The 72,089-nt window shown below is 37.6% G+C and overlaps 2 protein-coding genes across 2 annotated transcripts in view; both read right to left on the bottom strand.

Moving 5' to 3' along the window:
• Positions 1-15,977: 15,977 nt before the first annotated feature.
• On the bottom strand, positions 15,978-39,404 carry LOC141298962 (uncharacterized). The gene is made up of 9 exons (XM_073829253.1): positions 38,784-39,404; positions 35,494-35,713; positions 25,989-26,046; positions 25,631-25,677; positions 17,429-17,647; positions 17,087-17,353; positions 16,775-16,929; positions 16,312-16,418; positions 15,978-16,199 (listed from the first exon to the last, which is right to left on the bottom strand). The coding sequence occupies exons 1-9, from the start codon at positions 39,402-39,404 to the stop codon at positions 16,070-16,072; spliced, it is 1,824 nt and encodes a 607-aa protein (XP_073685354.1). The 3' UTR covers positions 15,978-16,069.
• A 19,695-nt stretch (positions 39,405-59,099) lies between these two features.
• The window catches only part of mtnr1bb (melatonin receptor 1Bb), a 40,514-nt gene continuing 27,524 nt past the window's right edge, over positions 59,100-72,089 (bottom strand). The window contains exon 3 of the mRNA XM_073829807.1: positions 59,100-62,918. Coding sequence (XP_073685908.1) covers positions 62,071-62,918 — 848 coding nt within the window. The 3' untranslated portion in view covers positions 59,100-62,070. The remainder of the gene's footprint in view (positions 62,919-72,089) is intronic.

Below are 72,089 nucleotides of genomic sequence, written 5' to 3'. Positions count from 1 at the left end.
ACCGAGTGTACTCCGGTCCCTCTGGTTTCTGGCTTTCCCCAGACCAAGGACTAAGACTCCTCGTCTGCCTTCACAGAAGGCCGAGGAGTGCCTCATGCACTGGCTGGCTACCAGGCGGAGGCACCTACTGTCTTCCCCGTGAGCCCGAGGGCCGGGGATTGCAGTGCCCTCTTGTCCGCGTAATGCTAGACAATGGCTTATTCCCTCGCGTCCTGGCGGAGCTCCAGGCCGAGCCTTGGATCCCTCTTGTTCTGGCTGAACCCCCAGACAAAGGATCACCCTCTCCTCGTGTGCCCGAGGGCCGAGGAGCCTTGAGGTCAAGCTCACCGTCCTCGTGGGTCTGCGGACCGAGGACTTCCCACACCATCTGTCCGCCGAGTGCTAGACAGTGGTCATTCGGTCCCTCTTGTTCTGGCTAACTCCCAGACAAAGGACTAAGACTCTGCGTGTGCCTGAGGGCCGTGGAGTACCTCTCGTTCTGGCTGGCGACCAGACAGAGGAAGACCTCCATTCCTCGTGTGCCTGCGGGCCGAGGAGCACTCTTGGGGTCGAGTGCACTGTCCTCGTGGGTCTGCGGACCGAGGACTACCTAACACCATCTGTCCGCCGAGTGTTAGACAGTGGTCGTTGCAGTCCCTCTTGTTCTGGCCACTCCCAGACAAAGGACTAAGACTCCTCGTGTGCCCGAGGGCCGAGGAGCACCTCTCGCTCTGGTTGGAAACCAGACAGAGGTAGAACCCCATTCCCCGTGTGCCTGCGGGCCGGGGAGCACTCTTGAGGTCGAGTGCATTGTCCTCCTGGACCAAGGACTACCTACACCATCTGTCCGCCGAGTGCTAGACAGTGGTCATTCGGTCCCTCTTGTTCTGGCTAACCCCCAGACAAAGGACTAAGACTCTGCGTGTGCCTGAGGGCCGCGGAGTACCTCTCGTTCTGGCTGGCGACCAGACAGAGGAAGACTACCATTCCTCGTGTGCCTGAGGGCCGAGGACTACAGGGCCTTCTTGTCCGCGGAATGCTAGACAAGGGCTCTTTCCTTTCCACCCTGGTCGAGCAGACACTCGCAGGGCTCGGAAATTATGGGGGCGTTGGTAGTCTCGTTCCCCATAGCGTTCCTGACGCGGCTCGAGTTCCCGGAAGGGAACGTCTCGGGTTACGTATGTAACCTTAGTTCCCTGAGGGAACGAGACGCCGCGTCTCGGACCATAATTCCCGCACCCTGCGGCGCTCGCTTCATTCCTTAAAGAGCTGCCGCCGGCTTCAAACGCACGCGCTTTATACTTCCCGGTCGATGACGTCACCGCGCCTGTGACGTCACTCCCGTCATTTCATTGGTTGTTAGACATAGTTCAGAGTGCGGCCCGCCAATGGCGTTCCCCATAGCGTTCCTGACGCGGCGTCTCGTTCCCTCAGGGAACTAAGGTTACATACGTAACCCGAGACGTTCTCTCACACAATCTGCACTCTCATAGATAGCCACCGTCATCTCCATTCTCTCTCTGTTGATTCCTTCAGTCTCAGTCTGGATGACATTGTCATAAATGGTATCAGACATCTCTGTCCAGCACTAATATTCTGTGATGCTGGTGAATGCTGTCTTTCTGTGTTATTCAGCTCACACACTAACTAAAATAACTAAACACGGAACTGGCCTGCAGTAAATGTGTGAAGTCTAACATCATGTGACCTTAAACTGTTAAGTACGTTGAAAGCGATTTGTAAAAGATCTGCATCCAAAACCGGCATTAGATGTTCAGTGTTGCTTTCTGTGTGATATGATGCTAATGAAGGCCATTAGCTTAGATCTGATAATTAAGAGCATTTTGGACATCCACAAACTGTTTCTTTAGATTATGGTTTTACTGTGATAAGGTTTGACCACTAATTTCAAAGCAAGATTGTACTGGTGATGAATTCAGTGACTAATATAGCTGTGATGGTGCAAAGGGTAAGAGCGGGAAGATGGGTCATTTTAGCTGATGGTGTCAAAACTTCAGGAAATCTCACTTTCATTCCTGTGGCCTTTTTTGTTCTTTGTAATTTCATCAATATGTCAGCATTAGTGAACATTATTAGGTTGTGATAGTGAGTATGGCTGGCCTAGTTGGCTATTCATCTTTTTCAAACTCAGTGAAAAATTAATAACAGTTAGAACAAAGTAAAAACAGACAACAATTTCTAATTTCTCAATGTCATCATCTTGTGAGTTTCAGTGGAGTCACCAGGAAACAAAGTTGCGTTTTTTCAGTCCCGGGTTGATACGATGAGCATTTACATGTTGTTTCGATTTTTGCGTTCAAGAAAGCAACAAATTACTTAATTAAGGTACTGATATTACTGTGCCTTTAAGAGTGCTCCTTTAAGGAACACGTTTAAAACATTTAGAGGAAATGAAACGAATAAGTCTAAATTAATCAGTCACTAAGAGACATTTCCTCAAATAAGATGTCTAGCACATGTGCATGCATACATCAGGATGTGCTCAATTAACAGCAGTACAATATTAGCATTAGCAGAAGATGTCAACAGGTATCAGGTCATGTCTATAGGACTGATCATTCTCTAACTTCTGTGTCCTCAAGCAAAGCAATGTCTATGAAGTGAATATAACCTAGGTTTAGCCATTAGCCTAGCACTAAGATTAGCCCATTCTTTCTAGTGTGAGGCTACAGAAATTGTAGGGTCGTCTTGGTGTAACATTACAAGAGTTAGAAAGAGTAAAAGCTGCAAAATGCAATGTGGTCAAGGGGTTAAAGTGCACACTGAAGCATCTCAGATGTGACAGAGCGCTCAGCACTGGCTAAAGTAAGTGTCACATGTCAGTTTAATTTGACATCGCTCAAACAGAGACCCAGTGGATGGAGATACTGAAGCAAGAGGAATTGGCTGAAATGAGAAAAACATATGAAGTGCAGCACCATCTTTCAGAATCACTTCTCAGTGACTACAGACACAAAGCTTAAAATGTGTCTATATATTCTCATCTGTAACACAGACACAGCCAAAAACATGTAAACTACCACAACACTTGCTCTTTTACATGTACTTGCAGGGTCTGGGACAAAATTGCATGCGTGTGACCCCGTTCCTGAAGCCTAATGATTGGACTTGTGTTTTTACTCATTTGACAAAAGCTTGCTAAAGGGTTAAATGTAAAATGATCACAGTGATGGATCACATCAGATACTGACACTCAAACACAAAACAAAATAATTATTAAAATACAAATATAGAGTATTAATAGAACAGATCTATTTTTTGATTTATTATGGTGCAAACAAATATGTTTTGAATATACGTTAGACATCTTATGAGTGTATTTATTGTATTGTAAAGCCTTTTTGGCTCAAAACATGTACAGTATCTGACATGAACTAACCTTGATATGTAGAGTAAAAGCAACATTGCTTTTGCTCCAGGGAGAGAGGAGCAGGTTATGTATCAATGTGTAAAACATAGTTTAACAATGTCACATGTAGCCTATTAAAGCCAAATGACCCCAGAGATTCTGAAACCCTTTGTGGATGTTCAAATGAAACTAAATGTTAGAATACACATGCATGTCATTTAGTGGCTTACATTTTGCTCTTCTCACACATCCAATTAAATTCCTCTGTACATGGATAATCAGCCCATTCTCCTACAACAGTTAGAGCACAGTTCTCACTTCTGTGACCACTGGGCTCACCAGACATCCAGAACCTGCATCAAAAGACCAACATTAGGTGTTCAGTGCCGCTTTCTGTGTGATATGATACTGACTGTGAGAATCATTTATTACACAATAATCAGTTAAATTCTGTGATTTCTCACCCAGAGATCAGTATGCTGCCATCAACCCATTTCCATGTATCCTCCACATCACTGTCAGTCAGACCAATCCAAACTCTATTACTATCACTATATTTCCTAACAAATTCCTGAAAAGGTCAAATTCTGATGAAAACCAAATTCAGCTGACTTTATTTAGACATGTACAGTACATGTATATCCATCTGAAGCAAGCACACACACATGCACACACACACACACACACACACACACACACACACACACACACACGCACGCACGCACGCACGCACACACATGTTGGGTTTACATGTTTTATGGGGACATTCCATAGGCGTAATGGTTTTCATACTGTACAAACCGTATTTTCTATCGCCCTACACATACCCTACACCTAAACCTAGCCCTCACAGGAGATTGTGCATACTTTTACTTCCTCAAAAAAAAAAAAAAAAAAAAATCATTGTGCATGATTTATAAGCCTGTTTCCTCATGGGGACCTAAGAAATGTCCCCACAAGGTCAAAATCTACTGGTATTACTATCCTTGTGAGGACATTTGGTCCCCACAACGTGATGAATACCAGGTACACACACACACACACACACACACACACACACACACACACACACACACACACACACACACACACACACACACACACACATGATGGGTTTACATGTTTTATGGGGACATTCCATAGGCGTAATGGTTTTCATACTGTACAAACCGTATTTTCTATCGCCCTAACCCTACCCTACACCTAAACCTAGCCCTCACAGGAGATTGTGCAAACTTTTACTTCCTCAAAAAAACTCATTGTGCATGATTTATAAGCCTGTTTCCTCATGGGGACCTGAGAAATGTCCCCACAAGGTCAAAATTGACTGGTATTCCTATCCTTGTGGGGACATTTGGTCCCCACAACGTGATGAATACCAGGTACACACACACACACACACACACACACACACACACACACACACACACACACACACACACACACACACACACACACACACACACACACACACAATATCTTTCACTCACTTGTTCATCTCTGTTGTTTATGATGATCAGATCTGCTCCTCTCTCTGTACAGTATCTTCTGCTCTCAGTCCAGCCTTTCCTCTCAGAAGAAAAATAGTAAAGACTGGATTAATAGCTCTTCCATCTCTCTATAAACACAAACAGTTCAACTATTAACACTTAATTCTCATCCACACTATAGAACTGGTTTGTACCAGTTTTGTACAGTATATGACATGTTAATGTTGAATGTCTGTATAGTTGTGATCATGATTACCCATTTCACCAAGACGTCTCCGCAGGTCATTGTTCTCTTGATTTAACTGTTCACTTTGCTTCATTAGATTGTCATTTTTGGATAATAATTCTTTCTTTTCAGCTGTGAATTCTTGGTTCTTGATTGCTAACTGGTCTTTACTGGCTTTAATCATGGCTAGTAGCTGTTCTCTCTCTTCTGTGAGGTTGGTATTCCTGCTTAGTAGCTGGTTTGTCTCTTGTGTGTAGTTTGTGTAGCTTGTATGGATGTGGACACACAGCACTATGACTGCAGTCAGCAGAAGAACACACAGCAGCACCAAACACACTAGAGCTCTTCTGAAGCTCCCTGAAAATGAATGGGATGTAAATGTTTCTTAAACACTAAAATGACTAAAATGTGTGTGTGTTAGTAGTTAAAATGAAACGAGTCTCAGTACCTGTGTGTTGAGGTGTTTGGTGTCTCTTGGTGTCTGAGTTCTCTGGTTCTGTCTTGACATCATCACTAGCATCTGCATTAGCATAGATATTCATCTCCTCTTGTTCATCTTCATCCATCCCATGTGTCCCAGGAATGTTCATATTGCCATAATAAGACATATTTAGTCTGCTGGACATAACTGTGGAATTATTAGAAGTTATTGCTTCAAATGGTCTGCACCGCTCTGAACTTCTGCTTTTGAACTTTCTTTTTTAACACACTTCTGTGGTCAAAATCATGTGATATCCTGTTAGAATACTTTTGCAGAGTACTGCTGACAAATTACTTTTTTTTTTTTTTATTAACTTCTTTAGGTTTGGAAAATGACATGCCACTCCAATCCCACCTCTCTATTTTACCAAAATAAGAGTGATTTAAAACATTTAGAGGAAATGAAAATAATATGTGCTAGACATCTAACACAGCGTATTTGTGCATGCATATATCATGATGCCTCAGTTTACAGCAGTGCAACATTATCATTAGCACTGGCTATAGTAAGTGTCAAATGTCTGTTTCCGCTCAAAGAGAGACGTTTGAAGTGCAGTGCCATCTTTCAGAGTCACTTCTTGATGACTACAGACATGAAGATCAGAATGTGTCTCTATATTCTCATCAGTAACACAGATGCAGTCAAACACCTGTAAACTATTCCAACACTTGCTCTTTAACATTTATTGCTAGGGTCTTGGACAAAATGTGGGGGCACTAGGAAAACTTGAACAAACAGTCCATAACCCTGACACTAAAGGGTTAAATGTAGAATGATATATTAGTCACAGTGATGGACAACATCAGATACTGACACTCAAATACAGAGCAAAATAATAATGATTAAATATAAATAAAGAGGATTATTTATCAATTACAGCATAACTAGATATGTTTTGTTTACTGTGTACAAATCCAAACCCTTTTTGTCTGTTCATAATTTACAGCATAAAAATGTTTTTTTTTAAAATATGATTTAATCATGTATTTCTCTATTTCCACTGGGCTCTCCAGTCGCCCAGAAGCTGAAAATACAGATCAACATTAGACGTTCAGTGCTGCTTTCTGTCTGATATGATACTGACCTTGAGAATCATTTATTACGTAATAATCAGTTCAATTTAGTGTTTCCTCACCAAGAAACCAGTGTCCTGCCATCAACCCATTTCCATGTGCCCTCTTCATCATTGTCAGTCAGACCAATCCAGAAAATAGCATCTGCAGACAAGATCCTAATAAGAATTACATTGTAATCTGATAATGCCAAAATCAGTTGACTTTTACACAGACATATTTGTTCTCCCACTGTAACTGCTCTCTTTGTTTCTTTAGATCATCATTTTTGAAAAATAATTCTTTCTTTTCAATTGTCAGATTGTTGTTCTGGATCTCTAACTGATTTCTTGCTGTTCTGAAATCCAGAGATGGGGGACTCGAGTCACAATTTTCAGGACTTGCGACTTGCTTGATTGAAGTAAGAAAATGACTTAACTTGACTTTGACTTGAGAGCAAGTGACTTGAGACTTGACTTGACTTAAAGTGGAAGACTCGACAATGACTTGAACTTTTAAATATAATTCGTTTAAAAAAATAATTGTGACTCAGCAGCACCATAATTGGTGCCTGTGCCCTTAACGCTGCACAACTCAAACCGCGCCAAACATGGCAGACAATATTTGAGCTCCACAAATAGTCACGTTTGGCTATAAGGACTTTGAACTGGACCGTGCCAATAAAAAAAATATTGGCCAGATGCAGAGAATGCAACGCAAGAATAGCCGACACGACAACCACAACGTCAAATTCCGCATTTCAAGAACCACAAGGAAAGGTAAGAAAGTCATTTCTTTATAGTCAATTTAATAAAACGTTTAAAATATTTAAGAATATATTACTAATGTAATGAATTAATCGTTTCTGTTTTTCATAATTTGGCTTTGGTTGCATGTTTTTTTTATCAGAAATGTGATGATCATCTACGTCTCATAAGTAACGTCGATGGCTATAACAGTGGCGCAGCCCGAATTTTAATGTTGGGTGCATCTTAAAATGAAGGGGCTTCTCGATATTACATGTAAGCTACAATGTCTATATTTAATGTGCGCATTTTCAAGTGTTTGTATCGACTGACTGCGTGTGGTAGTTGAATGGCAGCTCGCGCATACTGCATGAAAATCTAAGATGAACGCGTCGGTGCGATCACTTGCCCTTTAAAAGTGATGTTTTATTAACAAGTTTCGGGAGGAGCTCGTGCAGATAATTAACACGGGCAATACTTCATTAGTCTCCCTATCTAATCAACGCAGGGAAAAATCCCTATAAATAACACAAAAATCCTACCTTCATCATGTCTTGTCTCGTCAAAACCCCTCCTCCACCCCGTCTCCTCACATTCAGCCCATAGGTGGAGCGCTTATAGGGTTCGGGCCAGTGCTGAGCTCGGACCCCTCCCCCTAATTAAAGTAGTAATTACCACCGAGCTCAAGGCCCTCTCCCGGACAGCACGCCAAACACGCACAATCTTTCGCTCAGTTTATTATACGTAAGAGGGAACTCGTGAAACTCTTTCAAAACTTTTTGGTCATACTGACAAGACTAATTTCATCGTTCGAATCGAAGTCTATGTCTAAATTTTTTTGTGTACACTCACAATAACAAAATGTGTGCTGTATAACAATGAAACCAGTTCAAATAGAAAACAAATATATCAGATTATATATTACGTATGAAACGTGCATACTGCGCGTCCACCGCAGAGATGACGATTAAGCATACATTATATTTATATTCTGCTGAAATGAAGAAGATCCGTTCATTTTGATTAACGAGATTCCCATCACTAGATGAAAAAGAGTCGATAAATTCCCTATACTGTGCCCTATAATGGACAGCATAAGTATTAAAGCATCATATATGAAACATATACTAGGTAAATTTTTAGTCACAATACTTCGTTTATAAGGTTCATAGCCTGAAAAAATGCTTAAGTCTTACATTCTGTCAGTACATATTAGTATTTCCATTTCTGTGTGTGTAAACATGAAAATCTGTAACTGCTGGAACCTGACTTAAAGCACATACATACGGTAGGCAAGTGATCATCACTTAAAATTAATTTATATTTACAATTTGATTTCCTTACATTATTAAAAAAAATAATTAATGTTTGTGCATAGGAAAAATAATTTTGTTTTAATGTTTACAGTTTTCCCTGATTGGTTTTGTATTTTTTTATTCATGCAGATATATCTCAAATCCAAGATACTATTTAGAATTGTGGGAGAATCATAAAAAAAAACATGATTCTCAATGTATCCAGATTCATGCAGCTCTAGAATATTGTGTAGGTTTATTTGTGTAGGATTATTATGTGGCCCCATCGTCAACAACTTAGTGCCAATGTCTTAATGTCACAGTTCTGTCTGTTTATGTCATTGGTTTCTTCCTTTTGTTCTCCCCCCGTTTATCTGTGTGATTTGGTTTAGCCCATCATTGTGATTCCCTGCACCTGTCCTTGTAATCAGTCATCTGTGTCACCTGTGTTTGATAATTAGTTTGTCTTTAAGAGTCTGTGTTTGAGTTCAGTTCTTTGTCGGTCCTTTTCGTTATTAGATGTGTGTGAAAGTTCCTGCCTTGTTCCTGCCTGTTCCTGCCTGTTCCTGCCTTGTTCCTCTTGGAGATTTATATTAAATATATTGTATATTGTAAATATCATCTATTGTCTCGTTTCATCCTGCACGCACCCCTAACATAAGGACCGACCGAAACAGTTTATATCCGGCACTTTTCCCTGCGTTTCTTTTCCGTTTTTTCTCAGTGTTTGTTTTTTCAGTTTATTATGGACCCTACTGTTCTCCTGATCCTCCTGAGGCAGGGGGAACGCTCTCTTGAGGACCACACCCGTGACTATCTCCTCCTGGCAAACCATTCCAGCTTCCCGGATAGCAGCCTCTGCAACTTCTACTTCATTGGACTGAATTCTACCACCAAGGCGCTGCTATCCGGGGAGGGTCCTCAAGAGAGCCTTCCGGATTACATCGAGTGGGTGCTGGCGTCCTGTCAATCATCATGGACCATCGACTTTGTTGAAGAGGACGTCAGCCCCACTCCTGACCCAGAACCCAGCCAAACATCACCCCGACAAGCGGAGTTTCAGCCCGAGCCCACCGCAGATGGAGAGCCAGAGCCGTGAGCGACAGAGCCAGAGCCTGAACCATATGACCAGGTGCGAGAGCCGACTACAACATCCGTGACGGTGGATTGCCACGTGGAGCAAGAGAGGGCGATAGAGAGCCCTGCCCACTGCACCACCACTGGGGGTGAGCTTGAGCATCATTCTGGGGATCTCAGACTTCTTTTCAGAAATTTCAGCAAATAACTCTGAGGATCTTATTGACTTTTTCACCGAACCATCTGTCTGCCTGGAATTCCCACTCACCCACCCACCCTGTCATCTACATCCATGTCTGCCTGGCCGCCGCTGTCCCCTGAACTCTTATTTTGTAGCGTGTCACATGTGGGTGGAGTCAGAGACATATCCAGACAAGTTTGGTCCACAGAAGGTTCTGCTGCTGCATTGAGACCGATCGTGGTTTGATGTGTGTGCGTTTATGGAAACAAACCACACATGTACATGTAACAAACTGCTAGTGGAATAAATTAATGCTTGAGAACAGAAACTGTAGTGCATTTTTGCATATCAACCTTCTGACCGAGGTTGAGGACTAGATGTTAACAAGCCAGTGCATCTGCGCACATCTTAACATGTTCATTTCAGAATATGTCTCTATATCAGTAACACAGACTAAGCCAACCACCTGTAAACTATTCCAAAAATTGCGCTTTACCATTTACTTGAAGGGTGATTTATATATATTGTATTAGAAGAGAAATTTTTTTTTTTTGTTTGCTTATAATTCACAGAATTAAATGTGATTTAATTACTCATTTTAAAATGCTCTTCTCACAGATGGAATGAAAAGAATGTTCACATGGATAGTCAGACCACTGTAATGCATAAGACACAACACAGTTTTCTCCTCCACGTCCATTGGGCTCTCCATACCTCCAGAACCTATATCAACAGATCAGCATTAGACGTTCAGTGCTGTTTTCTGTGTGATATAATACTGACTGTGAGAATAATTTATTACACAATAGTCAGTTTAATTCAGTGTTTTTTCACCCCGAAGTCGGTGTGCTGCTATCAACCCATTTCCATTTGCCCTCCTGATCCATGTCAGTCAGACCAATCCAGACATAACAAGATCCTAAAATGATGAAACTACAGTCTGATAATGCCAAAATTCAGACAGACATACTTATGTATATCCATCTGAAGCAAGCACACACAAGCACACATTTTGTGGTTTATGAGGACTATCCATAAATACAATGTTTTTTTTATAGTGTACAAACTCTATTTTCAATACCCTACACCAAAACCTACCCCTCACACAAAACTTCATTGTGTATAATTTATAGACTGTTTCTCTCATGGGGAACAAAAGGTGAAAAATGACTGGTATTAAAATTGTTGTGAGGACATTCGGTCCCCATAATGTATGGAATACCACGCACACGCACACGCACACGCACACGCACACGCACACACACACACACACACACACACACACACACACACACACACACACACTGGTTTACATGTTTTATGGGGACATTCCATAGGCGTAATGGTTTTCATACTGTACAAACCGTATTTTCTATCGCCCTAACCCTACCCTACACCTAAACCTAGCCCTCACAGGAGATTGTGCAAACTTTTACTTCCTCAAAAAAACTCATTGTGCATGATTTATAAGCCTGTTTCCTCATGGGGACCTGAGAAATGTCCCCACAAGGTCAAAATCTACTGGTATTCCTATCCTTATGGGGACATTTGGTCCCCACAACGTGATGAATACCAGACCACACACACACACACACACACAACCAGAAACACACACAGTATATTTCACTCACTTGTTCCTCTCTGTTGTTTATGATGATCAGATCTGCTCCTCTATTCTTACAGTATTGTCTGCTGTCAGACCAGCTCTTCTTTTCAGAGGAAAAGATGTAAATACTAGGTGTATTGTATGTACGTCCACCTGTTAGCATACGTTTAAGTATTAGCACTTTATTTCCATCCACACTGAAATAAACACTTATAATACAGTATGTTATACAGAAATTATATATTTTATGTTGTTAATGTTAAATATTTGTATAGCCGTAATTTTACGAAGACTGTTCTGCAGGTCAGTGTTCTTCTGCTGTAACTGGTCAACATTCTAGGATAAATCTTTCTTTCCATTTGTCAGTTTCTGGTTCTGGATCTCTAACTGACCTTTCTCTGTTTTGAAATCTTTAATTGTGATCAGTAGCTGTTTTCTCTCTTCTGTGAGGTTGGTGATCTTGGTTAGTAGATCATCTCTGTTTTCTGTGTAGTTTGTATGGATGTGGACACACAGCACTATGACTGCAGTCAGCAGAAGAACACACACAGCAGCACCAAACACACGACAGCAGCTCTGAAGTTTCTGATCTTAATACAATCACAGACATGGTGTTAAATGACTGAAGTTGCAAACTGTTGTGTTTTTCCTATTTATTCATTTGATCAAATAAATAAATGTGATTACCTGCCTGCTGCAGTGGTTTTTGTTTGTTTTTCTCTGTTCTAAAGCCATTGTTCATATTGTTACAGATATCCAGCATCAACTCCGCTGTCTCTATGTCCATGTCCTGAAGCTCAGTCCTACTTACACTCTCAAAAATAACCTCAGTTATCTCTAGTCTTTTATAGTCAGACATTATAACACTCTGCGAATGTTGAATGCTGTTCTTCCGTATGTTTAGTTCGGCTGTTCTGCTTTTATCATCACAACTAAACACACCGGAACTGAGACCAAGTAAATGTGTGAATTCAAAGATCATGTGACTTTTAACTATTTAGTTTACAGCACTTTATCTTTTTAAGTGAATGAGTTATTTAAAACAAAACTATTAATCATGCCAATCTTTAATAAAGTTTAAGGTGTCAGAAAAAACAGCAGAGAAGTGCGCTAAAATTTGCAGGGATGTCTTGGTGAAATTTACAAGACTTAGAGCAAAATCTGCAAAATGCTATGTGGCAATGGGTTAAAATGAATGAAGTGCACACTGAAGCATTGGCTAAAGTAAGTGTTAAATGTCAGTTTTCATTCCAAAGATACTGAAGCAGCTACAAGAGGAAGTTACTAAAGTAAAAACATACAATTGCAGCACCATCTTCCACAATCAGTTTTCAGAGTTACTTCTCGATGACTACAGACATGATGTATAATATCCCTGTTGAACTCTTATTTTGAAGCACGTCACATGTGGGTGAAGTCAGGGCCATGTCCAGACAAGTTTGGTCCAGAGAATGTTCTGCCACTGCATGGAGACTAGGGCTGTGTATTGGCAAGGGCCTCACGATACGATACATATCACGATACATGGGTCACGATACAATATATCACAATATATTGCGATACAATAAATATTGTGATATATTGCAATAGTTTGTATTAGTATGCATGACACATTGACAACTTGATAAAGTCGGCAGACGAATTAAATTCCAATTCCAATTTATTTTCCATCCATTCCAATTCATTAGAATTGCACAATGTGATTGAACAGAGTAGCCAACGTTACTTTTCCCCAACACTTTAGCCTACTTTGTGTAATAATGAAAACATTTATTTCAGTGAAAAAATAAGTCCAAAACTCTCTATTTTAACATTTTGAACCATAGGGCTCAACAATCTTTTTTTTTTTCTTTTTTTTTTTTCTTTTTTTTTTGAAATTCTTGTGTTTTAATTTTTCTGATAATCAAATGAAAGCATAAACATTTATTTATTTTTTTATCAAATGAAAAATAAACCCTTTTAATTTTTGGCAAACAAACAGAGGTTAACTGTTAAAATCAATACATGGAAGAAAAAAATATATTCAGTTTAAAACATTTAAATAATAATTGTAGTTTTTTTCTACAATTAAGTGGTTAATCTTGTTGTAATATTTATTTTTATCATATATATTGTTTTATGTAAATTATTTAAATAGGAAAATATAAACCCATTATACTGTACGAAAGTAATACAAGACTTATATTGTTCTGTTACATATTAAACCGTACTTTTATTTTGACAGGTTGCTGTGAAGTTTCTGTGTGTATAGTATGATATGATGCTTTCTCAAATGAAATGGTAAAAGTAGGGCTGTTCCGATTCCTGGTTCTGGAATCGATTGGAATCGATTCCAGAATCGATTCCTCACTGTTGTTTCCGATTCTTTTTTGTTTTTAAGATTGGAGGAAGCTAATTTCGCAATAAATGCAGGATGTAAAGGTCATAGAAAGTTGCCTTCTCACAATATGAAGCTTTATTTGTAAAAAAATTACGACTTTTCTGTAGCTCTGACTGATTTTAAATTGTAATTTTGTCTGCATTGCCCATGAAATTAGTCATAACCCACAGCTCAGCAGTGGACATGCATTTATTACATGAATAAAACAAGACAAAATTAGCAAACTATACACTGAAACAAAATAAACAGAACTTTAACAACAACACTGATATAAGAGCTTGTGGCGTAGCTGTCAATCTGATGCACTCTCTGCAATTTCTTTCATTTGCTGATGGAACGGTTAAAAATAGCATTTATTTAAGATGTAAATAATATCAAGACAATGGATCACATCATGATCTATTCTGTCGTGCAGCGCTCAAAATTGTGGACAACATGAGCCAGTTCCCCCGTAAAAAAAAACTGAACTGGTTCATAAAATTTAAATAATCTATCCGAACGTTTTTTTTTTTCGTGGAAACAAATCAGACTTATAATAGCTATTGGCGAGCAAGAGGCAAATTGCATGCATCCTTGAACTCAGTTTAGAAATGATTCATTTTCATTGGTGACCGAGATATGCAGCCTTAATGGGATGCAGCCTTCCGTTTAAGAGGCACCTATTTATACGTTTTGCTGAACTGAAAACGGCTCTGAATGAGGAGTCGATTCCCTTTAATGGGATCGATTCCAATGTTCCCAATGCCTCGGAATCGAGGAATCGATTCTTTTTGGAATCGATTCCCAACCCTAGGTAAAAGTGACACTCACAGCAGCTTTGGAGATTGAGTTTATCTGTTCATGTGAGATGGCCAAAAATTAGCAGGAGCATAACGCGTGCTTCACTATGCGTATAGTAAAAAAAAAACGCGTCTCCACCATTCATACAAACAGAGGCAAACGAAATATGCAGGATTCATATTGAAACGGTCGAAACGGCGACCATGTAGAGACAGAAATGACATGCCTTCGTGTAAATAAGATAAATAACATAAGGCAGTTTAGTTTGTTTAATAAAAGAACAATGTTTAGACCTGTTCTATAGGAAAGATAACCTTAAATGACTTCTATTGTGATCTGGCGTTATATTGAAAATAAAATGAACTTGACTTTCAAGGGGACGGGCCGCCCCCCTAAGATAATGGTAGGGGAAACACTGGATTTGCAAAGCTTACAAATGGCATCTAATTTTAATTCCCTGGTATAGTGTTAAAACCAAAGTGCAGCCACACGTCAGCTCTAAAAGCTGGAGGCGCTTTTATATTTCCCGCCATGCTCACTCTTGCTTACTTCTGATACCGCGTTTTGTTCATAGCGAGTTAGCGACATCTACTGGAGCGGAGGAGGAGGTTGTTTGGCACAACTTGAATCGATACTTGAGGTTGGACTATCGATACACTATCATAAAATAAATTATCGTGATAGTTAGTTGTATCGACATTTTTGCACAGCCCTAATCGAGACCGATCGTGGTTTGATGTGTGTGCGTTTATGGAAACAAACCACACATGTACATGTAACAAATCTCTAGTCGAATAAATCAACGCTTGAGAACAGAAACTGTAGTGGATTTTTGCCTATCAACCTTCTGACCGAGGTTGAGGACGTTAACAAGCCAGTGCATCTGCGCACATCTTAACATGTTCATTTCAGAATATGTCTCTATATCAGTAACACAGACTAAGCCAACCACCTGTAAACTATTCAAAAACATGTTCCTTACCATTTACTTGTAGGGTCTGGGACAAAAATGTATGCGTGTGTCCCCATCCCCCAGGCCTGATTGGACTTGTGCTTTCCTTCATTTGAAAAAAAAAAAAAAAAAAAAGGTTCTGCTAAAGGTTTTAACTGTAAAATGATCACAGCATCCAACTTCCTCTATATTAGTCACGGTGATGGACAACATCAGATGCAGACACTCAAACACAGAACAAAAGGTTAATAATTAAAATACAAATAAATTTAGTAATAAAGAGTATTAATAGAACAGATCTATTTATTGATTTATTACTGTGCAAACAAATATGTTTGGAATATAAGTGTACTGTGTAAGACGGATCTTATGATTTATAGATATTGTATTTGAAGATAGAAAAGCCTTTTTGTCTGCTTATAATTCACATAATTGAAAAATCTGATTTAATTACTCATTTTAAAATGCTCTTCTCACAGATGGAATGAAAAGAATCTCTACATGGATAGTCAGACCACTCTGATGCATAAGATACAACACAGTTTTCTCCTCTGTGTCCATTGGGCTCTCCATACCTCCAGAACCTGCATCAACAGATCAGCATTAGATGTTCAGTGCTGTTTTCTGTGTGATATGATACTTACTGTGAGAATCATTTATTACACAATAATCAGTTTAATTCAGTTTAATTTTCACCTAGAGGTCGGTGTGCTGCTATCAACCCATTTCCATTTGCCCTCCTCATCTATGTCAGTCAGACCAATCCAGACATAATTGCCAATAGACATTTTCTTAACAAGATCCTAAAATGATAAAACTACATTATATATCTGATAATGCCAAAACTCACACAGACATATTTATGTATATCCATCTGAAGCAAGCACAAATTTTGTGGTTTATGAGGACTATCCATAAACATAATGGTTTTATAGTGCACAAACTCTATTTTCTATCCCTTTACCCAACCTCAAAACCTACCCCTCACACAAAACTTCATTGTGTATAATTTATAGACTGTTTCTCTCATGGGGAACAAAAGGTGAAAAATTACTGGTATTACAATCGTTGTGGGGACATTTGGTCCTTGTAATATAAAAAATACCATACACACACACACAACCAGAAACACACACAGTATATTTCATATTTCACTCACTTGTTCTTCTCTGTTGTTTATGATGATCAGATCTGCTCCTCTATTCTTACAGTATTGTCTGCTGTCAGACCAGCTCTTCTTTTCAGAGGAAATGATGTAAATACTAGGTGTATTGTATGTACGTCCACCTGTTAGCATACGTTTAAGTATTAGCACTTTATTTCCATCCACACTGAAATAAAAGCTTATTTATAATACAGTATGTTATACAGAAATTATATATTTTATGTTATTAATGTTAAATATTTGTATAGCCGTAATTTTACGAAGACTGTTCTGCAGGTCAGTGTTCTTCTGCTGTAACTGGTCAACATTCTAAATCTTTCTTTTCATTTGTCAGTTTCTGGTTCTGGATCTCTAACTGACCTTTCTCTGTTTTGAAGTCTTCAATTGTGATCAGTAGCTGTTTTCTCTCTTCTGTGAGGTTGGTGATCTTGGTTAGTAGCTCATCTCTGTCTTCTGTGTAGTTTGTATGGATGTGGACACACAGCACTATGACTGCAGTCAGCAGAAGAACACACAGCAGCACCAAACAGACTGCAGCTGCTCTGTAGTTTCTGATCTTCACACAATCACTTCCTGAACACCATAGACATGTTAAATTACTTGAACATGTGCAAACTCTGTTTTAATCAAAGAAAGCAACATGATTACCTGTGTGCTGAAGAAGATTGTGTTCGTTTGTCTCTGTCCTGATGTCATCTTCTCTCACACAATCTGCACTCTCATAGATATCCACCATCATCTCCACTCTCTCTCCGTTGATTCCCTCGGTCTCAGTCCAGATGACATTGTTATAAATAGTATCAGACATTTTTGCTCTTTTAAAGTCCAACACTAATATTCTGAGATGCTGTTGAATGTTCTTTCTGTGTCATTCAGCTCACAGACGAACCAAAATAAGTAATCACAACGAAACTGGCCTGCGGTATATGTGTTAAGTCTAAGATCATGTGACCTTAAACTATTGAGTAAATCTAAAGTGATTTGTAAAACAGGAACATGTTTTAGTCTGTGAAAGATCTGCAGCAAGAGATCAGCATTGGATGTTCAGTGTTCCTTTCTGTGTGATGTGATACTGACTAATTTATTCAACAATAATCACTTCAATTTGGTGATTTCAGACCAAAGAACACAGGACTCACTTCCTGATCACCACTACAAGTCCTTAAAACTAACTTAGCTTTAAAAACATTTTGGACATCCACAAACAGTTTATTTAGATGATTGTTTTACGGTGATAGAATTTGACTTTATTTGAAGTCACTAATTTCAAAGCAAGACTGTACTGGTGATTAATCTAGTGACTCAAACCAATATAGCTGTGAGCAGTGCAAATAGGAGCAAGTTAAGGACATATCAAGTCTTCAAAAAATTCAATTCTTGAGTGAGTTCATCAATAAGTCAGCCTACATGCTAAATGTTAATATTGAATTGTTTATAAGTACATTCAACCTAATGTTGAGAAGTCCTCAAAGAAGCAATGAATAAAATATGCAAGCACTGGCCTTAATTAAAAGTTCTGTTTGCGGTTAGATGCTTTACATGCAGCAACAAAACGCTGACTGTACAGAGTAATTACCCTTGTGTGCCATGACTAAGATGAAATGTTTTGTTTTGAAATGGGAAAGATTGAGTTTGTATTGCCTCTGATAATAGGTGTCATTTAAGATGCAATCCACAGCCCTAACAAGGTCTTGAAAGTGTTTCGGAGCCTTGAGGAATTCTAATGTTTTGAATCTCTTAAGAAGTGACCTATTTACACTGCGTTAGAGAATTTAATTTCCACCACATTCGCACACACACAAACACATACACACTCACACACTTTAGACTGCCTACTTCAAACTGAGATGTGAGTTATTAGTATGAATTATTATGCAGTACTTAACACAAACAGAATAAATCTGTGTGTCTCTAAGAAACAACTTCGATTTTGGCAGTGGCAGAGACAAGCAATATAACAGTATAGTAGAAAGGGTGAGGGCAAAAGATTTCCCCACATGGTTTTTGCAACTTGTCCAAGTTGGTCACGTGGATTGGCTGCAATGCCTAGGGCTTTTATGAAATCACAGATCACACTTCTGCATTTTTGTATTCCTGCTCACAAACAGTCAGTTGGACCCAGTGCATTATGGGTGTTGAAGTTTTCCTACCTATTTGCAATAGGGAAACATCATAGCCTTTTTCATCTTTTTTGGTCACACAGCACTGATTTAATAAGTAGGTTATGGGTTTTTGAAAAATATCTATTTTGAAGTTTGTTACTTACAATAGCTATTCTTCAATGTAAATAGTCTGCAAAGTTGTTTAAAAAAGTGCATTATACAAGATATTGTCTCTCAAAAGAAAGAGACAATATCAACTCAGAATCGCCTTACTGAGTCATATTTTCGAATCTTCTGCCTGGTACTGATCTACGTCACTGGGTAACACATTAGCATAATTCCCGCCTGCCCTGCAAAATACGAACAGTCTGACCTGACCAGTCTTGGCTTTTATCTTCATTGACTTCTAGTCATCTTTTTTCGACCAACAAGCGTCTCCGAACCACAACCTGTAAGTACGACTGATACGTTTTGTGCTCAAAATAGTTTTTTGTGTTCAAAACTCTGTTTTTTTGTGCTAATATGTGATGTATACCTATGTAGCTTTAGGTTTCCAGATAAACCACAATCCATGATACCATCCTGCTGAAATAGTTCTAATAATTGGCTGTGAACCCACTATTTCCTAAGAATGTGTCAATTAATATAGACTGTCGTTGTTCTAATTACTTACTTTAATAATACAGAATGTACCTTAGACCAGTGTTTTTCAACCACTGTGCCGCGGTACACTAGTGTGCCGTGAGAGATCGTCAGGTGTGCCGTGGGAAATTATTCAATTTCACCTAAAACAGGCCCAGGTTTCACACTGAGTAGGTAGAAATATGAAAGATCAAAAAAATGTTTTCATTGTGTTTGTTTGATTCCTATTCAAGACACTTTGATAAGAATGACTGTATTGTTAATTGCACTTTTTATTTGACACAAGAAGGAATATCAGGGCTCGAAATTGCGACCATTTTGGTCGCATATGCTCCCAAAATTTAATCTGCGCGACCTCTAAATATATTTGGGAGCATTTGTGCGAGTGCGAGAAATTGTTGTAGTGCGACTTGTTTTCATTTCTTTACAAAACTTTCGCTAGCAACTGCACAGACTGCTGTGAGCTGATGCAGTGACAGCCTCGCCGTTCTCTCTCCAATATTACATAACCAATTAAACGTAATCTTTAATTCTTAGCTTAAATTCAGATGTGATATTAGCCGTCAATCACGTCACTGACACTGCGCTCCGCTCCGCTGAAACCAAACGTTTTTTTTTTTGCTGCAAATGTTTCTCTCTCTCTCTCTCTCTCTCTCTCTCTCTCTCTCTCTCTCTCTCTCTCTCTCTCTCTCAACCTCCGTTTCGGATTTGCACAAACTGCATTGCAATTAAGGGTGTGCGATGTGACTTGATTGTGATTTTTGATTGTGGACCATTAAAATCTATTCACAATATGCTTATGAAGAAATATAGTATCGTGCACATTCTGTCAGATGCATTTCTGGCGCCTCCGCCTCAGTATATAATGTACAAGGCATACATTCACATCAGACTTTTCGAAATCCCGTTTGTGGTCCCCCACTTTCAAATTCTTTTGTTAAATTAATGCGTTGATGCATGATCAGCACTGCCGAGAGTTTCGTGCGATCGTCAAAACGAAACCGAAAGCAAAACACGCACGCGCATTCAAAGGCAATTTTGATACATCGGGTTTAGAGAGCGACTCCCCAATGTACGCAAATTAGGCTACATAACATATCTAGGCTGTCATTAGTATATGTGGGTTATAATAGCTTCATAGGTTGTGTATTTGTCAATAGCTCTGTATCATGCTTGAAAAATTCGGTCTCTATTTGCACTTTGAAATTGAGAGAGTAGCCTACTTTGATTATGGCTGCATTTATTGTTTGCCCTTAATAGGATTAAGAAAGAATTGTGTAGTTTATTTTTTGTTATTTCTACCATAGATTGTTTAAAAATGCAGTGGTTGCCTCTAATTTAAATGGCTCTACCTATTGGCCTAATAGAGAAAATAAAACATCTTGTTCATGTACTCATATTTTAATATATTCTTGTCCCTTGCTTAAGGTTTAAAATAAATATTAAAAAAAAAGCCTTTTAGAATCTAGAGTCAGCCCATTTGCTTGTAAAGCATCAGCAATCAGAATCAGCCATGAAGAATTAAGTTTGGTGCATTACTAAAAAGAAATGGCAGGATGAGTGCTGGCTGATCTGCTCAATTGGCAGTTGTGGTGCTCCTTAATATTCAGTGGGTGCTCCTAAATTTTTTTTGGTGCTCCTTACTTTTTGGGCGCTACCAAGTAAAAAAGTTAATTTCGAGCCCTGAATATGAAAGATCATAAAATACTTTTTTCTTTGTGTTTATTTGATTCCTGTTCAAGACACTTCGATAAGAATGGCTGTATATTGTAGGCTACAGAGTTAGCCTACATTTTTTTACAGTTTCGATTGCTGGTGTGCCTTGTGATTTTTTTTCAATTAAAAATGTACCTTGGCTCAAAAAAGGTTGAAAAACACTGCCTTAGACATATTTTGGTTTACAAACTGTATTGTTTCATCAGTTAGTCACGTTAGCACTCGGCTAACGTATCCACCATTATGTTTACAGTTTAGCAGCTGAACTTTAGGTGTGGGCACGATTCACTATAAGGGTTAAACTATATGTTTTTATGTCATTATTTTAAGAATGGATTTGAGCAGTATATTATTTTTTATGAAAAGGCGCATGCTTGGGGTTGCCAGGTTTTCAATACAAAACCAACCCAATTACTCTTAAAACTAGCCAAATAGTGTTACACCCTGGTAAGTTCGCATTCCAGGGCCTAAATATGACGTTATGGGGATTCTTCAACCTACAGCATCAAAAACAACCGCGGACTTGGCAACATAGATGGTAGCGCTTGCTTGCTCATGTACTCCTCTCTGTGCCAATCACAACAGGCTTGACCAGCTGACTAATCAAAGCAGAGTAGGCTTATGGAAGGGAGGGGTTTACAGACATTATGCTCAAAACGGATTTGAATGAACTGCTTCGAAATCATTGACAAATGACTTGATGTATAAATGTATATTCTGAGAATGCTTTCTGACCTTAGATGCATTTGTAGGGGACTCCAACACAATATTAGGACACTTCACAAAACCATATATGCTCTTTAGAAAAAAAATCACCTATCTACAGCATAGAAAACCAAGTTTTATTAAAATGACTGTTCACACCAAGAACAATAACTATAAAGTTTTAATATTTCTATGAGAAAAAGGAAGTCCACACCTCAACTATAATGGTAATGACAGAAGAACAATATTGTTGGAATCACTTTCAGAGTGTTTTTTCCAGCTGATTAACATATAAAAAATAAATAAAAAACCATTGACCACCAATCAGAATCCATCCAGTTTTATCAAGATTGAGCATTTGAATCAGCAGATGACAGCATCGCAGTACACTTATAATAAACAGAATGCTATCATCTGTTGGTGGAGATGCCAATTATAATTATAGTTATCTTAATAGTTATTGTTGTTGGTGTGAACGAGCCTATAAAACAGCATCCTATAGGCCAAATTTCCCAACAGCTTATGCCAGTGCAAACTGTCCTTTTGCATTAAAATACTGCCAATATATATCCACAAACATACTGCTGTGAGCATGTAGCAAATACTGCTGTTGCACATTTTATATCACATATAACATACATGAAATTATCCCGTAGCAGATCTATGCAGGTGGAGCTGGGGAAGTGGAGGGTTCCTGAAGTGCACTGCTGCTACAGCAAGCACTAGATAAAGTGTTTGAATGTTAAGCAGCAAGCTTATTCTCTGCTAAAATGAAAGGAAACCATTCAGCTGTGCCATGTGAATAATGATGTCATTATGTTAAAAAAAATCTCAAGAGTTTCAGAATCTATCAGACTGCGGCATCTACAGTTTCATGACAGAACTTGTATTTACATTATTAGTATTCATTTTTGCAGTGTTATTTAAAAAACTGAGAATTGTGAAACTTTATTGTACTCTAAAACGTAACAAGCTTGCTCAGTAGCTCAGTCGGCACAGAAATCGGATTTAGGATGCAGAATCCTTGGGTACAAATCCTGTGAAAAACATGTCTCACAATGAAAGAGCTGAAAGATGACAGATCAAAAAACAAGCTAAAACGGCATGCTTGCGATTGTGTTTTTACATTACATTCGCTTTTGTTCATACTACCGGGTAGGTTTAGGTGTTTAGTTTAGATCTTACATTTTTTAAGACATCAAGAACATTAGAGCTATAGCACCACTCAAAGGACATTTCAAGTCAGAACTGCGGTGACACGAACAAAACCAATGTCACATAAAACGTATGTTCATCTGTTCCGGAAAACCCCCCCCCACTATATGTACTTATGGCTTTACCTCATTTACAGCAAAATATCTATACTGTGAATTAGACTGTTATTGTGAAATAAGATTATTTATATTCAAATATAAGATTTTGGTTATATCGCCTGTGTCTATGTGAGAGATATACCCTTCTGAGAGTGAAGTAAGAGACTTGGCATCCCATTTTACCCTTTGTGCCCTCTATCTTCTATTCACAGTATCTCTCTGTGTGAGAGTGTATTCGCCACTCATTATTTCCTCTCTTTTTTAACTCTAACGCTGTGTCCCAATTCGCATACTATCCGTCCTAAATAGTATTCGAAAATAGAATTAGTATGTCCCAAATCATAGTATGTTTAAAAAAATATTCCAAAGATTCCCGGATGGTCTACTACTTAACTTAGGAATTCGAAGTGCGGATCAATGCACACTCTAACGGCTAATATTGCCCACAACACATTGCGTGGTGAACGAGGATTCGATTAGAACTACAAACACGCATAAAAAGTGTAAAAAAAAAACGACAAATATGGCGGATATGCGCGACCAACGGACAGGTAGACAAAGGGGTTTGAGTGATAAATAATCAATGTGTAACCTGATAAAAATATTTATTTAATGTTATCTGCGTTATATTTCAGGTGCAGCAAAAAGAGTACATACTTTTAGGGCATAGTATAAGTAGGCGAATTGGGACGCAGCATAAGTCTTCTCCAGGTGTTGGTCTGCCTTTTAGCAGGTCGTATCCTGTGAACAGCCACCTGTGGGTCACAAAGCAGCTCTCTCTGATCCATCCCCACCATCTGCCCAACGCACGAGTATACACACCTGCACTCACATTCTGACATGACATTGGATGAATACAGAATATGTAATGCCAGTATTTTAGGTGTGTTCACTGAATGTAAATAAGTTTGAAATGTTGTTGTAGCTTAACTTGTGCTAAACAACATCAAAATTGGTTCTCATTCAAGATCCTGAAGCATCTGCTAAAAGCATTAAATCTAAAAAATGATTTATCCAGATGTTTGGCTGATATGTATATTAATGTAATTTAATTTCAGTACAATAAATTAGGGCTTTTGCCTATTAAACATCACTTTCTCTGTGGATTTTAGTGGTAGAAGTGCCCTACATTGTGAAGGATCGTTGCTGTGAAATTATCACAATGCTACTGATTAACACACTGACTGATTGCACGATACTGATTACTACAGCACTACTGATTAAATACAAAACACAAGAGCACATTAATCTGATTACAGTCTCAGAGGACCGTGGGAGACACCAAACACTGTCACTGTCAAAACAGTGCTTTAGCTTTACAACGCATACTGTATATTCCTAAATTCTACGTCATTAAAGTGGAGGCTTATCATTTTTGTGATAGAAATGATAACTCAAACTAGTCTGGAACTTGTATTGTGATGTAATGCCCTATTCAGATGGGATGTACAGATGTGATGCACTTTGTGATTTTAACCCTGACCAAATCTACCTAAGTCTGTGTTTTTCTCAAACAACCTCTGTAATAATTCCAGAGCAAATTACTGATCTTCTGAGACCTCTAATCCTGTCTGAATGCGAATGTCTGTGAAATTCGAATAATTAATTGTAAATCTTATTCGCTTTCTATAGAAAAGAGGAACATTTTGCTAAACATCTCCTTTTGTGTTCCACCGAAGAAAGAAAGTAATGTGAGTTTCAAAAGACACGAGGCTGAGTAAGTGATTTCAGAATGTTCTTTTCTGGACGAAGTATTGCTTTGACTTCAAACTAGTTTAACAGTGCAGGTAAGGTTCCACGAATGAAAAGTAGAAAGAAGGAATGTCTCAGACACTGTAGTCTCTTCAGGGCCCCTGAAGGGAGGACGTAAAAGAGGAAGAAAAACAGCTTCTTCTTAAGATGTGCTGTTTAATGCATTTTGGGGAGCAAAATCAAAGAGGCTACAGATTTTTTTTCCCCTTTATAAAAGCGTGTGTGCGTTTGTATGCATGTGAGAACAGCTGGATATGCATCTCTTTTACCCAGTCCAGGACAATCATCCGCATTACGCTGCTAAGTCCCAAGGATATTTCTCTTGAAAAATAAAACAGAAAATCTCATATCATTAAAAGCAGAACGAGACGTGCATCAGTGAAAGGCTTGAGCTTAGTTTTGTGCATCACACACAGACTAATGCCAGATTTTACAGTCATATTCATCTCACTGTGTTCCCCTCTGCATTACAGGATTTGGTCTTTAGCATCACTATTGATTTTTTGGGGGGGCTCTTTCATGAAACTGCAAAGCAAGAAACATTACTGAACTCTTATAAGTGGGTTTGCCTCAGTCTAAGTTTGCAGTTCTGTTCCTTTTGGGGGGCATTATTCCCCTATTGTGTGTTTCAGCTTGTTTCTTTTGCCTTTGTACAAGTTGTAATGATCTGGCAGATATGATGGTTTGTTAAACAAGTTTCTTTATCTGTTGTTTCTTTGAAAACACAGAATCTTTCTTGAGATTTTTACAAAAGGAACTTGTAGGCACTAGGATGTTTTGTTTTCTAGAGGGCTGGTTGAGTCTTTGTGCTTCAGCACATTGTAAGAAATGATTGTAATATCAAGTAAATATTGCAGGAAAACAACTAAGATGTACATTGTTGTCGTTTGGGTTAAATTACTATTACAAAAATATAACTTTAAGGAACATAAGCAATGCATCTCAAACACTTAGAATGAATAAGCAAACAATACTTACAAGGGGAGGTGCAACTGAAGTCCCACTGATGGGAAAAAGGTGTGTCTGTAATCAGTTCCTAAGCATAGGGTTATGGGAAATGGAGTCCATGAGGAATAGGATTGACACCATGTCTATGCAAATTATGCAAGTCTTGTATGTGCGTGCGTGTGTGCGTGTGTGTGTGTGTGTGTGCGTGTGTATGTGTACCTGGTATTCATCATGTTGTGGGGATCAAATGTCCCCACAAGGATAGGAATACCAGTAAATTTTGACCTTGTGGGGACATTTCTCAGGTCCCCATGAGGAAACAGGCTTATAAATCATGCACAATGAGTTTTTTTGATGAAGTAAAAGTGTGCACAATCTCCTGTGAGGGCTAGGTTTAGGTGTAGGGTAGGTGTAGGGCCATAGAAAATACGGTTTGTACAGTATAAAAACCATTACGCCTATGGAATGTCCCCATAAAACATGTAAACCCAACATGTGTGTGTGTGTGTGTGTGTGTGTGTGTGTGTGTGTGTGTGTGTGTGTGTGTGTGTGTGTGTGTGTGTGTGTTACGTTTTCATAATATACCATGCATACAACTTTTTTAAATTAGCAAAATGTAATATACATTTACTCATCTATTTTTTAATTAAATTGATTCATCTTTACAATCCAAAACTACAATATTTTGAACAATGTAAAACTATACTAAAAAAAGTTCACTTAGAAATTGCTAGTAAATTTCACAAATAATTACAAAGAGACATGTATCACTGAATTACATGTGATATTTTTAAGTAGAAATGAACAAATTCATTAATGGAACAATTTACATCAATTCTTAAGAAATATTAGTTTACTGAAAGGATTAGTCCATTTCCAGAATCCAAATTTCCTAATAATTCATCACCCCTATGCCATCCAACATGTTCATGTCTTTCTTTTTTTCAGTCCCAAAGAAATTAAGGTTTTTGAGGATAACATTTCAGGATTTTTCTCCATATAATGGACTTCAATAGGAACCAATGGCTTGAAGGTCCAAATTGCAATTTCAACGCAGCTTCAAAGGGCTCTACACAATGCCAGCCAAGGAATAAGGGTCTTATCTAGTGAAAGGATTGGTCATTTTCTAAAAAATATACTTTTAATAATATAATCACACATACATGACGTAGGTGGAAGAACTGACTTAGTGTTTAAAAAGTGAACGTGCAAAGAAAGTCAAACACCATTTACCAAAAATGGAAAAACAATGTCAGATGATTTTGAAGTTGGAGGCGAAAATGAGATGGAGTTTTTTGCCCTACCCTACCTTTTTGTACCAAAGTACAAAGATGAAGAACATTTGTGTTTAAAAGTATACACTTTTTTTTGGACAGATTGTTTCACTAGATAAGACCCTTATTCCTTTGGCTGGGATTTTGTAGAACCCCATTTGAAACTGCACTGAAACTGCAATTTGGACCTTCAACTCGCTGATCCCCATTAAAGTCCACTATATTTTATCAGGCAATTTTTATTCCAGAAGTGGACTAATCCTTTAATATTGTTACCTGCAGCTCATATCAAATTTAGGTCATGGCAACTTTACATTTTTAGTTAAAAGTTAAAGTTCAGTTTAAGGTTAACTAACTTTTTAAACTTTGAGTTCTACAACTTCATTTATACACTGCAGATGGGATATCTGGGGGACGTGACACCCACTAGGTCAGTCCCACCCTGCTGTGCTTTCAATTGATGCAGGTTTGAAAATGGCAAAGTCACAAGTGGCTTACAGAAGCCAGCATCAGTGACATTAAGAGAACACCATGTCAAAAAATCTCATCTTACACAACATGCGAGAGAGGTGTTGTCTAATCTGCTTTGTCCCCACCCTCATTCATCACAACCTTTTTTTAAATTTCTCTGTTTCTCTGTAGACATCTCTGTGGTTGACAGTCAGATTAAGTAGTGTCAGCAAGTAGATTGAAAAGTTCTTTTCAGACTTTGTAAGCTTTTGTTTCCTTTGCAGGAAAAGAAAACCCGAAGTTTGGCTCACACACAGCCAATTATAACCACAGTAAAGCGACATTTTATCAGACGGCAAAGCTGTCCATCACAGATGTAGATGGTTTGACTAGAGTCCCTCACGTTTGAAGACAAAGTCATGCCTCTCAATGAGCAAGACATTGGTGAGCGTCTCAAACTCATTCACTGTTGCAACTCTTACATAATGACTTTATTTAATGTTCCAGGAAAGCCAAATGTAGCAAGACAGTTTAATTTTACGCAATGCTTTACATTTTGTGTCCTTTTTGTACCTGTTTGGCTTCTAGGGAACAAAAACATTTTCTATTATCATGTTTGGTGGTCCTTTATGTGCTTTTTTACTGTTCTTGTACCCGTAGTATGTCATATAAAAATGTATTATTGTATTTTGTAAAACCCTACATGAATGGCTATTTATATTTTATACAACAAATTTATAGATGACATTTATGATCTACATTAATGAAGCACTCTTAAAGTAAATGTGCTTTGAGGGCCAAAATCAATATCTTAGTAGTGCTAATAAATTAATTTTCTTACTCTGGCATAAATCACTTTGCAATAACAGAGTGTCCTCCAAAATCTGTATCAATTTGCGTATTATTTAATGCAGATGACAATTCGACGAGACAGGGAGAAGGAAAGGGACAGTGCGAAGGAATAAATTATGACTCACGACTTTGAATCATGACAATTAACAGCGTTACTGAAGCATTCCATAGAGAAGAAATTGCTCAAATCCACAGCACACATTTAGAATGAAATTAGGGTGGGACGTTTCTGGACACAAAACCACCTCTGCTTGGATGGACAGAGAGGAGGCGTTTTTGCATGGGAGAGAGTAGAGCTATTCTCCTATTGTTACATATTGAAAAATGTGAGAATAGAAGAAGAGAGGGTGTCAGTTTCTTTACTGACGTCTTTGCTGATTTCTATAAAGTCTCCCACTTTACATTATGCAACTACTCTGCAGTTTTTCTCTATTTCATGTTTAACTTTTAATCTTAACTTAATTCAATATTAATCATTAATTAATATAACACTCTAGATGACTCTACATGCATTCGGCATGTCATCATAAAATCGATACAATCAGAAACAAGATTGATGAGTTCATATCACAACTTCATTTTTGAGATTTAATGTGCCGTGAGCATCTCTAAAAACTTCCAACTGAAGTATCTGTATGTTGATGCTCAAGAAACTTAAAGAAATGACAGTAAAATCCTGATAAGACTCACTTCATAGAAAACATCTACGCACATTCATACAGACGTGCGAAGTCAGCAGTTCAAGGACAGATATGATTAATGTAGTAATATATGTGAGAACTTTAGCACTCGAGAAAAGTCCAACTCCGTGAGAACTGGTAAAATAATTTGAACCTTCTGAGCGCTATATAATAACGCTAACAGCTTGTGACAACGGTTCATACATCATTAAAGCTTTTGAAGTTGGCTTTGATATTAAAGCCTTAACTTAAACTTTTCTTATTACTTTAAGTTACATGAGTCTCTCTCTCCATCTCTACACATTGGCTGCATATCAATTTACAAACTTAGGCACTATTCACCTAAAGTATGTACTTCAGTGATTATGGGAAAGTACAAAGCCTACTTTTGAGTGTGAGTCACCACCTTTCAGCATTTGTATCCACCTGTTTCCTGAACAGAAAATAAAAACAAAGTGCACTACAAACCAGTGTGTTCATAATTAAGATAATACATTAAAATAATATGGTAAAACACACCAATTTGCAATATCAAGCAGCAAATAGCGCACAGTTAAAATGTACAGTTAAAATAGCGTGGATGAGACCGAAAGCCACAGTCATAAAATTTACAAATGGCCACAATCCACTTTCAAGGGAAGAAAAAGGTGGATGGGGTGTAAGTGTTAGCATAGCTAAGTTATAGAGTTTTTTAGAACCAGTACTGGAACATGTCAGTAAGTCATAAACTTGTGTCTTGATATCACAGATGGCTTTAATTTTGACATTTGTGATTACATGTATTAGTTGTAAGTGTATATCTTATTATAGCTAAGTATTAGGTCTATTAATTATATCAGATTGTAACTTTATACTACATAAAAGGTTGTTCCTGATGCAACAGACCCCATTTTAATGTTTTTATTTAGCATATCTAAGCGATAGCATCTATTACAATATAACAGCAGTACTGAGACATGCTAACAATTCATATTCAAATTCAATGTTTAATTTATGTTTAAATAAATCCAACTTTTTTATGACAGTCACCATTTAAATGTTTTTTATTCAATAAAAGAATAGGAGTAGAAATTTAATTATGTAATTGTAACTTTATTATTATAAAAACTTAATTTATTGTAATTTAAGTGTTTGTTTATAAATCATTTAATTTTAACATTAAACATTATAATATTATAGTAATGTAGTACCAGCTGAGTCTACTGTATATTTTACAGCATTAGTTGAGAGATTTTTATTCTTGAGAAATATTGACACATACAGTGGTGTGAAAAAGTGTTGGCCCCTTCCTGATTTTTTTTTTATTTTTTATTTTTTGCATGTTTGTCACACTTTAATGTTTCAGATTATCAAACAGATTTAAATATTAATCAAAGATAACACAAGTAAACACAACATGCAGTTTTTAAATGAAGGGTTTTTTATGAAGGGAAAACAAAATCCAAACCCACATGACCCTGTGTGAAAAAGAACACAAAAGACCCCACAACAACATCTAAAGAACTGCAGGCTTCTCTTGCCTCAGTTAATGACCATAAGAAAGAGACTGGGCAAAAATGGCCTGCATCTTGATGATCCCCAAGACTTTTGGGAAAATACTCTGTGGACTGACAAGACAAAAGTTGAACTTTTTGGAAGGTGTGTATCCCATTATATCTGATGTAAAAGTAACAGCATTTCAGAAAAAGAACATCATACCAACAGTAAAATATGCGGTAGTGTGATGGTCTGGGGCTGTTTTGCTGCTTCTGGACCTGGAAGACTTGCTGTGATAAATGGAAACATGAATTCTGCTGTCTACCAAAAAATCCTGAAGGACAATGTCCAGCCATCTGTTCTTGACCTCAAGCTGAAGCGAACTTGGGTTCTGCAGCAGGACAATGATCCAAAAGACACCAGCAAATCCACCTCTGAATGGCTGAAGAAAAACAAAATGAAGACTTTGGAGTGGTCTAGTCAAAGTCCTGACCTGAATCCTATTGAGATGCTGTGGCATGACCTTAAAAAGGCAGTTCATGCTGGAAAACCCTCCAATGTGGCTGAATTATAACAATTCTGCCAAGATGAGTGGGCCGAAACTCCCGCACAACGCTGTAACAGACTCATTGCAAGTTATCGCAAACGCTTGATTGCAGTTGTTGCTGCTAAGGGTGGCTCAACCAGTTATTAAGTTTAGGGGGCAAACACTTTTTCACACAGGGCCATGTGGGTTTGGATTTTGTTTTCCCTTTATAATAAAATAAACTGCATGATGTGTTTACTTGTGTTATCTTTGATTAATATTTAAATTTGTTTGATGATCTGAAACATTAAAGTGTGACAAACATGCAAAAAAATAATAAAATCAGGAAGGGGGCCAACACTTTTTCACACCACTGTAGATAAGTATTAGCATCCATTACAGGGATAGTTTACCCAAAAATGAAAATTCTGTAATTAATAACGCACCCTTATGTTGTTCCAAACCCATAAGACCTGCGTTCATCTTTGAAACTCAAATTAAGATATTTTGGGTAAAATCCAAGAGCTTTCTGACCCTGCATAGACAGCAACACAGCTGACACGTTAAAGGCCCAGAAAGGTAGTAAGGACATCATTAAAATAGTTCATGTGACATCAGAGGTTCAATCTTAATTTCATGAAGCTACGAGAATACATATTGTGTGCAAAGAAAAACTAAAATAACAACTACTGAAAATAGCTATGACCTTTGGAATACTAACATCCCATGATTTGTAATAATTAATATCTCAATGACTATGATCAAACAGAGACACCTATAGAGCAGCAGGACATCAGCTTTGATTTCATTTGAGAAGTAATGGCATTGGAGGTCTGTCAAAGTCTGCTACACATGTTCTGTTTCACACATGTTTGAAGACCACTGCCATGTGTGTAAAAGAGAAGTTCTGAAGATCAGTCCAGGAGGACTCTCCCAGAATGCAAAGGATCATGAGAAAGATCAATCGCTCTCTGTTTCTCCATGTCTCTTACACACACAGATCACCCATGCATTCCAACATCTGCGTGACCCGTGAATGAGTGCAGTGCACGTTCATGACCAAACTGATGCCAGGCCTGCCAGTGCGCATTTGTCCGTGTATGCGAATAATGAGTTTAATCTCTCTAGAGACTGTCCATTCATATGCTGTGATTGGGCCTGAGCCACATCAGCTACAGGATCCTAATCTCAAATTGGCCTTTAATGTTTAAACTAATTTATGCAACAGCATGGAAGACGTGCCCGTGCTGTTCCCGCCTTTATCTTTGTAGCTCGCTGCTGAGCAAGCCTTTCGATTATTTATTTATTTCCAGCAGATAAATGACACAGAGGCTGACCATCTGTAAGAGTAATGCTTCATCCTCAGTCAATAAGCATGTGAAAGATGCCTGGTTCCAAGCAGAAGTGTAATGACCACTTTATGTACCAGAATGCACATACTCATTCATGAATTCACAAACAAACAGTTCTCATTCTAATTATCTTGCACCTGCTTGGCTTTTATGATGAGAGACTTTACAAAACAAATGTTCCCAGCACGAGTCTGTTCTTGAATCTATGTTAACATAGTCTGAATGGTCCTGCTAGGTCAGATAGGGCTGAGTTGCACATGCTGCAAACTAATGAGCTCATTCCAAACGAAAAGTAGAAAAGATATTATCAATTTCTCATAAGGAGCAATACAGGCATTAGTATTTCTGAATGTGCAAGCAATGAACAAAATGATTTGAATATGTTCGTCTGGCTGTGTTTTACATAAATATAACAAATTCTAGATTTATGTTCTGCACTGTTCAGACATAAAATGTTTGGCAAAGTAAATATTTAAAAAGGAACATGATGCAAAACCAGCAGGGTGACTAAAAACTCAGGAAAGTTTACAAATGCAGACAGATTAAGGATAGAAATGCACTGGCGGGACTGGACCACAAAACCAGTCACAAGGGCCAATTCCTTGAAACTTATACACCTGAAAACTGAATAAATAAGCTTTCCATGAATGTTTGTTATAATAGGACAATATTTGACTAGAGATACAACTGTTTGAAAATCTGGAATCTGAGGGTGCAAAAAAAAAAAATCTAAATATTGAGAAAATCGCCTTTAAAGTTGTCCAAATAAAGTTCTTAGCAATGCATATTATTTATCATAAATTAAGTTTTTATATATTAACTGTAGGAAATGTACAAAATATCTTCACAGAACATGATATTTACTTAATATCCTAATGATGTTTGGCATTAAAGAAATTATTTTAATTTTGACCCATACAGTGTATTGTTGGCTATTGCTACAGATATACCTGTGTGACTTACAACTGGTTTTGTGGTTCAGGGTCACAAATGTATTTAAACACTGCATATTCATTACTTCTTATTAAAGTTACAAACATGATTTAGTCAAGCAGTGAGAGATTTTCTCTCTTTTGTTGTTTGATTAACATGAATGACAGACAGCAGGAAAATTATACTGCTATAACTTTAAGACCTGCCCGGATCTAATATATTGTTACACATGTGTTTTCTTTCTCAGCTGTTTGCTTTCACTTAAGACCTAAATTAAGGATACTTGCAAAGATGGGCATTTTTACTTATATAAGTGTGTGTGTATTTAACCATTCAAGAAATAAAAAGTGGCAAAAATAACAACGCATATAGTGAAATGAGTTCTCTTTCGGTGCTGATTGCGTTTCAACTTGTTTTTAAACCACAATACTTAAAAATGCATGAAAACTAAATTTTTATGACCACAGAGCACAGCAACATCACGTGAGTGTGAAACCACGATAGAGACGTTAGTCCAAAATCTCTCCCAGGTGACAAATTAATACTGGTTAATCATGTCTACCTGTACATCGCCTACCTCTACTTGATGACACTGAATTATGTAGGTTGAATTTCTAGTGAAGGATGTTTTGGTATTTTCCTAGAACTGCTATTGACTCTGTACACTCTTAAAATAAAGTTTCTCAAGGTTCTTTATGCTATCGCATAAAGGTTCCTTTTTGCACTATGTAGATGTTGTGCAATAGAAATGTTCTTTATGCAATTAAAGATGCCAGTAAAGAGCCTTTATTTTAAGAAACTATAAGGAAAAAAAGTCCTTTTAGTCCTTGACTGTTTGGACTCTTCTGAGAATGTAAAAGAAATGTAAACAATTATTAATAAAAGAACAAATCTGAACATTTCTTTTTGTATATGCATTACATACAGTTAACCTTGGAATGCCTTTATATTGCATTTACATTGTAAATGTGTTTAGCAATGTTTCTGATATGAACATTAAATATCAGCTTGTGCATAATTTACCACTTGATCTTGCACTTTAAATTGCTGCAAAGGCTTACATGTTTTAATATCAAGATTATGTAAGACTGTTTTGTGGCAAACTACTTTTTAATCAGAGATGCTTGTGTGTATGAGAGAGCAAACAGAATGAGAGAGAAAGAGTGAGAGAGAGAGAGAGAGAGAGAGAGAGAGAGAGAGAGAGAGTTTTAAAACACACTTTATTAAACAAAAACACTACATGACATTACCTTAAATCACATATAAAAAACAACTCATTATTAAGTATAGAATACATACCAACATCACAACACCATTCAATCTCAAAAACATTGATTGCATTCATCATCTTGTAATAATTAAAATCAACGAGAATTCTTGATTTAAACATATTCTTAAAAACTGATACAATATGTTGCCCATTTCTCTGTTCTATTTCATTTCTTCTGGAAATATAAATTGCTAGTTTGGCCTGACCAACAATAAAATTCATTAATTGACATTTATATTTCTGTAGTCTACTATACTTAAAACCAAATATAAAACATTGTTTCGTAAAAGAAATCCCTAATAAAGAGAATAAAAATTCTAAGAGATCAAAGAGTGGAGAAAGTCTGCCACAATTCAAAAAACAATGAAATATTGTTTCTCTCTCTGAACAGAAAGGACAAATATCATTTACAGTGGGATTCAGTTTCGTCACAAAGGCATTTACAGCGATTGCACCATGCAGTATTCTCCACTGGAGATCACCTGCTCTTTTAGTCAAAGGTGGTTTGTAGAGTACTCTCCACTCTGGTTTTATTTCCTCTACCACTCCTAGTTTGTCTCTCCATACTGTGTCAATTCTGTCTTTTAATGTATGTTTATTTATTACTTTCACAACACATTTGTATAAGGTCTTTCCTTTAACTGTACACCAATCAACATTTTAATTTGTATTCAAACACAACAGAGGACTATTATGTGAGGATTCTTCAATATCAGGTGTACCTCTGATGTCTGGGAAGAGATCATTAGCATCAGGGACAATATCACCCATACTGTAACTCTCAAGTAGAGCTTTTTCCTTGAAGTTTAAAACCCCATCCAGTTTGTTCAGAAAACTACTAACAACTCTCACTGATCTTATGCCCAGATGTATAGCAACAGTTCCTGCATCTTTTAGTCCAGGTCCGGCTTTTTCAACAATGTCTTTCAATTGCATAAGTTTCTTTGACACAAGCAAGTTTTTTAGCCCTGGAAAGTCAACTCCTGACACATCAAGGCGACTTCCAAACACCACCGGCTCCTCAAGCAACCAAAAAAGAGATGTGGCTGACTCTGTCCATTTATGTTTAAAAAGTCTCCACACTTTAAAAAGACTTTTATAAAATGAAGGTAGTCTAGACAAATCCAGGAGAGTATAGTCCATCAGAAACAGTGCAGCATGAAGTCCCATTCCGTTCACCCCAGATAAAATGGTTTGTGCTAATGGTCTCCATACTAGCTTTTGGGGACCCATCAGCAGTCGCTGAATGAATTGTAACCTAAAAGTCGCTCCTCTGCTGACCAGATTCACCAAACCTTGACCTCCTTCATCCTTTGGCAGGAAAAGCACACTTTGAGGAGTCCAGTGCAAATTGTCCCAGAAAAAATTGACCATTTCTGCTTGAAGTTTTGGTAACAGTCCCAGAGGCGGATCGACACAAGCAAATTTATGCCATAAAGAGGAACCCACCAAATTGTTGATTATGAGCGTACGACCTCGATAAGACAGTTTGGGAAGTAGCCAATTCCATTTCTGCAAACGTCCTTTGATTTTTTCTAACATACGATCCCAATTTTTTGTACCAAAGTCATCATTCCCTAGAAAAATGCCAAGATATTTAAACCCGTCTTTCTTCCAAATTAAACCTCCAGGCAAACTGGGAGGACTCCTATCCCAATCGCCCATTAAAAGGGCCTCACTTTTTCCCCAGTTAACTTTTGCAGAAGAAATTTTTTTAAAACTGTCAACAATAATCTTCAATTTTTCAATATCATCAGCACCAGATACAAAAACGACTACATCATCTGCATAGGCAGAAAGGTGCAACGTGACATTACAGTATGGTATAGTAAAACCACACAATTCATTTCTTAATTTATGAAGCAGAGGTTCAATAGCCAGGGAATATAACATGCCTGACATGGCACATCCCTGTCTCACTCCCCTCTGAATCCTAAACGGAGCACTCAAACCACCATTGACTTTGAGAACACTCTCAATGTCACAATACATGGCCTCAATCATATTTATAAAAGTTGGACTAAAACCGAAAGCTTCTAAAACCTCTCTCAAATATGCATGTTCTACACGGTCAAAGGCTTTTTCTTGGTCTAACGAAATTAGACCGCCATTTACACCAAATAGCCTTGCAACCTCCAAAACATCTCTGACCAATGAGATGTTATCTAAGATTGACCTATTGGGTATGCAATAATTCTGATCGGAATGTATTACTTGACTCAGAACTTGACTTAACCTTGTAGCTAGAGCCTTTGATAATATTTTGTAGTCTGCACATAAAAGAGATATCGGTCTCCAATTGCTTATGTTTTGGAGATCTCCCTTCTTGGGCAAAAGGGTAATAAGAGCTCTTCTACAGCTTAACGGTAACAATCCTCTATTCAAACTATCATTAAAAACTAAAAAGAAATCTTCTCCAATCACTGGCCATAAAATTTTATAAAAATCAACAGGAATCCCGTCAATACCAGGAGTCTTTCCATTTTCCATTCTCATCATAGCGGTATATAATTCATTTTGTGACAAAGTTTGTTCCAGCATACTATTAGACTCTTCATCAATTTTTGGGAGATCATTAAGAAAAGTAAAATCATTATCTTCTCTTTGAGGCAATTCACATTTATATAAATTTGAATAGAATCCAACAGCATGTTTGCGTATCTCACTAGGCTCAGTAAGCTCTTTCCCTGTGTCCGAGCGTAATGAATGAATGATACGACTTTGGCCATTTTTTCTTTCTAAATTGAAAAAAAATTTAGATGGTGCATCCATTTGTGAGATGCTTTGAAAACGTGAACGTGTTAACGCCCCTTGAGCTTTGATACCCAACAAATCTGCAAGCATTTCCTTTTTGGATTTACTGCTTTCAAAACAAACACCATCACTTGTAGAAGCTGTTATATTTAAAAGTTCTATAATTTCATTTTCTAAAATCTTCATTGACTGGGCCATATCTTTAGTGACATTAAGAGTGTACTCTTGACATAATTGTTTAATGTGAACCTTTCCACAATCCCACCATTGTTGTAAGGAAATATAAAACTCTTTTTGTTTCTTGAAATTTTCCCAAAACAAATAAAATATTTCAATAAACTTTTTATCATTTAAAAGGGATGTATTAAAATGCCAGTAAGCACTCTTTAAATGACCAGAATTAATAAAAATATTACAAATAACAGAACAGTGATCGGAAAAACCTACAGGAATTATTTTACATTCTCTGGCAAGATTTACTTGATGATTAGACACATAAAACCTATCTAGTCTTGCCATAGAAATAATCTTATCTCTACTATGTGCCCAAGTATATTGCCTATTCTTGTGATGCACATTCCTCCAAACATCACATAAGTCAAATGTTTTTAACAATTGCACAAGCGCTTTTTGTGAGGCGATATGTGGCTCTAAATGATTTCTGTCTAGTTTATCATTTTCAGTACAGTTAAAATCTCCACCGAGAACAAACAGTTCTTCTGGGTTTAGGTCTTTCATAACAACACTGATTGTATCAAAAAAAGCAATTCTTTCAGCCCCTTTCGTGGGGGCATAAATATTTAAAAAAGTCATTGTAGTGTTTTCAAAATTAGCTTTAACTTTTAAAAAGCGGCCTTTAACTATTTCTTCTATTTCACAAGAAATTGGCAGGGATTTCTTTGAAAACAGAATAGCTACTCCTCCACTATTGGAAGACATATGACTCAAACAAATTTCTCCATCCCATTCTTTTTTCCAGTCTACCTCATTATTCAAGTCACTATGTGATTCCTGAACAAAAGTGACATCAATATGTTTTTGTTTAATGAATTCAAACAAACACATTCTCTTCTGACCGTCTCTGGCACCATTTAAATTGAGAGTTCCAATTTTAAAATCTCTCATAAAAAATGATGTTTTAAAAAGACATAGATAATTAAAGGAAACAGTCAGCAAGGCAAAGACTTCTACCAGTAAGAAGAAATTACACCATATCTTGTTTTTCATCAATAAGATTTTGCTTTCTAAGTTTACTCACAATTTTCCTAAGACGGAAAACTTCTTTGTCTGCAAAAGCACCTTCTTTCATTAGAATTTTTGCATCATTAATGAAAGTTGAGCGATCAGGGAAGTAATCTTCAACCTGAACCCCAGGTAAACCTTTAGTTTCTTTCAAAAATTTGCTAATGTCCTCAACTTTATAAACTGTGGTCTGATTATCATTCTCATTTTGCGATGAAAGATAAGAACAATTAGAATCTGAAGAATCACTGTCATTCTCTGGGACTAAACTTTCAGTCTCATTTGTGTCTTTCTTGGTTTGTTTAAAGATTTTGGTCTGTTGGACTTTTTTCCTTTTATTTGGAACTTTGAAGATTGACTCTGTTTCCACCTCCAATTCTCCAACAACACCCTCACTGACCTGTTTACCAGTAGTTGTCGTTTTATCTGTGTTAATGTCACTGCTCAATTTAACAGTGTCAAAGATCATAAGATCAGGAACAGAGTAACGACCTGCAGTAACCTCAGCCATAGTGGGTTTATTCCCAACTGACCCACCAGAACCTGACGCAACAGCAGCCACAACATCTTCTGTAACAGACACAACTTCAGAAGGGTTACTCTGAGTGTTAGTCTGTACAGTAGCATTTTCATCCATTTTTTCAGGACAATCACGTATCAGATGATTAATTTTTCCACAGCCAAAGCATTTCATTGTACTTTCAGATGTTGCATAAACTGTATAGTTAAAGTCTTCAACTTTAACATTAAAGGACAGGTTCAGCTCTTCAGCATTGTTTTTCAAGATCATATAGACCTGTCTCCGAAATGACACTACATGTTTCAACAAGGGTGACTTACAACTAAAAGCAATTTTCCTAATGGGAGAAACAATCTTACCAAAGGAAGACAATTCTTTAGCAATACTTGCATCAGAAACAAAAGGAGGAACATTCGACACAACAATCTTTCTAGAAGGGCTACTTAGTGGCAGAACATGCGTAAATGCATCATTAATCACGACTCCCGTTTGAACAAGCTCATTAGCTTTTTCGATCGCGTTTAAAAATAAAACAACCGCGTTGTTCATTTTAGATGCAGAAACAATAGCGTTGTACCCAACTACATCGCCAACCGCTAAAGCACATTCCTCCACACTGAATTTACACAAAATCTTAATCCCATGACGCCGAGTTAGACCATCACTACTCGCAACACCTGAAGCAGCCATGCTTCCCGGCAACAAAAACGCCGGGAGCAGACTTCCACAACTTTCTCTAAAAGAAACTACTCCTCATACACAAAAAAACACACAAAAAAACCTTAAACAAACAAACAAACAAACACAAAAAAGTTAGAAAACACACTCAGGTGTCACTCACCACACACTCCCCACACTCGCTCAGCAAACGCCCGCACATGCGCACTCACACAGACAGAGAGAGAGAGAGAGAGAGAGAGAGAGAGAGAGAGAGAGAGAGAGAGAGAGAGAGAGAGAGAGAGAGAGAGAGAGAGAGCGCGAAGCGTCCTCTGGATTGACAGGTTAAATGATAGTTTCAAGATAACTCTGAAGGACTTCAAATTACAGCTGTTAACTCATTTGAAACTAGGTTGATCTGCACATCTACAGCTTAGAGGTTAAACGGTTCTCATATAATGTAATTCATGTTATCGTCGAGGGCCACTCAGTCCACATGTACGTAGGCCGTAGCTTTACTATACAGAACATCAGGTCATTTAAGTGCTTTTTGACTCCATTTGATTTGCCAATATGTAAAACAGTCTTCAACTTTTTAAAGATTCACAAATTTGCATAGTAAATCAGAAGTGATTTAGACTGTGTGCGTTTTTGCAGAGTCATCAGGCATTCAGTGTTTATCCTGCGATCTGAGCACTGAAGGCCTGCCTTAAAATTAAAATTTAGTCATGCATAGAGTTTTAGCTCACACTGACAAATCTTAAGCACACTTTTAAACTTGGATTAGTGACTCAAACAAAGTTGTGATTTAATATGATAATGTGAGTTAATATGTTACGCTCACTTGAGTTTTCTTTTTAGCGTGACTTTTGTTTAAACTTTCTCTTCTGTCTTCTCCTCCTCCTCTTGCAGGGACACAAGTGCACTTCAAATACGCGAGTCCCCTCTTTCCCTTGCCACTGTGCTACTTTTCATCCCCTCAGACACAGAGGACCCAAGCACACACCCAGACAAACACAGTGTCTGACAGAACCAACAAGCTAAGGTGGAGGCATCATTTAGTATTTATAAAACGAGTCTGTCGGAGCGTGTTTGTGTGCGTCCGTGCGAGTGCACGTCTGAGCAAACACGCTGCCTTTAAATGCACCTCAATGAGGATAAGTGATTCTTTGTTAGCAAGAGATCAGTCCCCAAGATGGGATCAGAGAATGGGCTTCATTGGTGTGTAAATGGACCTCATGACTTCCCAGCTGGGATGATACTGGCAGAAGGACAACTGACTCAAATCACCATCTGGACAGGGACCAAAAACAGCCTGAGTGACCTTAGGAAGCCTCTTTTTTCATTTTGTCTTCCTCGTGGCATTTCATTTTGTACAGTTTCATTCCTCAAGTAGGCAATGAGTGGTTCTTGAATATGCATTCTCACAATTATGCTGTTATACTAGAGGACAAGATGAAGAAATGCACGGATAACGATTGGGTTGAGACAAGCACTTGGCATAACATTTGTATACTTTAATTGACTTAAAGTTAAAGCCTGCAAAACAGCTACATGAGAGGTGCACAAATCAGACACTATTGATTGCAACAAAGTGCAACAGTGACTACACACTTTTTTAGTGGCCTTCGTTCTGAAAGTGTTCTCTCCTTAAGGATTATATATAGACAGACAGAGATTGCCTTGCAAGTGTATTCATACAATTTTTTCATGTTTTATGTTTTATGTTGATGCCTTTAACTGCTTTAAATTACTTTTCCCCCTTATCAATCTACACTCCACACACCATAATGGCAAAGCAAAAAAATGATTTTTAACATTTTTGAAAATGGATTACAAATAAAAAACATAAATGATTCCATTGCAAAATATTCATACCCTTACCTGGGGCCGTTGAAATTTATCTTAGGAGCATTCATATTACTTGTATATGTTACTATACTTCAAGTGAAGTTAACCTGTGGCAAGTTCAATTGAATGGTATGATTTAGAAAGACACACGTCTTAATAAAAGGTACAAAAGCTGAAAATGCATATCAGAGTATTATGTGCATGTTTCTGTTTGTGTTTCTGTTTTTCCTTATTTGGTTTATTTCCTGTTCTCCTTTGTTCTGATTGCCCACTCTTTCTGTTGTCATGCTTACTCATTAGCTTTCACATGTGTTTATTATTATTTCCCTCATTTGCTACAGAAGGTTGGAATGTATGTGAGGGAATTCCTTGAGCTCACTAACCAGCTGAGCTGGCATGACACTGCTCTAGGTGCATACTTCCAGATGGGCCTGGATGACGAGACTATACGCAGCGATCTTCCTCTGAGCAATTTCTCCTTGATCAAGCTTATCAATCTCATCCTTTATTTAAATGGCACTAACTTCAAGGTTGAAGAAATAAAGAAAGATTGGATCAAAAGAAAGATCATCCAGCCCCCTAGGGAATACGGTGCGTTGTGCCAGCTCAACCCACGCCAGGAACCCCCACATACCACACCAATGACGGACTGCCTGCCCAGCCCCAAACACAACTGCAGCCTCCAAAGCTACATTTTAGTCCTCAGCCATTAACCACCGGCTACTCAGCACTCAACCCTACCTGCTTCTCCGACGTTTGGCCTCGGGAAAAAATGGCTGCCTAGCCTGAGTGCCCGGCCAAGATGGCCGCCTCGCCTGAGTCCCCGGCCAAGTTTGAGTTTATAGACATAAGGGATATGGTGCTCCCACTGGAGTTTTCCACCCCAATCCCCTCTCCTCAGTCTTCTTCATCTCTGCTGGTCCCATCCAGCTCTCCTGGGTCTCCTTCATCCGTTGCTCCCGTCCTACTGGTGTGGCATATTAAATGCCCGAGTTTCCTTCGTCTCCGCTGGGGTCCTAGCCAGCTCGCTTGAGTCTCCTTCATCTCCACCGGTCCTGTCCAGCTCTCCTGAGTCTCCTACATCTCTGCTGGTCCCGTCCAGCCCTCCAGAGTCTGCTCCTCCTAAGCGCCCTCCAGTGCCCGCTCCTCCAGAGCACTCTTTCAGAGCCCACTCCTCCAGAGCTCCCTCCAGAGCCCACTCCAGAGCTTCCTTCCTTCCTTTCAGAGCTACCTCCAGAGCCAGCACTTCCAGAGCACTTCCTGGAAGTGCTGGGGCATGAGGTCGCATATGCACATAGCCACTGTGAACTATCTGCTCTGTCATGGCTACCCGAGCTCCCTGATCCGCCATGGCTATCTGAGCTCCTGATCCAGCATGGCCTCCTGAACTGTCTGCTCTGCCATGGCTTCCCGAGATCCCTGATTCAGCATGGACCTCCGAACTGCCTGATCTGCCATGGTCTCCTGACCTACCCGATCCACCCTGGAGGCCTTCGTTGTCCCCTCCTGCCCTGCACTGCACTACCTCCAGGGTGCCCTGATGTTAAAAACTGCCTGTGGAGCTCAGAAACAAGATTGTGTCAAGCCACACATCCATTGAAGAGTTTAGAAAAAAATCTGCTGCATTGAAGGTTCACAATTAATGGAAGAAGTTTGAAACAACTAGGACTCTTCCTCGAGCTGGCTTCCTGGTCAAACTGAGCAATTGGTAGAGAAGAGCTTTAGTTAGACTGGTGACCAAGAACCTGATGCTCACTCTAATTGAGCTTTATTATCATATGTGAAGAAATGCTCTGACTGTGAGAAACAAGATTCTCTGATCTGATGAACCTCAGTTTCAAGCATCATGTTTGATGGAAACCCGGCACTGCTCATCACCTGCATAGTAGCATCCCAACAGTAAAGTATGCTGGTAGCAGCCTCATACTATATGGGGCTGTTTTTCAGTGGCAGGGACTGAGGGACTCATCAGAGTAGAAGGAAAGCTCAATGGAGTGGCTTATGCACAACTCTCTGAATGTCCTTGAGTGGCCCAGCCAGTGCCTGGGCTTGAACCTAATGAAATATTTCTGGAGAAACCTGAAAATCTGCATCTGTCCCCATCCAACCTGACAACTTGAGAGGTGAAGAGAAGAATGCAGATATGCAAAGCTTGTCACATCACACCCAAAAAGACTTGAAGCTGTAAAGGTGCTTTAGCTTAGTACTTAGTTGTAAGTAATCCACTGAAGGCGAGATGTGCAGAACCCAAGTGTAGTTTATTTACAGTGACAAGAAATCCATAATCCAAACAATAATCCACACAGTGACGAGACTTGACTTGACTTGACACAAACAGACTTGACTTAACTTGACTTAAAACAGATACAGGCACAGCATGGAACAGACTAGACACTCACCAAAAGCAGATACAACATCAATACGCGACAAGCAGTGTTGGCAGTAACGCCGTTTAAGTATAACGGCGTTAGTAACGGAGTTCATTTTTCAGTAACGGAGTAATCTAATTAATTACTTTTCCCATCGTTGCAACGCCGTTATCTTTACTGAGAATGTAAAGTGTCGCGTTACTAAAATTTGGTTGAATAAAGCGCGAGGTGTCATGCTTTGGCTACCCATCAGCTGCCTGGAGAGAGCAGGGGTGGGGATGATGACACCGTTGCAAATGCGATGATGATTGGCTGGGTGGGCGGTGCCCTGCTCACGCTGTCTCAGTCACTGCACGCTCTGACTACCAACACAAGACAGCGTGAGTGACAATGGCGACGAGCCGGGGAAATTCAAAGGTAGCGTTCGCGAACTGGAAGTACCGGCACTACTTCTCGTTAATTGAAATTAAAGGCATACTGAATATTTAAGAGTTGGATAGTGTTCTGTTTATTGTGCAGTAGGCCTAATATACAGTTACAGAGATTTGCACTAATGGCCAGGTTTTCCTTTGTTTTTTTTTACCCAAGTTTACATTTGTGTCTTTATTTTGCACAATATTTATTTTTTATATGTTTTTATTTCTATGCATATCATATAGCAGGCTGCAATCTATTGAGCTCAAATAAATACCAAATGTTCTACAATACTGTATATAGTGTTTTTATTTCTCAATCAGTTAATATAAACATCTTTGATATTAAAGATGTTATAGAACGTAATAGCGTTATAGAACATAAAAAACGTCACAGTTACTTTGCTGAGTAACTAATTACTTTTACAATGTGGTAACTGAGTTACTAACTCAATTACTTTTTGGGAGAAGTAATTTGTAACTGTAACTAATTACTTTTTTAAAGTAAGATGACCAACACTGGCGACAAGGGACCACAGAAACACAAGGCCTATTTATTCAAGATAATAAAGGTCACAAACAAACCAATGAAAAACAAGGAACAAGACCCTAGCAACTAATTAGAACATGACACATGGAACAGAGGAACCAATGGCAAGCATACAACAGGGAAGGGGAAGCAAGACTAAGCAAGTCTGTTTGTGTCAAGTCAAGTCAAGTCTCAAGTCAACATGAATAAAATACAAAATAAAAGACAAGAAAACATGAACATGAAGAAAATCCCAAAACAAAACCTAAAACACCCGTTACATTAGTTAAGGGTATGAATACTTATGCAATGTACTTATTTCTGTTTCTGTTTTTTTTTTAGCTTCAGGAATAATTTACATTAAATAATTGTGCAATATTTCACAATATGTATTTTTAATCACAAAAAAAAAAAAAAAACGTTTTTTCACTTGCACCACCATTGAGACAAACCTCAGTTTACTAGGTCTCAGTTTTTCAAATATACAACCTCAAACTGAAGGCAGCACTAAAATGATTCAGGAACCTTGGCATCCAACTCGTCTAAAAAAGCTGCCTGCTTTGCTCTGTTGCATTTAGCCAATGTTTACAGAGCTCTAGCCTAAAATATTCTGCCAATTCTACTTGCACACATTTACAAATAGCATCATCATGCACTCTTAAGGTTTAGAGATTCATTAGTAATTGGAAGTCTGACTCATTCCCACAAATTGGTTCTTTCAGACAATTAGTTTTGATGAACCAGTTCAGAAATCGATTCAGTGCTTCTTTTGTATCACTGTTACATGTTCCCTCACTCCTGGTGTGGCATATTAAATGCTCTAATACGTTCTCACAAAGCCATTTTAATGCACAGACTGTGGTTTATTACGGTTTTCTGATTAACTTATTTTAATTAGGGTGTTTATTGTAATTTCATGTGTCCCAGTTCAGTTTTAAGCTCATGCTAATGGAGATCAGTGTTCTAACCACATAACATCCTGTTACATTCAGTGCCTTGCCGGCACATTGATTATGATTGTGATAAATATTGATTAGGTCATACATATGTGCTTAAACCCTGCAGGACAAATTCGGAAATACTTAACTGGGTTTTTTTCCTAATCAACTGTGCATTTTTACAGCAGCCATGATTTGGTTCATAATAGCTTCTAGACATTTACTAAATGAAATTTGCATTTACAGTAATCAGTAAAAAAATCATTTACAGTGCATATCTTAGCTGAAAATGTGTTTGCATGCATTAATAATTATACACAGTCACAGTCTATGGGAAAATCCAAAGTTCTATACCATTCCAAATAGTCCAAGCTTTTTCAAGCATCCTAATTACCCTGATTCAATGGGAACAGCTGTTTTAATCAACTCAACAGGTGAAAAACAGGGTATGATTGCCACATTTTTACATACAAATGTGTACAGTAGAAAACTAACTTTGATGGGACTGGCATGTGTTAATGCCTCAAATTCATGCTAATTAGCCTAAAATTAGTCAAAATAGCTAATAAACACAAAGCCTGTGGATTATGTGCTTATTTCACAGGGTTCTCTCCCGTCCTGAGTGTACTTCTCACTTTTGTTTCCCGCTGTCAAACTTGTGCATGACAGAGAGGATTTAGATGGCAGAACAGGTGTTCAAAAAAACACAGGTAACGGCACCCAGTGTCCTTCAATTCGGCAAGCGTTCGCTCTGTCATTAACCTGACAGGAGATTACTCTGAGCTGCCAGAGGCTTCCAGGGGCATTTAAGTATGATGAAGGAGAATAGGACCATCATCTTCACCGTTTCGATTCGGTCATAGCCTCCGTTCAACCTCCAATCATGGCCCGTCTCAGATAAACGCGGTTTAAAGAAGTCTGTCGTTCATATTCCAAGGTCTTTGCATCACGTAATGGCTTTGCACTTTCTCTTTGCTTAGAGTGGGAGAACGAAAGGGGCGAGGGAGAAAGCAACTGTGAGATATGTGTGTCCGTTGCAGTATGTCACGAGGGCATGACAGCACATGATCGTCACCGAGACGTTTTTATTGTGCGGTTTTAATAAATAGCTTGGGAGAAACACACAGAGGCAAGAAACTGCAAGAATATTAACTTACATGGACTGCACTAAGTTAGCAGCCTATGTTTCCTATGTACCATGAAGTATCAGGTAAACACCATAGTACATAAAATTATCATCTTATCGAAAAGGACTATGCTATTACTATTTGAAGCCATCAGCATGGTACCACCATGGTTCTCTTTTTGTTAACAGAAAGCAGCTTAAAATGGGATTCTTCACTCCTCACAGAGAATATAGGGGGCAGAAAGGACAATGATTTCTTGTTCATTTTCCCAGACTGCAATAAGGTTAAATTGGGAGCAAATCGAAACATTTAAGGAGAAAAAGACCTTAGTAATCTCACATGTGCCTATTTAGTTTAATGCAAGATCTTGATTGTTTCAAAATGTCTTCAGTTTTGCATAAAAGTCAGAAATCTCAAAATGAACCGAAACACTTCCTAGACCTTTTTAAAAATCGAATTAAATGCTTAATGCATTTAAATTCATTTTATGGAAAAAAGATGAATTAATCTCAAAATATGTTCTCAATCATATAATTTTTGAGGGAATTTAGGAGAAAAATCCAAGTCTTGATCTCAAGTCTAAAAGTTTTTTTTCTTCTTTTTCTATAGTTTTTATTTGTGACCTTGCATAAAAGTAAAAATACATTGTATGGGTCAAAATGACAGATTTTTCTTTTATGACAAAAATCATTAGGATGTTAAAGGATAACTATTGCCAAAATGCAACCTGGGCTGTTTTTTACTGTAAATGAGACAAACATATATCTAAAAGCATAATTATGACAAACGAGCCATTTTTGAGATTGACCATGATTTTGTTTTGTGGTCAATGGCTGGTGAATGGGAATACTAGGGGCATAACTTTGAGCGCATCAAAATCGATATTTTTACAACACTAAGAAAGCTCGACACACCATGAAACTTTGCTTGACGTATCATCTGGGTCTCTACACATGAACTCGAGCATTGAGAACATTGTTTGTGTACACAGAGTTTACTAAAAAGAACGTTTTTGAACAACTCACTTTCACTGTTTGAGTTTCCGCTCGCGGCCGTCTTGCCAGTCAAGAGGTGTCGATCTCCGAATGCGAGGATGGATAGCTCCTAAAGCATATTTCCATAAAAATGCACGGCTAATTCATTGTTTGGTCACAAGTGAAAAACAATATTAACCTTCTTGTTGTAAAAAGAGCCTCATATTAGCTTAATATTTCGTCCTATGGAGTCTATTCATTCGCATTCGGAGATCGACACTTCTTGACTGGCAAGATGGCTGCGAGCGGAAACCCAAACTGAAAGTGAGTTGTTCAAAACCTTTCTGTGTACACAAACAATGTTCTCAATGCTCGAGTTCATGTGTAGAGACCCAGGCGATACTTCGAGCAAAGTTTCATGGTGTGTCGAGCCTTCTTAGTGTTATAAAAATATCGATTTTGATGCGCTCAAATTTATGCCCCTAGTATTCCCATTCACCGGCCATTGACCGCAAAACTAAATCACGGTCAATCTCAAAAACAGCTCGTTTGTCATAATTATGCTTTTAGATATATGTTTGTCTCGTTTACAGTAAAAAAATACAGCCCAGGTTGCATTTTGGCAATAGTTATCCTTTAAGTAAAGATCATGTCCCATGAAGATATTTTATACATTTTATACCATAAATATATCAAAACTTAATTTTTGATTAGCAATATGCATGGCTAAGATCTTTAGGGGCGATTTTTTCAATACTTTTTTTTTTTTTTTTGCACCCTCAGATTCCAGATTTTCAAATAGTTGTATCTCGGCCAAATTTTGTCTTGTCCTAACAAATCAATGGAAAGCTTATTTATTTATCATGCACATTTATCTCTATGTCTCTCATCTGTGCTCAACTTGCACACCTTGATTGAAACTGATTTATGTTTTTGGTCTTCAAAAGTCCCTCTCCCTTCACACTGTCCTTCCTTACAAGCTTTGAGTGCAATTACTCAAGCTTGGTCAAAGGAACAACAATAGTATTCCAAGGTCATCGGCAACGAGCTGAGCTGACAGTTGGCAGGTTGCACAGATACACAGTAATTTACTCTGTCCTTCAGGACATCTGCCTTTCAGGAACCTGCCACACCACCAGAACAAATGCTCTGTCATTACGAGCGGCTTCTTCTCTCCAGAAGAACCCAGCTGAGTTCAGAAGTGTGTACTTATTATTTTATTACAGCGCAGATGGCATGCTGGTGCACCTGTGGTTTTGCATGTGCACTTATGTGTGTTGTGACTTCCAGGCATGTTAGAGCACTGGGTTTTTGTTTGGGTTTGTGAGGTCACGGTTTACAAGAGGATTTAAAGTTGTTAGAGGAAGTGAAGTTTATGATTTCAGGCCGTGGTTTCACACTTTTTCACTCGGTTAGTTTGTGAGTGCGCACATACAGTACAGTTGAGTTCAAAAGTTTACTTCCCCCTTTTAGAATCAAATGTTAATTCTTTTACCAAAATAAGAGGGATTATACAAAATGCATGTTATTGATCATTTAGTACTGACTTGAATGAAATATTTCACATAAAAGATGCTTACATATAGTCCACAAGAGAAAATAATAGTTCAATTTATAAAAATGACCCAGTTCAAAAGTGTACATACACTTAAGTCTTAATACTGTGTTGTTACCTGAATAATCCACAGCTGTGTGTTTTTTTTAGTAATAGTTGTTCATGAGTCCCTTGTTTGTCCTGAACAGTTAAACTGCTTGCTGCTCCTCAGAGAAGTCTTTCAGGTCCCATTTTGAGTAATTGAACCCCTTCCAACAATGACTGTATGATTTTTAGATCCATCTTTTCACACTGAGGATGACTGAGGGACTCATATGCAACTATTATAGAAGGTTCAAACACTCACTGATGCCTCAAGACGAAAAACAATGCATTAAGATCTGGGGGGGGGGGTAAACTACATAAATCAGATTACAGAATTAATACTAGATCACGTTATGATCGTACGTTTCACATTATGAATTTAGAAAATCCTTCTATATAAATTCTTTAAAAAAAATAGGCTCAAAATACACTAACAAACATCCTTAGAACACTTTTGCTTTTCAATAGAAACCAAATAAGCGTAATTATTTTGGAATAAGTGTAATGAGATTAATGAGATTCATACTTGAAGAGATTCGTACTATAACATAGTATTGTTATTTTTTCTTTTAGTGTAAGTAATGTTTATTTAACCAAAGAAAATACTATTAGGAGATGAATTTACATTAAATAAATAATATAAATAAAACAATAAATAAATAAAAACTTTAAGGCCTCCACATTTCAGAACACCACCGCTAACCACTAAATACTAAATATTAAAATAACAGTGAAGAGAAGTGATGAAAAAAGTATAGACGCACAGCTGACACAGCTACTATAAGTAGGCGGACATTTATTAGAAGCTTTTATCCCAGGCAACTTACAATTCCTTTGTCAGGTGAAGTGCCTTTCTTAAGGACATGATAACTAATGGATCAGCCCTCATGGGGTTTAAAGCTACAACCTACCCAGACCATTTCAAACTGCTGAATTAAAGCACATCCTCATAATATGCTTTATAAGATCACTGGAAAGTTTTTCAGCATTCTCATTAAGAACAAACAGCAACTTTGCGTGCCACATCCACGCCTTTATGTCATAAATTATGCCCCTTTAGTCATTAAGGTGAAGAAGCATGAGTGCAAAATTATTCTGGATTTGTATGGAAGCTGAGGAGGAAGCTTTTACCATGTTGTGCAAGATTCAGATCAACATTTGATGGCAATGGTGCTGGAACCCAGGGCGATTTTGTGTCTGTGTGTGTGTGTGTGTGTGTGTGTGTGTGTGTGTGTGTGTGTGTGTGTGTGTGTGTGTGTGTGTGTGTGTGTGTGTGTGTGTGTGTGTGTGAGTGTTTTGCTTATTCATGCATGCATGTGACATTTCATGAGAAGCCAGTTTACATCAGTGCCTGTCTGTGGCCAAGCAGCATTTCCTGTCTGCGGGTTGGCAGTTCGATATCACATTTTCACAAGCCCAATAACCTCCTTTGTGATTTTGGAAAGACAAGGTCATGAAATGCAACATCTAAAGTTTGAGAGTAAGAGCTAACAAATGTCATAACGTGTCATAAGCGGTTGCAGATCCCTGTCATTTATGACACTCCCTCTTGTGCGCCGTGCGGGAGAGAGTGTGTCTGTTTGTGTTTGTTTAACCCTGTACTGAATAGTGTCACCTGAGGCAACATAAAATCTTTTTGTAAGCAGTTGTTTACTAGATGTTTTAATCCAAAGTGACACACTCATTACATGGACATTCTTTCTGCAGCGACCTGGGGTTTAGTGTCATGTACAAGGACTCACTGGTGATTGCTAATGACTTGCTCTTTTTTTTCTGGTTTTCTTGTGACAATATACAAGGACGTGTACACAGACACTGTGCAAGCTTGTTTGTATACTACACTCATTTCAGCTATGCAGAATAATGCTTGCAAAAAGTATGCTGTCATGCTGACAATTTTAAGCAGGGGATAGTATTATTTGTATTATATGTGTATGATGTTGGGGGATTATCCATGCTGAGGTTTGTGATGGGCCCAGGCTTAATTTTAGTCCCAGTTCATCCCTGAACTGTTTTGACCACACGATGAGATATGCTTGACTTTTTGAAGAGTAATGAAATCATGCAAATATACATGAATACTAAAGGCAAATGGCAGGTGCAGGTTTTTCTGGCTATATGAAAATAGAATAGGAAGTGTTTGAGTTTTTTTTATGTTTTTTGAAAAGTCCATGCGAGCAGGTTTGGCCATCGGGAGAACCGGGAGAATTCCCGGTGGCCTGGCAGCCAATTTGGCCCGCTGCCCTCCCATTTTTATTATTATTATTATTTAATATTTTTGTTGTTATTGTTTTTGTTGTCGGCCTTATGTACTAAAGTGGTTATTTCGGAATTAGCCATTCAATAATAAAACTCTAATACATCATAAATCGGTTAGTCTTGACTGGCACGCGTTTCGCGCATCCGCGCGTCCGCCAAAAGGACGCGAGACTCAAGAGTGGAGTGGAAGTGCCCAGGTGGAGCAGAGACAAATCTGTCCTGTTTAGGACCTAAAGTGCAGGTCAGTTACATCTGTAAATAGACTATTGTACTTCTGTCTTTGTTTACTTAAGCATTCAACAAATGTTAGCAGTAGCAGTCAAAAGCTGAAATTAACGAAATAACAGAATAACAATTATAAAGCGTAGAAATTTAGCCAACAAATATTTACATCCTTTTAAAACAGGTATAGAGAGCTACCCTTACGAAAATTAACTGTGGTTTTACTAAACATAAAAAAAAAAAACATGTTTACTATAATTATACAATAATTATACAATATACAATGGTTTTGCTACACTATATAGTTTCACCATGCATAAAACTCTGATTATACTAATGGGAATCAATCTGCCAAAAAACATGGTTAGGCCTACTACATTTACCATAGGCTCAATAATTTTCCTTAGGGCAAAACATGGCCCATGATAATGCAAAAACATGTTTAGTTTTAAGATTTTTTTAATAAAGATGTAATTCAAGATGCAGCTCATTTTTGTTGTTCTGATTTTGACATTAAGACAATAACACATGGTCCTAATGTAGTGGCACTCTTTTTTCTGTTGTCCTTTTTCTCTATCAAATGTTTTAGTAATAATCATAAATTATATATCATTTGAAAGCTTAGAAGCTCAAGAAAGATACAAAATTAAATTGCATTATGGTCTTTTAGAACTTAGAGTCTCAGGATTCGATATTTGGTGGTTATTTTGTAATATAATGAAAAATGTCAGAAAAAATTAGACATTTGTGACAGAAAAATACATTAAAATAAATATGTATGGTGTTTGGTTGGCACCCGATGACTGTTTGTGGTATAACGCCCTAAACAAACTTTTACAGGAACCTACATTTTTTTCAGATCAACTTTAAATTTGGAACATAACCTATTTAGGCTTCAATTTGATATTAAATTATGTAAAAAGTAAAAAGTATGTAAAAAGTTATGTAAAATATGTAATATAATAAAAAAATATAATAAAAAGTGTACTGTGTATTTTCTTTACAGTAAATTTAAACTTAAATTTTGTTGATACTTTATTTTGTTTTGTTTTTAAATTCCACTTTTGCAATAATCTGCTGATTGTCTTGTTTAAAAAGAGACCAAACTTAGATCTGTATTACAAAGTGTTCATGAAGTACAAGTTTAGATAGTGCACTTTCATGCCTATTTTAAAAAATGGGGGGTGACAGTTAAGGGGTAACATTTTTCAAAAAGTAAATGTAGGCCTTTAGTATGTAAACAAGTTACAGTGAGGTGGTTGTTTTGCAACAGGGTGGAGATGTGTTTATGAAAAAAGTGACAGATACAAGGAAATTTGTTCAAAAAAAGTAAACACATGAGAGACAGAGAGATTAAAATAGATTAAAAAGCAAATTGGAAGTTCAAGAGATAGCCTTTAATTATTTTACCCAGTTGATTTAAACTTTTTTTATGTGATGATGAAAAAATATTGTTGTCCGTGGTTTCAAATTTTGGTGTGGGTGTGTGGGATGGCCTGGATAAGTGTGAGATTTCCCGGCCTGAAATTTTGTCCCAGTCCGCCCCTGGTATTGTTTGAATGAAAGCGACTGCTAACTGGAAAATTGTAACATAAATATTAAAGCAACACCAAAGAACTTCGCTCCCTCTACAGGTTGGAAGCGGAATTGTCCATTATCGCTGTCGTAAATAATTTAGCCTACCGTCGTGTCTAGGGCTGGGTATCGTTCCAAAATGTTCGATACCGATACCGATACCGATACCCTGAATTCGATACCGGTTCCGAACGATACTTTTTTCGATACTTTTATTTTAAGAAATGTATTTTAACAAGATTACTTTTTCAGGATGTTTGTGACACTTTCACATCAGGCTTATCTCTAAGACCAATAAACAAAGGAACAAAAGCACAAAATGAACAAAGTGTAGTTAAGACAATATAACAGTGAATGTTTTTTTTATAAAGTTCAAACAGTTTTAACTCAATCAGATTTAAGTATTTGTGAGGCTCACTGCTGCTTAAAGGTTTAGTTCACCCCAAAATTTAAATTCTGTCATTAATTATCTACAAATGAAGATATTTTGGATTTAATCCAAGAGCTTTCTGATCCTCCCATAGATAAATCTTTGAATAAAGTTATTTTTGTTTACTTTGCACACAGAAGTATTCTCGCAGCTTCATATAATTATGATTGAACCACTTATATCACATTGACTTATTTTGACTATGTTTTTGGTTCCTTTCTGGGCATTGAAAATGCATATCCAGTAAATATAGGAGGATCAGAAAGCTCTTTGATTAAATCCAAATGATCTTCATTTGTGTTTTGAAGATAAACAAAGGTCTTATGGGTTTGGAACAACATTAGGGTGAGTTATTAATGACAGAATTTTCTTTTTTTTGTGAACTAACCTTTTAAGATCACCTGAAATCACTCAACAGTTCTTCAGAAAAATTAGCATGTAGCACCGATATTGATTCTTCATGGTCGATTTTGATTGCCGATGTTTTACAAGCAAATAGGCTGATTCTGAAAGCCTTTTTAATATATTTAGTTTACACCTTAAGCAAGGGACAAGAATGAATGATAATATGAGTACATGAACAAGATGTTTATTTTCTCTATTATAGGTAGGTACAGCCATTTAAATTAGAGGCAAAACCACTGCATTTAGATTAAAATCTAAATAAATGACAAAATATATTATAAATAACAAAAAATAAACGACACAGTTCTTTCTTAGTCGTGTAGACAATAAATACAGCTATAATCAAAATAGGCTATACTCTTTCAAAATTCAAAGTGCAAACAGAGACCGAATCTTCAAGCATGATACAGAGCTATTAATAGACAACTACACAATTTATTAGCCCACATACTAATAACAGCTTCAATATTTTATGTAGCCTAATTTGCGCGCATTGGGGAGTCGTTCTCTAAACGTGGGGTATTAAAATAGCTTTAAATGCGTGTGCGCGTGTTACTTTTGGTTTCGTTTCAACGATCCCGCGAAACTCGGCGGGGATGAGCGTGCATTCTACAATACAAGAGATTACTTTAACAAAACCTTTTGAAAGTGGGAGGACACACACGGGATTTTGAAAAGCGTGTCCCCAGTGAAAATTACGCCCCTGTGTGAGTGCAGCTCTGCCGCTGAGTTATCGTTTGATGTGAATGTATGTCACGTTGTACCTATACTGAGACTATATTGAGACTGAGGCGCCAGAATTGTATCCGACAGAATGTGTCATGTGTTTTCTCATATTTGACGTGTTGCCAGTCTTGGACGCGATAACCTTTTTACAAATATTGCATCGCACGCTGTTGCCGTCAATATTGGCATAATGTAGCAATACTTTTGATCGCTTATACATCTTTTGCGTTAAATTTATGCTATGCTTTAAAGTATAGTGTACATTACAGCCTCACATTTGACAAGCTCAGGGCGAGTGGGCGTAACCGCCGTAAACTATTGATTTTCAAGGCAGCCTCGCCGCAGCTAATCACCAGCATTTGATCCGGGCACGTTAAAGATACCGCACGTTTTCTAGCTCACTGACGTTGACAAGATTATGTCCTTGGGTATCGAAATTTGGTACCGAACGAAAATTATTTTTTCGATACTCGATAGTATCGAGACAATTCGGTCGGTGCTTAAAAAGTATCGAACTCGATACCCAGCCCTAGTCGTGTCACATGCACGTTATTTGTTTGGAGGCTATCCAGGACCGGCTTTGGAAATAACAATGTCCAGTGACAAGGTAGAGTATGTTGCATGACTTCATGAAAGTATGAAAACGAAATAAAACATAATAATGACATTGTTTGCTATTTATTTTTGCCGTAAAGCAAGTCGCATTTGTAGTCCCATTTGAACTACAAAACCACTACCCATCGACCCAAACTTACATAGTGCTGTTCTGGCCGATAGAGGGTCGCAAAGCGAATACAAAAGTGCCGTTTCACCCTGTTATGAGTTGATGAACCACTGACACGAGTTCGGAAACATTATTGTAAGGTAAAAAAAAAAAACTCTTTAGTGTTGCAGGTATTATACAGAATAATAGTGTAAACATGTTGCATACAAAAACATGTGTGTTAAACTCCTCCATAAAGAATCTATTTAATTCAATTTACAGCACACAAGGAATCATTCAGGGGTTTTTCTCAGATTTACAATAGTGATTGAGCTCAGACAGATTGCAAAACTCACCAACCCATGATTGAACCTGCGATTGCTATTGCATTTCAGAAGTGTGCATGTACACACTCCGTCTTCGTGTGTGCATTCATTGATTTAAGTGTTTCTTTAATGCATAGGCCCTGTATGTGAATGTTTACCACTCTTAGGGGCCTTTAAGTGTGCTGCATAAATGTTTTTAAATAAGTTTTCTGTATGAGTGTGGGTGAATGTGAGTGTGTTTGAGAGATGAAAGCGAGAGCAAAGGTAAATTAGAAGGGCTTGTAGTATGATCATTTTCCCACAGGGCAGTTTCATCTGCTGAGGGAACCATTTAAATCTCTCACTTCACGCTGTGCTATACGGTTTAATTTGAAGTTTAAAAACTACTTGTTACAATATTTACTTTCATTATGATTTTTTTTTGGGGGGGGGGGGCACTGGCAGAATAGCTGTCCGCATATTGCATTTAACACACCAAATCCCTTTCATCTTTGCAAAATCTGCTATAATTGTACACTTGTTGTGTTCAGTCCAAGATTCATGATCTAATTTTACTGAATGTTATACATGTGATAAACCAAGGTGCAAATGCACAAAAAAGGAAAAGCACACACAAATCAACACATTCGATTATCATGAGTGTTTATTTGGTACAGAACAGTTTTATTTTTATGTTTAGGATAGCAAATTCAGTGTGTGTGTGTGTGTGTGTGTGTGTGTGTGTGTGTGTGTGTGTGTGTGTGTGTGTTTGTGTTAGCTGCTTTTGCTATCTTTGACAGGTTTTTCAAGTTGCTGTGTAAAGCAAGAGCGCTGCAAGGCAGGGTGAAGGGAACTCAAGCTTTCTCAGCACAGACAGGAAAATCAAACCTGAACTTGATTCTCAAAAGCTTCAAATCCAGTTCTGACCCAAGAAGTGACCCACACATTTTATTGTGCTGTTTTTCTTTGTGCTCTGCACTGTTTCACCACTTTTAATGCCAAGCTTTTTCCCCCCTGCCTCAACAAGTAGCGGTATAATGCGTCTAAATACAGTTGAAGTCAAAAGTTTACATACACCTTGCAGAATCTGCAAAATGGTAATTATTCAGATTGTAAAATGCATGTTAATTTTTATTTAGTACTGACCTGAAAAACATAGTTCACATAAAGGACATTTATATATAGTGCACAAGAGAAAACTATAGTTGAGTTTATAAAATGACCCCGTTCAAAAGTTTACACACACTTGATTTTAACACTGTGTTGTTACCTGAATGATCCACAGCTGTGTGTGTGTGTGTGTGTGTGTGTGTGTGTGTGTGTGTGTGTGTGTGTGTGTGTGTGTGTGTGTGTGTGTACCTGGTATTCATCACGTTGTGGGGACCCCACAAGGATAGGAATACCAGTAGATTTTGACCTTGTGGGGACATTTCTCAGGTCCCCATGAGGAAACAGGCTTATAAATCATGCACAATGAGTTTTTTTGAGGAAGTAAAAGTGTGCACAATCTCCTGTGAGGGCTAGGTTTAGGTGTAGGGTAGGTGTAGGACCATAGAAAATACGGTTTGTACAGTATGAAAACCATTACGCCTATGGAATGTCCCCATAAAACATGTAAACCCAACATGCGTGTGTGTGTGTGTGTGTGTGTGTGTGTGTGTGTGTGTGTGTGTGTGTGTGTGTGTTTTAAGTGATAGTTGTTTTTGAGTCCCTTATTTGTCCTGAACACTTAAACCGCCCGCTGTTCTTCAGAAAAGTCCTTCAGGTCTCACAGATTCTTTGGTTTTTCAGCATTTTTGTGTATTTGAACGCTTTCCAACAATGGCTGTGTGATTTTGAGATCCATTTTTCACACTAAGGACAACTGAGGGACTCATATGCAACTATTACAGAAGGTTCCAATGCTCGCTGATGCTTCAGAAGGAAAAACAATGCATTAAGAGCCAGGGGTGAAAACTTTTGAACAGAATGAGGATGTGTATATTTGCATTATTTAGTCTAAATATCTTTTTTTTTTTTTCATTTAGTACTGCCCTTCTGAAGCTACATAAGATACTTACATGTTTCCCAGAAGACAAAATAAGTTAAATTTAACCTGATCTTCAAATTTAAAAAGTTTTGACCCCTCAGGTGAAATAAAATAATATAGATTTTGTATGATCCCGTCTTATTTTAGTAAAATAATGAACATTTTGCAGATTCTGCAAGGTGTATGTAAACCTTTGACTTAGATATAGACTGTAGATATACTGTATACAACACTGTTCAGAACTTTGAGTCATTAAGATGCATTTTTTTTTGCTCAAAACTACATTAAAACAGTAATACTGTGAAATATTACAATTTAAAATAAATTTGTTTGTATTAAAATGTGCTGAATTTAGCTAAATTTTCAACAGCCATTACTCATTCAGAAATCATTCTAATATGCTGATTTAAAAAAATAATAATAATTAATTGTTATCAATGTTGAAAACAGTTGTGCTGCTTAATATTGTGTAAACTGTGATGCATTTGAATAGAAATTAATAGAATGTTCAAAGGAACAGCATTTATTTGAAATATAAATCTTTTGTACTATTATAAATGTCTTTACTGTGACTTTTGATTTATTTAATCTTTCTTTGTTGAGTAAAAGTATGAATATCCTATAGTATATTATCAGTATAAATACACTGGTTTTAAACTTAATGCAAATTATGTTGTTTTTTTATTTAATGCAAATTTATGTGGCCGTTTGATGCTGTCATTCTAATTAAGATTGGTTATTCATTTAACAACCCTATTTGTTTTTGTGCCTGAAAAATATGCCTCAGATTAAGTTATATAATTAGATATTAATGTAATTAAATATATATTGCACCCTTAGGTAAGTTTTAAATTAGTTAGCCTCTGCTGTATATGTTAGTAAAGAGCAGTGTTGGTAACTTGCTTGATTTTGAGTGAACTACATTAAATCTTGTTGCAAAGTTGCCTGAAATTCTCCATGACGTATTTATTTTCCTCACAAATATTTTTCTATATTCCAAAGCCAATTATATAACTCCCATTACATTTCTGCTACGGTTTTCAACCAGACTCCCTCCCTGTAACCCTTCTGGATAATGCATTCAGCAAATTGACAACAAGATCGCTCTCAACTTGGCCAAGTGTTTATGTTATCAGCCACCTCAGTCCACCATCTGCTGGGATGCTAGCCACACATCCCCCATAATTCCCTGTGCAGATGTGGCCATAAGGAGCAAGCTCATCCCATGTAATCCCTCTGCAGCCCATTCATACCAGAAAGAGGTTGCACAATCACCAATAGACTTGGCTTTCATCAGTTTGGTTCCTTTCTTTTATTTAGGTCAATGGTGAAGCATGATCTCACACAGTACTGTATGGAACGTCTTGCTATGGCGGGAGGATTAAATCGCACATTGTCAAATCAAGTGAAAACGAGCACAGATAACAATAATACATTCAAACCAGGTCACGTTAATGCTTTCCCCTTTTGACAGTAACCTTTATCTTAATCAGAATTCCTGCTGCGTTTTATTCACAGATCATTTGTTGGAGAAAATATACGGTTTCAGAGTCATGCACATTTTCTGGCAAAGTAATAACCCCAAAGTCATGAATGGCATTTAATGTTTGAAAGATAAGAGGTGAACACAGATTGAAACTGATGGCTAACTGTCCGCACGCTGTCACCGTTCCCTTTTATAAAAAGCTAAATTTCTCTTTGCGGAATCCACATGAAGTGCTTTTTTTTTAGTTTGTGCTTTATCTTGCTGTGCTGGAAGCTCTTCGCTCATTAAAGCTCTGTTGATGTTACATTTAAATTAGGATGCTCTCTGAATCTAATTTGGTTCGATATGACAAACTGATTTGGTATATCAGATTCTTACTGTCAATGCATTAACATTTGGCACCTTGAATAAATATATGGAATTTTTCATATTTCATGTGAAAGTTCAAGTGTAAGGCAGAAGTTCTGAATTGAAAATGACTAAAATATGTGATGAACACTGATTTATACAACATATACAACAGACCACCAAAATTGTACAAAATGTCTTCAATAAATAGTCATGGTTCAGAAACAGTCCATAAATAAATGGATTTAAAATGTACTTTTTCAATATAAATCATATTATATTATATTAATAATAATAGTGTTCTGAAATGGATCACAACATCAAAAATAAACAACCAAGGCTCAGTGGAAATATGTGACTGCAAAAACATACCCATAAATAATATAATTCACTGCCGTTTTCAGGTGAAATGAATACTTAGAGACACCAGCAAACAAAACACCATCAACTGTCTTTCCTTTTCACAAAAAATATGGTTATGGGGCAGATTATTGATGAATAAAGGCTTGTGTTTTTTTGTACAGTTTCTTTGGTAATACTATGTTATGACCTCAAAACACTTTTACCATAGTGCATGATTTGTAAACAAATATATTTTATTGTTTGCATCACATAATTAGCTCCTTCTGAATGGCTTTTCTGACATGGTAAACTTGCTCGGTAGCCCACCTGATACAGCACTGCATTTGCGATGTGGGGCACTCTGATATGAATCCAGTAAAAAACAAGTTGCAAAACTCCACAAAAAAGCTCAAATCCTTGTGGAACCTTGAAGCTAAAATGGCTTGGTTGCTTCAACAAATGTGTTTTTCTCACACATTTGCTTTTCTTAAAGGGATAGTTCACCCAAAAAAGAAAATAAAAATCATAAGACCTTTGTCAACACAAATCAAAACACAAATTAAGATATTTTTAATTAAATCCAAGAATGTTGTGAATGTGCGTCAAAGAACAACACAGAAGAGAAGAAATGGTTGAATAAAGCCGTTATTTTTGTTGTCTTTGCGCACAAAATGTATTCTTGTGGCTTCATAACATTATGGCTGAACCACTGTTGTCACATGAACAATTTTAACAATGTCCTTACTACCTTTCTGGGTCTTGAACGTGTCAGTTGCTGTTTATGCAGGGTTAGAAAGCTCTCAGATTTCATCAAAAATATCTTGATTTGTGTTCTGAAGATGAATGAAGGTCCTACAGGTTTGGAACGACATGAGGAGGACTAATGACAGAATTTTCATTTTTGGGTGAACTGTCACTTTAACACTATAGGGGTGGTTTAGTGTAGGTGTTATGTTAATTTCATACGCATTTTTGCACCACTTACCTGACATTTAATTTCTGAACTGCAGCGTTACAAAGAATGTAATCAAGCATTAGCACATTCATGTTCAACTGTTTCAGAAAATGAAAATGAAACGCCAGACACTGGCAATTTTGCTTTGAAACTGCTATGAAACACTCTACAAGCAATGCGATATCATTTTGCAGCTATTTTGTACCCACAGGAATGTTATGAAAAAAAAATGAAATGGCTTATAGCACAGTTGTAGACGTGTCACCTGAAAAGTTTAGTGAAAAAAGTACCCGAAGCAACACATCTCAGGTTTTGGAGAAATTTAAGCAGTCGCATATATCCAAAGAGCCTAGGTTAAAAATAAAACAAGCACCCTGAGTTGTGCATAATGGTTTTGTAGCACTAAAAAAGTCAAGTGTTCACAGTTCAAAGCATATAAAAAAATTTGCTTCATGCATCCATGATGTTTCCCTCTGAACAGTGATTGGCTAAAAACAAAAGTCACTCATTGTTATTAATGGCCGGTGAGGGTTTGCTCCTCATCCCATCCGTGGCGGCCCTGGAGGTCTCAGTCACAAACCTCCGAGGAATCCACACCGATGTCATGATCCGCACGTACTCCTTTCGGAAGTTCCGATTGAGGAGTCCATAAATGATGGCGTTGAGGCAACTGTTGAAATAGGCCATAAAGTAGCTGACCACAAAGAGCCACTCTGGAATACGTGGAGCCATGGCCTCTGGGTCAATGGCAACCACAAGACCGATTAGATTGAGTGGAGCCCAGCAGATTGCAAATAAAACAAACACCACAAACATGGTGACAAAGTTGCGCAGGTCGCTGGGTCTCACCCTTGAGCGTTCTTCGCTCTTAACCTTCCGCCTCACCTGTATCACCAAAACCCAAATCCTCAGGTAGCAGAAGGTCACCACCGCGATGGGTACTAGGAAGTGGACTACCACAACCACCACAGTGTAGGAGCTGCTGGCAGTCTGCGTGAAGGTGCAGGAGTAAACACGGGGGTCGTAACTCAGCGAACCCACAAAGAAGTTGGGAAGAATGGCCAGCACAGTGAGCGCCCAGATCAGGGCCACTAACAGCAGTGTGTTACGGAAGCTGTAGAGACGTCCGTAGGCAAAACTGTGACAGATGTAGCAGTAACGGTTGATGGCGATGCCAGTGATGTTGAAAACTGAGCCGATCACGCTCAGGCCCATTAGGAATCCGCTGACTTTACACTGGGTTTCCCCCAGAGACCAGCCGTCATGGAAGATTGCGTACAAGACCAGCGGGTAGGGATAGAAAGCCACCACCAGGTCAGCGAAGGCCAAACTGACAACAAACACGTTGCCTGTGAGAAACAGAGCGAGAGAAAGAGGGCTTGTTAATAAACTCATTTCTACTAGCACTGTTTGTTGTGCCTACTGTGGCCAAATCGAAAAATGTATTACCTAGGTCTTCAACCCTGCTCCTTAGTGCCCCACTGTTCTGCAAAGTTTATTTCCAAACAGCTTCAGATCACCTGACCTGTGATTTTTCAAGTGATCCTGAAGAGCTTGATTAGCTGGTTCAGATGGGTTTGATTAGAGTTGAAGCTCTCTCTCTCTGCAGGACAGTGGGTCCCCAGAAGCAGGGTTGAAGACCTTATGTGAATAAAATGAGTTAAAAAGTTTTTTTGTTTTTTTTTACTTTTACACCCCTATGTCATCCAAGATGTTTAAGGCCCAATCCCATTTCTATTTTCTACCCCTTCGCCTACCCCTCGCCCCTTCCCCTTGTTCCTTGAAACGAAGTGGAAAGGGGAAGGGTTAAAATATTTCCCCTAAGAAATGGGACTACAACACAACACTGTTATACGTCATCATACGTTGTCGCTAGTTCCTGTTGTTACGTCAGAGGACATGCGCCGATGTTTATCACACATTCCAGGATGTCAAATGTCAAATGTTGTCATGTTGCATTAAGTACGAATAGTGTAAGCACCGTTTATTTACATGTACACATATGGCCGTAAGCAAAACAAACAATGCTTTATCACATGCACGGCAAATTGCAAATTGCCGTGCCACTGGACATTCATATTTGTTTCTAACATGCAGTCAAGTGTATATGACATAAAAATATATTTTGTAATATCGTGCAATCAGTGCTATCCGCTAGCAAACTTTAGCTTTTTTTTTTTTGCAAACGTTTCTTCACAGAACATCACCATAAACACAAACACAAGATTGAAGTTAATATACATATAATGAAAAATTGTCATAAAAATCCTTATTAATGGCAAAAATTACTTATATTTATGCGCCAAACGAAGGGGTAGGGCAAAGTGTAGGGGTAAGGGGTAGAATTGGGATTGAGCCTAAGTCTTTCTTGCTTCAGTTAGAAACTCAGGTTACTGAGAAAAACATTCCATGATTTTTCTCCATAGTGGACTTGATGGGGATCAATGCGTTGAAGGTCCAAATTGCAGTTTCAATGCAGATTCAAATGGCTCTACATGATTGATATACCTTTTAACCACAAACGTGATCTTGGACCACAAAATCAGTCATAAGGGTCCCTTTTTTATTAGTGTCCATTTAATACATCTGAAAGCTGAATAAATAAGCTTTCAATTGATGTATGGCTAGTTAGGACAGGACAATATTTGGCCAAGATACAACTATTTAAAAATCTGAAATCTGGGGATGCAAAAAAATCTAAAAAAAATGAGAAAATTGCCTTTAAAGTTGTCCAAATTAAGTTCTTAGCAATGCATATTACTAATCAAAAATTAGGTTTTGATATATTTACAGTAGCAAATTTACAAAATATCTTCATAGAACATGATCTTTCACTTCCAGAACAAAAATTTACAGATAATGTATTCACCTCCTTGTCATCCAAGATGTTCATACTTTATCTTTGTTTCTTCAGTCGTAAAGAAATTATGTTTTCTGAGGAAAACATTCAGGATTTTCTTTTTCCATATAGCCCTTTTTCCTGAGTAAACGAATTTTAACGTCAGATTGAATGCTTTTCTGTTCCGGTCTCCATAGGAACCCATTCAAATAGCGTCCATCTGTTTTTAATGTAGCCAATGTTGGCAACTTCTTGTCATTTACACACTCATTAAACTTTGAGGAGTAAGGCACTGACAAATGATGGTCATCGCGACATTCTTCAGGTTAAGATTCAGGTGTGACTTCCGCGTTCAGGAAAAAGGTCTATAGTGGACTTCAATGGTGCCCCGAGTTTGAACTTCCAAAATGCAGTTGTAAATGATCCCAGCTAAGGAAGAAGGGTCTTCAAATGCTTCAAACCTCAAATGCTTGTCTTGTCTTGCTCTGCCTGAACTCTTCTGGTTCAAGATAGTTAGGGTATGTCGAAAAGCTCCGATCTCATTTTCTCCCTCAACTTCAAAATTGTCCTACACGCTGTTTTTTTTTAACCTTTTTTAAGATTTTTAAGACTTTTTTAAGGGTGTTTGACTTTGCAAACACTGGGTTCGTACTTCTTAAGCGATGTAGGATGATTTTGAAATGATTTTTGAAGTTGAGGAAGAAAATAAGATGTGAGTTTTAGAGATGCGACATACTCTAACTGTCTTGAACCAGAAAAACAGTTTATGCAGATAGGACCCTTCTTCCTTGGCTGGGGTTGTTTATAACTGCATTTGGGATCCTTTGAAGCTGCATTTAAACTGCATTTTGGAAGTTCAAACTTGGGGCACCACAGAAGTCCACTATACGGAGAAAAATCCTCAGAAAACATAATTTCTTTACGACTGGAGAAAGAAAGACATGAACATCTTGGATGACAAGGGGGTGAGTACATTATCTGTGAATTTTTGTTCTGGAAGTGGATTTTTTCTTTAATATCCTAATGAGTTTTGGCATAAAAGAAAAATGTATAATTTTGACCCATACAACATATTTTTGGCTATTGTGTCAAATATACCCATGCTACTCTAGACTGGTTTTGTGGTCCAGGGTCTTGTACTAGCTCGAGTTCATGCAATAGTCATGTTGGAAAGGTCACGGTGACATAAGCATAAGTTTTTCGCCCAACCCTACCTTTTTGAACCGAAATACAAAGGCGAAGAACTAACCACGTGTGACCTTTCCAACATGATTACTTAAGGTGTGAAGTCATAGACGTGTATCGCAGACCTAGTGCAAGACAAACATTTGTGGTTAAAAAGTATATACTTTTTTTTTTGAAAATAATTGATTGTTTCACTAGATAAGACTCTTATTCCTCAGCTGGGATCATTTAGAGCCCTTTGAAACGGCATTAAAACCTTCAACCTGTTTTCCTCCAAAACCTTAATTTCTTATCGACTGAGGAAAGAAAGACATGAACATCTTGGATGACATAGGGGCGATTTAGGAGTGAACTAATTCTTTAAAGGTTTCAAAATCATTAAAAAACTTTTTTAACGGTAGTTTACGCTGACCTTACCCTTCTTTTTAGTTCACATGTTAACCTTTTCTGTTGTCACGAAAATTATGTCAACTGTGTTTATGATTGCTGTAAGTACATTTATGTCAATATACATTAAAAAGCACCTTTTTGCAGTATACCTGTCACTTTCAGTGCCCCGCTTCCTGCCTTTGCCCCTCCAAGCCTGTTTTATGCCTTTTAAATTGCATATTGGGCTAAACTCGTGTGAACGACAAGCTGAGAACAAGACAGCAAATAAGAGAGGAAACAAGAATCAAGAATGACAATGCTACAGAGTGAAATGAAAAGACAAAGAATGAATCACATCAACTTCAAAAGCAGGATCCACAGGGAGCCTGAAGCCTTTGATTACACTGTGACAGCAGAAAACACATCGCTCCGTAAAACAATGCGCTCTTTTCTAGCCTCTGCCCTCTCAGATTAATCTCATGCATGGTCTGCTGCGTTAAAAGTTCTGTTATGTCGCCAAACCATTTACTCACTTTCTCATGTTAAACAGTCACCGTTTACAGCCGACATAGAAACAGTTGACTAAGTCATCGAATCAGTAAAAATAGTCCTTCATTCCGTGTTACTGATGGCAAATTTTTGAATTGTTTTCCCAGGTAGAATGATGAAAGTGGAAAGAAGTGGAAAGTTGAATCTCACAACAACAACAACAACAACAAAAACATGTCCACCCAGAAATTAGCAAATGTAAGTTTAAATGCTTTTATCTTGTAAATGTGAATTTCGTCATTGTTTTGAAACATACTAGCTTATAGATAACCTTAGGGCTAACATTCATACTAAAAGCCAAAAATAGGGTTTGATTTAAATTTAATAGGGACTTTACTCCCATCTTATTTTCTCCCTCAACTTCAAAAATCATTTCAAAATCATCCTACATCACTGCAGAAGTACCGACCCAGTGTTTGCAAAGTGAACATCCAAAGAAGATCAAACACTCTTAAAAAATAAGGTAAACCAGCAATGTAGAAAGAAAATGAGATTGTAGTTTTTTGACATACCCTAACTGTCTTGAACTGGAAAAAAGCAAGCGCAAGACAAGACGAGCGTTTGAGGTTAAAAAGTATATAAATTTTAATATAAATTGCAACTGCATTTGGGTTCGTTTGAAGCTGCATTTAAACTACATTTTGGAAGTTCAAACTCAGGGCACCATAGAAGTCCACTATATGAAGAGAAATCCTGAAATGTTTTGCTTAAGAAACTTAATTTCTTTACGACTGAAGAAAAAAAGATCTCGGATGACAAGGGGGCTGAGTACATTATCTGTAAATTTTTGTTCTGAAAGTGAACTTCTCCTTTATTAAAAATGAATACTTATGGTGCTAAAACTGAGATTAATTTTCTCTATGCACAATATTTTTTATTTTTATTTTATTTTTGAAGTGAAATGTCATCTTGACATATTCTTGCCAAGTTTTATGTGACTCACCTCAAGAAAAATAAATGATTGCGTCAAATTCACAAGTGGTGAACAGCTTTACTGAGGCACACATTTTTCCCTCATCGCTTACAGCTTTTTAGACATCCAGACCATTTTAACATTCACCCAGTGTCTTCCCCCTCCCAGCCCTAAGACTCTGGATGAAACGTGAGAGCAATAAATGTAAGAAGCCCCATTAATCAGATTTTCCTGTTGAAGGTGAAGCACATTTGACTTGGATTTTGGCAGATATCACCAACAGCAATGCATATACAAATCAAAAATGCTTGCTTTTAAAAAAAAAAAAATAGAAGAGGGGAAAGCTATTTTTTCCCCATCCTTTCAGCAAATGCCAAAAAGTATTCCCGGCACCTCCTCAGCATGACATTAGAGAGATCATAACCCAATATTCTCTGCTGTTCATCACGGTGGCCTTTAAAAATGATCCAAAAACCTAAAAACTGTTTCAGCCTGTCATGTTGAAACCACATTGACTTTACTCTTTTCAGCTATTCCCATTTCTTAGCTTTATTCAGAGGATAAAGCTAGAGTCTAAGAAATGATAAACACAATTACCCTGACCTACCTGAGCCCAACCTTTCTTCTCTGAGCTTTCTTCTCCTTTCTTTACAATTTTATCCCTAGCCACTATAATTCAACCAGAGATGAAGCACATTCAAGGTCACAATGCTGCTCTGTAGACGAGTGTATCGTGAAATACCTGCCAGCTGTCAGCTGCTACAAATGGCATTTTTGTGTTCACATGTGAAGAAACCAACTTGGGTGTAACATGCATTTTTTTTAAATCTCTAAAGCCAGTTAAGGTGTGAACTTCACTATATAATCCTTGTACAAAAGCTTATTATTTTAAGTAATGCCTTTGGTCATAATAAAAGCTCCTGTTTGAATTCAATATTTATTTATTTATCTTTATATAATGCTCTTTGCATATTTAAAGCATTATCAAAGAGATAATTATGCAGAATATTGATGTGGTTTCAGACAAAGTTAAATACATAAATGCTGCCCACTGAGCAAGAACAATAATTACAGATCTACAATAAAATGAAAGATAATATATTAATATGTATACAGCATTTTTTGCTCGCTCTGTCTTAAATATCAAAATATGACAGCTACAAAAGCTGACAATGAGAACCTAATGAGTAATGAGTCTGTGTTTGATTAATGGTGTGCTGTGTGTATGTGTGTGACAAAGCGAGACACACAGCAATCTTGTCTGATGTGAATACGTGCACGTGATGTGAATAAAGTCTAGGTGAAGAATAGAAAGAAATCTAAATTGCCATTCAGCTGTGCTTATACACCTTACCACTTTTAAGACCATGCACCAGGGTTCCACCAGGGATAGCTCTTGAAAGCTTTTAGATCTGAGCTATCTAGAAAAATGGATGGAAACCTGCTGAAATTTCCTGATAACTCCAGGTTTTCCAGGACTATAGGAAAGGTGATACTTATATTTAAAGAACAGTTCACCCAAAATTTTAATTTACTCACCCTCAGGCCATCCAAAATGTATGTTAAACGGTCGCTTCTAACCAAAATACCATTCCGTTTTCTGTAATAACCCCTTTATTATTCTGTAATAAGTCCAACCCCTATTGTGCATTTTTCTCTCCTAATTCAGGCAATACATCTTTTTTTAATTATAGAAAGCAATTAGAGAAAGCTATATTATGTTAAAAAGTTGGATTTGATCATTACAAAAATGCAGCTACTCGTTTTACAAGACATTAACTGATGGACTGCACAATTGTGTGGATTATTTGTGGATTATTGTAATGTTTTTATCTGTTTGGACTCTCATTCTGATGGCACCCATTCACTTGTGAGCAAGTGATGTAATGCTTAATTTCTCCAAATCTGTTTTGAGACATATAGGGATATGAAGAGAAAGAGTGAGAAAAGAAAGGCAAATAAGGACAAGAAGATGAAGGGAAGTTTTTTCCCTTTTAAAATAGTTACAGTGTAATGTAAAACCTGACAGGAAGCAAGGGAAAAGTTCTGGAGGGAGAACAGAAGACATGACTTCTTATTCCATGTCTAAGGCTCATTATAAAAGCACTTGAACAGGGTCAGACAGGGTTATGAAACCCTCAGAGTACAGTTTAAAATGATATGTGCATGCCATGCTCACCTGTCAAAGACTTTAAGTGCAAAAAAGAAGAGCTACAGCTGTAAGAGACACAGACACTTCTGCTTCAACATGCCTACAAGACAGGTGGCCTTTTGGCTTTTCCTTACGGATCTGGACAACCTTTGCGATTTTGTGAAGTCATGCCAAACACGATAATACATCTTGACTGTGCATTTTCTAAGGACTTCTGGGGAAATCCTTTATTGTGTCTAGGCAGTGCATCTAGCAAGCATCTCTTGGGAATAAATGACCACACAGATTAACAGAATAAAAGTGAATGAGAGTCAGTATGGTGCACTAGTGGGTCCTCTCATATAAATGGCTATTTGACCTTTTCTCTACAAGAAATTAAATCAATACTGTGATTAATTCACTGTAAGTCTTTAGACTTTAAGTGTTTCATTGTGCTGTCCATGGTGCTGAAGCCAAACACACTAAGGGCCAGTTTTACTAACAGTTCGTGTCTTTTGGTATTAAAATAGTATTGTCAGGATTTACTAAAGACGGAGTGACAAATTAGTACTGAAATGGCGTGGATACCTTTATTTTTGTGCCTGACCTTATTGAATATGCATTTTTAGGTTTTTTTCCTTTCAGATGCAAAATTTATAAGAGGAGAGTATCACAATGAATCACGCAATGTGATTTACTAACATTGGCGCTCGTCAAATTACTGGTATTTGCACCATTATTTAACGCTAAAAAAAACAATGTCTTAAAGCAGGCAGTAATTTGTGCCTGGTCAATATAAAAAATGATCTGGCTGTGTCTGTGTTCTTTAATGTGTACGTTGTCAGTAAATCACACACAGAATTTTTCCCTCTAATCGATGCTTTTATGGAATTGCACTCTAACGCTAATTTGCTCTGTTTAGTAAATCTGGCCCCAAGTGTTCAATTGCGCTGGTGCTGAAGCTAAACAACCTAAGGGCCAGTTTTATTAAATGGTAGAGTGCAATTCCATAAAAGTGCAGATGTGAGGGGAAAATTCTGTGTGATTTACTGACAATGCGCACATTAAAGAACACAGACGCAGCAAGATCATTTCCATAATGCCCCGCACAATCTACCAAGAGCAGTGTAAATTACCACCTGCTTTAAGACATGCTTTTTTGATCATTAAATAATAGCGAAAATACCAGCAATTCGATGAATGCACATGTTAGTAAATCACATTGTGGGATTCATTTGTCTGAAACAGAAACTCCAACAAATACATATTCAATAATGTCAGGCGCAAAAATAACTGTGTCCACGCCTATTCAGTACTAATTCTTCACTGAAATTAAAAAGTATATAAATTGTAAATGTTTTTAGAAAATAACCAATCCTTTTGCTAGATCATTTAGAGCCCTTTGTAGCTGCATTTAAACTGCATTTTGGAAATTCAAATTGGGGGCACCATAGAAGTCCATTATATGGAGAGAATTCCTGAAATGTTTTCCTCAAAAAACATAATTTCTTTACGACTGAAGAAAGAATAGTAAATCCTGATGGTATTATTTTAACGCCAAAGGATGGTTTGCGCTGGCGCGAGCTATTAGTAAATCTTGCCTTTAGTCTTTAGACTGTGGCTCATTGCGCTGTCCATGGTGCTGAAGCCAAACACACTAAGTATATACTACTACTTTTCAGCATCATTACTCCAGTCTTCGGTGTCACATGATCCTTCAGAAATCATTTAAATATGCTGATTTGGTGATCAAAAAACAATATTATTATTGATAACTTTGCAATCAGTTTTGTTTCTTAATACTTTTCAAACATATATATTTTTTCAAGATTCTTTGATTAATAAAAGAGCAGCATTTATTGAAATAGAACTCTTTTGTAACAATATAAAAGTTTTGCTTTCACGTTTGATGAATTTAATGCATCCTCGCTGATTAAAAATGTTAATTTCTTTTATATATGTATATTCCAGATGTTATAACAGAAAGTAAGCTAATTGGAAAGAGAAAGAGGTGAGCAGGATTGACATGTGGTCTGACTTGTTTCAAGTTCCTCTCATTAAACCCAAAAAGAAAAGTCTAACTTTGAGTGATTTTGCCCAAAATAAAACTTCTAGGTTTTTCAGTGAGTGAAAGGTGATCCATGTGTAATTAGAGGAAATTGAACTTCTGATAGAAGCTCTTGTTCTTGCTGAGTGTGGCTTATGGTTCACTTCGAGCTCAATTCCACTTAAGTTCAAAAAGTGTAATTACTAATGGAGCAGGATGACCTTGAGGAACTTCACATGCAGCCTAATTTATGTGCTCATTAGCACAGCATCTGCGCTGTTACTCATAATTGATAAAAGCTGATACCACATGGAGACCCTTCTACTGCATATGATTAAGGATCAGAAGGGAAAAAAAGAAAATGTTAGAGAAAATGAATTCTTGGCGCTAACACAATATTATTGGTTTCTTACTATATACATTCATCATTTTTGCTGAAATGAAAGAAATAAAGACAGGATGAGTTAAATGCAGATTTTCATTTAGA

The sequence above is a fragment of the Garra rufa genome, chromosome 23, assembly GCF_049309525.1.
Source record: "Garra rufa chromosome 23, GarRuf1.0, whole genome shotgun sequence".
In the NCBI taxonomy this organism is placed as follows: Eukaryota; Metazoa; Chordata; class Actinopteri; order Cypriniformes; family Cyprinidae; genus Garra; species Garra rufa.
This window is presented reverse-complemented; position numbering and strand designations above follow the sequence as displayed.

Excerpts from the sequence above, each read along its gene's own strand:
- LOC141298962 (XM_073829253.1), bottom strand. The coding sequence starts at position 39,404 with ATGGATGAAAATGCTACTGTACAGACTAACACTCAGAGTAACCCTTCT. Across the intron at positions 26,047-35,493 it reads TCTCTTCCCAGACATCAGAG|GAACTGATTACAGACACACC; the intron begins GTACACCTGATA and ends CCCTATGCTTAG. Across the intron at positions 16,930-17,086 it reads TGAAAAGAAAGATTTAGAAT|TGCTAATACTTAAACGTATG; the intron begins GTTGACCAGTTA and ends ATGGAAATAAAG.